Source organism: Carlito syrichta, unplaced genomic scaffold (assembly GCF_000164805.1).
Source record: "Carlito syrichta isolate Samal-C Ts95f unplaced genomic scaffold, Tarsius_syrichta-2.0.1 Scaffold314276, whole genome shotgun sequence".
Lineage (NCBI taxonomy): Eukaryota > Metazoa > Chordata > Mammalia > Primates > Tarsiidae > Carlito > Carlito syrichta.
The window spans coordinates 432066-504154 of NW_007258372.1; positions in this window are offsets into that span (position 1 = coordinate 432066).

Consider the following 72089-nt stretch of genomic DNA (forward strand, 5'->3'; position numbering starts at 1 on the left):
CTGACCCTCTCCATATCAAATAATCAGTTTTATCAGAGATGCATTCTTTGGAAATGAGTATAGCTATCCTAGCCCTTCCCCTTTTGGTTAGTACTTGCCTGGTATATCTTTGTCTGATCTTCGACCTTCAGAATTTTAGTCCTTACATTTCTTGGCCTTCAAAAATAACATGTAAGAAAATTCTATATTTTACATGCCAAATTTAGTCCATATATGTTTACTGTGAACAATGATATATTTGGGTGTGTTTTATAGCTATTTGAATATATTTGTTACATCTTGTATTTGTTACTCTTGTATTTCTAGTTATCTTGCTTTTATTTGTTTCCCTTGCTTCTCAGTTTCATTTTTGTTTAGTACTTTTGGTTGTTATACACTTTTTCTTTTGTGGTCACCCCAAGAATCATATGAAGCATAGCAAGTTCTGAAAATTAAATTCGCGAAGTTGCCACTGTATACTTACACTGGCAATACTGTACAAACTCAGTAAGGTTGGTATATCAGTGTCTCACAACTGTGTTCGTGTTGATATGTGGCGGTGTCTTGCTGAGTGGTGTTCATTATTGTTGTTGCATGTTTTTGTGTGCTGATGCAAGAATGTTGGAGCTTGAATTAGAGCTGCAAACATACATTACATTTCTTGTTAAACTTGGCAAGAATGGAAGCAAAATCAGGGATATTTTGGTCCAAGTTTATGAGGATAATGCCATGAAGAAAACAGCCATGAACAAAGGGAGTAAATGTTTTTCTGGGGGAAGAGAAAGCATTTCTGATGAAGAGAAGTCGAGACAGCTAGTAATGAGCAGAACTGATGAAAACATTGCAGAAATCCATCAAATGGTGCATCATAATCGTCAGCTATGAGAAGGATAACAGATCAAAGAAGCATCAATAGAGAAACAGGAAAATCTTGACTGAAAATCTTAACATGAGAAAGGCGTGTGCAAAAATGGTCCCGAACGAGTTCTTGCATCATGACAATGCACCAGCTCACACAGCACTGTCTGGGAGGGAGTTTTCAGCCAGGAAACAAATAACAGATCTATCTGGCCCCCAGTGACTTGTTTATTTACACGGGGATAAAGGAAATATTGAAAGGAACACATTTTGATGACATTCAGGACATCAAGGGCAATATGACAACAGCTCGGATGGCCACTGCAGAAAAGAGCTCCAAAATTTCTTTGACAGGTGGCTAGGCACTGGCATTGGTGCATAGCTTCCCAAGGGGAGTACTTCAAAGGTGACTACAGCGATATTCAGCAATGAGGTAGGTAGTGCTTTTTCTAGGATGAGTTTGTGAACTTAATTGTCATGCCTCACATATTGACCCTCCCTGTATCAAATAATTATTTTATCAGAGATGCAGTTTTTGAATATTAATATAGCCATCTTAGTTTTTTTCCTCCTTTTGGTTAATATTTGCCTGGTATATTTCTTTCTAATCTTTGACTTTCAAACATTTTATCCTTACATTTCTTGGTCTTCAAAAAACAATCTGTAAACAAATTCTATTTTTTACATTCCAAGTTTAGTCTACTTATTATGTTTACTATGATCACTGCTATATTTGGGCTTGCTATATAGCTATTTGGATATATACTCTTTTATTTCTCTTCATTTTGCTTTTTGTATACTTCCCTTGCTTCTCAATTTCATTTTCATCTAATGATGTTGGCCATTATACACTTTTTTTGTGTGGTTACCCTAAGAAGGATATGATGCATATTCACTTTTAAAATGCTAAAATTATTCAGTATCTTAAGTCTGTAAACAACAATAACAAAAAACCCCAAAACCACTACCACGACAAAATCTAGAATCTTACAACCCAGAGTGTGGCCTAAACCAGCTGTGATAGTCATCCAGCTGGAAAGGGATGGACTCTGTCCAAAATCTGGTTCGGTGTTGAGACTGATGACACATCACACATGTGCGTGCACACACATACACAAAGCAGGTCTAAAAAAAGTTTATTACTCACATGATGAAGACACTGGAGAGAGTAAGGTGTTCTTGAAATAGGTCCAAAGATGGTTATACGGCTACAGGAAAGGAGACTGGCTAGGAGTGTTGATGGGAAGGCTGGGGGGAGGGGGGTTGTATAGACTGCAGTTACCACCAGGAAGTCTTTTTCTCTTGCTTTGCTTTGTCATCTCCTGCCTGCCAAGCTCCCACCTGGGGCTGTGATACCTTGTGCTGTATTGACTGAGTCCTACCAAGCCCTAGTTGCAAGTTATATCTTGAACACATTTAAGTCTGAAGATATAACGGGCATTCAGAGTAGGGTATATGGTATTATCGGGGCCCTCGCTAAAGTGACGCTGGCTCCTGGGTTTCCTCCCAGACCTATCTGTGTGTCTCAGATGGACTCAGGTGTCTTGATTCCAGCATGAACTGCATCTGATGCCAGGCTCAGGGGAGCAACTCTCACTCTGGCTTCACTGGTTATAGGCCTCAGCCAGGTGTCAGCCCCATTCTGTAGAGCACTCAGAAGAAACGCTGCCCCCCTATGCCGTAAACTGGCCCATTGGGTGGTCACTCTTGTGGGAGCGCAGTTAGTGTGGCATGCTGAGGTCACACTCCGAAGTGCAGATGGCTCATTACGTCTGGGCTGCTGCCGCTGTAGCCGCCTATGCCTCTGTCAGCAAAAAAAAATCCCAATGTTCAGCGCTATAGGGAAAAGACCCAGTGCACCCCATGGCACTGCCAGAGGCTCATCCAGCCACTACCATGAGAGAGGCCCCTATGACTAATGGTCCTGAGTTGAAGCACTCTTGAAGAGGACATTTAAAAATATGAGCAGGGTAGAGAGAACGTCCGAAACTACAAAGTCACCCCATAACCAAGAAGGCAGAAAGAGATAAAGAAGGAAGGAAGGAAGGAGAAAGTTGGATGGAAGGAAGTTAGTTGAAACGAAGGAAGGAAGTTGGATGGAAGGACAAAGAGAGAAAGAAAGAAGCCTGGATATAGGAGGAGAAAGCAAATAAAAAAACTGAAACAGGTCCACAGGGTGAACCAATTGGAAATCTAAACTTTGCTAAAATAATTTGCATACAAAAAAAGAAAAGGAGCCGGGCTCGGTGGCTCAGCCTGTCATCCCGCGCCTTTGGGAAGCTGAGGTGAGTGGATTGCCTGAGCCCGCGGGTTCGAGACCCGCCTGGGGGCAAGATCTCATCTCTACAATCAATCAAAAAATCAGCCGGGCGTGGTAGCGCATGACTGTAATTCCGGCTACCTGGAAGGCTGAGGCAGAAGGATCGCTGGAGCCCAGCGGGTCGAGGCCCGGCCACTGCCCTCCAGTCTGGGTGACAGAGTAAGACTCCAACTCAAAAAAAATAAAAAAAAATTTTTTAAATTAAAAAAAAAAGAAAAGGATGCTAATCAGCTTTTGCACCTCCACAATAAAGGTTCTAAATTAACTTTAATACCTGATAAAACATTTAATATCTGATAAAATATGCCAATTGGCAAAACTCACAGCCATCATCGGCACTGTGGCTCAAATCAGTTACACCTGGGGCTTCTACTATATTTAAACAAGGTGCACCCTATAACATTAGAGGGCGCTACTGAAAGGTGTAGACCTCTTCTTAATTATGAGGACTACAGTTTTCCCTAAATTACCTATGATCGTAGCACCAATTGCCTTCATAGCGGGGTTGAAAGCTTTAACTCGATGGGTAATAAATCAAACATAAATTAAATATTCAGCTCTTACAAGCTGGATTGACAAAATGAGACCCTATGGACCATCCCTCCCTAGTTAACATGGCCCAATGTAAATCAAAATTGGGGCTTCAAGAATTAAGACCATCCTACAAGACCTATCTAGAGAAAGACTGATTATCCCCACTGCTTCTCATTGAACAGCCCGATTTTGGCCTGTTCTTAAAGTTGGGGAAAAAATGAATGTTGCCTCACAGTGTTTTACCACAATCTGGGAACCGTGGTCCCACCCATTAAGGCACTCATATTCAATCTTCCTGAAAGAACTGGTTCTGTCCAAATAGCTACTGGTTCACGTTTTGGTAGTATGGGTGTGGCTAATATTCAGGCATGATTTCAACAGCCTCTCACCACAGTTTACCTTTATCTTCAAAGGAACACAGTGACATCTGTTATGGGCTGAGTTGTGTCTCCCCAAAACTCGTACATTGAAGTCCTAACCCCCAGTACCTAGCATACATTTGTGTTTGGAGATGGGACCTTTAAAGAGGGAACTAAGGTAAAACGATTTCACAAGGGTGGGCCCTGATCCAGTATGACAATTGTCCTTAAAAGAAGAGATCAGGTCACAGACAAACACAGTGAGAGGTCTCAGAAGAAGCCAAACCTGCAGATACCTTGATCTTGAACTTCTAGCCTCCTAGACACTCAAAATAAGACGTATTTATATTGTCTCTAAGACAAGAGATTCCCACAGGTCTTTACCCGAAAGGTTCCAACTGTGTATAAGTAGTTATTTTTGCTACTGATCAACTCAGGCAGTCAGGCCATCAGCAATGGCACAAGAGTCTGTGAAAATGTGCAGACAGAGTTGATTATTGAATAACGGCTGCCTTAGTCTGTTTATGCTGCTCTAACAAAATACCATAGACTGGAGGATTCATGACGAACAGAGATTTATTTCTTGCAGTTTTAGAGGCTGGGAAGTTCAAACCAAGACATCAGTGTCTGGTGAGATCTGCTCTCTGCTTCGATGATGGTGCTTTGTTGCTGCATCCCAGAGGGGAGGGGGCACAGTGTCCTCACACAGCAGAGAAGCAAAAGAGTGAGGGAGCACAGCTTTCAACCCTGAACCCTTTCGAAATGTGCTCATCCCATTCACGAGGGAAGGGGCTTCATGACTGAATCAGCTCCCAGTGTCTACACCCCTTAATACTGTTGCATTAGGGATTACATTTCAACATGAACTTTGGAGAAGACGAAACATTCAAACCACAGTAGAGGCCAGGACACTCATCTCCCTTCTCAGTGAACACAAATGTTGGACTCTTGAATAAGGCTTCACCTCCCTTACTGGCCTCAAGCTACAGGCCTCACAGAGAGCGCCATCATGGCTTACTTAAGTTCAAAATCAATTCAATTAAACAGAGCACATTTCAGTCATCAGCCATCCTTCAGGAGTGAGTTGTAATAAAGAGCTTGGCTCAAGTTTTTTTTTTTAATGTTTGGCTGCTGACATTTTTAAGCCTCACACTCCCTCTTTTCCTTCTGCCACGTTTCTGAGTAAGCTGAACACGAAAGTTCAGGTTCTCCTTCCTTGGGCACCTGTGGCGACTTTCACACCACACATAGGAGCTCTGACTCAGCACCCACATCTCACCACCATAAAAACGTCATGCCAGTTTTCCCTTCTGGCCCTCAGACACCATTTTTGAATACTTGGGAGCATCTCTGCTTTTCTCAGCAAGGCTCACTGCATAAGTAATAAACGTTTTCATGTCCTCTTGGAGTGTGTGCATCTCATCATCAGTCTCAACTTCTGAACCAAATGTTGGGGAGTCCCAATCCTACATGACCCTCTAAATGAGAATCTACTTGCTTAAAACTCTCACTATCTCCAAGTAAATACAGTATTATGCACTACACTGGAGTACTTTAATATCACTCTTTCCTCACAGCTCGCATGTTGTTTTTCTTTAGTCTTGTTTCTTTTCTTAACCCATAAATAAGATAGTATTATTTGTATAATCTCCTAAAGACAATGTTTACTTATATGTTTACCAACATAATTGAGTACCATTTCTTTTTCTATCTTCAACCTGCTGTCTACAGTCATCCTTCCTTCCTTCCTTCCTTCCTTCCTTCCTTCCTTCCTTCCTCTTTCCCTCCCTCTCTTCCTCTCCCTCTCTCTTCTCTCTTTCTCTCTTTCCTCTTACATTTCCATTGCTGCCATCTCTTTGTAGATGATCTGCCTTGCCTCTGTGTCTGCCCTTAAGAGCTTCTCTTTGGTTTTGTGCTGTTTCATCACAAATGTGAAGGTGTAGCTTTTTCCTAATTTGTTCTGCTTGGCATTTACTTTGTCTCCCTATGTGTAGATTCGTGTCTTTCATTTATTTTTAGCCATTATCTCTGCAAATATTCCCTCTCTTTCATTTTCTCTATTCTGATTTTCTGGCAATTCTTGGAATTACATTGGAATTTATTTTACTTCATATTTCTAAAACTTTCTTCTATATTTTCTTTCCATCTTCTCTCTGTACAATATTCTGGATAATTTATTTGGATTTATCCTCTAATACACTAATTCTCTCTTCAGCTGTATCTGCTCTGCTGTTTAACCTATTCATTGATTTTTTTAAAAAAACAATTTTATTTTTTATGCTTAAAGTTTCTATTTGGTTTCTTTTTCAAATATTCCTGGTCAATTTTTAGGTCTCTGCTTTTGTTAGACATTTCATTTCATTTATAGTTATATTGTGTTCTCTGTTAATTTCAATACCTGAAGTCCTTGTGAAAATCTCTCCTGTTGTTTTTGCTAAATTTCAGTAATAAAGGCTTCTTTTCCATTTTAATGATTTTATTGATCTTAATTGTGAACTAAATTGGTTTGAGCTTAATCTGTGAAAAACCTACACTCTAGATACAAGTTACTATCTTCCAGAGAGGATTTTCTTTGACTTCTGCTAAGAGCCAGGAATTGTTGTCAACCTGGAATCACTAAAGTTCACTTTAAAGAGCCTAATATGCTAATATCAGGTTTTCCATCTTGCAACTGAGAGGCAACTTTGCCTCTTAGCACTTCACTAATATCAGCGCTTTCTTTTGAGGCAACTCTCCTTTTCCAGTTTGTTCTCTAGTTACTGCTCACTGATCCTATTCCAGCCTAAGCTCACATGTTAATTTGCATATGTATTTGCTTGTTTAGGAGATGATTCTTGGAAATTTCTTTCACTCTCTTTCGTTCAGCAATGCATTAGAAAAGTATGTCTTATTTAGGATCTAGTTGATTTGCAGCAGAAAAATCTTCAGAATTTACCTCACTCTCGGAAGCAGAAATTTGAACACCAGAATTTTACTAGAAGTATTCAGGGATTTGGGTAAATTGTGCCTGTCAGCTCACACCCCAGAAGTAATGGCCTTCTTAGCCTATACATCACAGGGCAGCCTTCCCATGCATTTAAGTGGATATAGGAGATTTATCATTATGTAACTTTTCCAGATTTTATTCTTTGCAGCATCTTGAATTACATATTTATTTAAAATGTTGTTTTTGTTTTTTACGTGATTATGATTATCTCTTTGTCTTATTTATTTTAATTTCTAAGGGCATTTAGCACTGCTTTTCTTTTTAAAAAATTGTTTCTTAAAGATGTGGGTTAGGTATGCAAACATTGATTGTGCAGGCACCCTTGCTGATGAGGTCTGCTCCTCCCTCCCCTAGCAGTTTCCCTAAACTGCCAATCCCACCCCCTCCCCTGCCAGTTTCCCACTACTGCCAATCCCTTTCTTACAGTATTATGATCATTGTTCAAAATCTGATTATGAATGAGAACATATGGTACTCTGTTCTTTGTCTCTGTGATAGCTCATTGAGTATGATTGACTCTAAATCCATCCAAGTTGCTGCAAAGGCCACATGTTTGTCCTTCTTTATGACTGCATAATATTCCATTGTGTATATGTACCAATTTTTTTTTTTTTTATCCAGTCCAGCTTCAATGAGCAGCATGATTGGTTCCATGGTTTTGCTATCATGAATAGAGCTGCAACAAACATTCATGTGCAGGTATCCATCAAGAAAACAGGAGACAGCCCACAGAACGGGAAAAAATATCTGTCAACTGTATACCTGACAAAGGCTTAACATCTAGTTTCTACAAGGAATTCAAACGTGCCAAAAGGAAAAAAATAAGTGGCCCCCTTAAAAAGTGGGCAAAAGACATGAATAGACACTTCTCAACCTCAAAGGGTTGCTAACAGACACATGAAAAAGTGCTCAGCCTCACTCTTCATCAAAGAAATGTAAGTCAAAACCACATTGAGATACCACCTAGCCCCAGTAAGGATGGCCATCATTAATAAAATAACAACAGATGCTGGTGAGGATGTGGAGAAAAAGAAATGCCTCTACACTGCTGGTGGGAATGCAGACTAGTGCGACTTCTTTGAAAGACAGTGTGGCGATTTCTGAAAAAACTAGAAATTGACCTTCCATAGGACCCAGCAATCCCCCTATTGGGAATATATCTGGAGGAACTAAAATCATTCTACAAAAAAGATGTCACTGCTTTTCAAATGCCTTGATATGCTGGTAATAATTACTAAAGAGACAAGTCCCAAACTGTTTGTGTTCTCATTCTGATAATTAAAACATATTTTAAACTCTTTGCCCGATTTTGTCAAACTGGAGGGTTGATTTATACCTTGAAGAAGATGTGCCTTGACTCTGTATTCAGTAACTACTAAATTTTCATTGAACAGTACATCTTTCCTGAGGTACAGTTTCCAACAGGTATAATTATTGTACAAAATTTAGAGTAGCTGTATGCCAGCTTGGTTGCTTATCATATAATTAGTAAGTTATAACAGTGAAGTGGTTTTGAAAAGCAAAATTAGTTTAGTGGCAACTGAATTCAAAAATCCATTCCAAAGAAGCTAAGCAATATCTTTAACTGAGTCAACTGTAAAATGAAAAAGCTTCAAATCATAACGTTTTAAAACATCTCGTAGAAAAGTGACATGATGTCTACAAGGGAGAGGACCCCAAAAACCCAGAATTATTTTTTTGGAGGGTGGGCCCTTTGTACTACGGTCTTCCCCCACTAGGTAAATGTTCTAGAAACCCACTGGCATCAGTGTGCCAGCTAGCATTGTGATGAGAGGCTGCGTTTGGCTTCGGTGAATTATTTTGGGAGATACTTTCAACATATTTGCCCATTTCATGATGGGTGATTTACAAGCACACCTGCTCACCCTGTGCTGAGTATTCGGTAGTTTTGACCTTGAATGGCCTGACCCCCGTGCTCCACCTCTGCTATTCACCCTGTCTCACCTGAGGGACTTTTTGTGTGTGTTTCTCTGGATGAAAAATGTTCCCTTGCTTGAGTCAGATTGGCCTGAAGACAGGTGGAACTTCAGTTGCAGGGAAAAGTAAGCAGAAGATCCCGCCAGCCCCACAGATGCCACAAACACCTACAGGTCTTACCACAGGAGAATCCCACAGTTCCGACAAGCCTTGAGCCCAACTGAAGAGCAGCCAGGAAGTCACAGAGATGTACCGTCCCTGATTAGGAGCACAAGGTGTGCGCTTCCCAGCCTCCACCCACCTATGGGACAACCTGCTGTAGCACAGCACCGTCTTGAAATCAGAACCACCTCTGGCCTCCTCTGGGGGCCAGGAGCCACTACATCTCTCCAGTGCTGGAGCTCCATCCTCATTGCACCAAGGTGACGCAGGTGGCTGAGTGTCACAACCCAGCTGTACAGAGCTTGGGCCCAGGACTGACTGGGACTCTGGTCCAGCACAGCATGGAAACCAGCTCCTGCCACTGCACTTCCGAGTGAGGAAGAGTCTACCATCCTGCCCAGAGTGAATTCGCCCTTGAGCTAGCCAAACCATTGTGCACCCTCCTTATTAGGAGACACCACTGAGCCTCTGAGCAGCTGATATGCCCCTGGGCCAGAAGAGTTACTATGTGCCTGCACTAAGGACCTGAGAAACAGACCAACAGCACCCATGTCCCCTGCAGACGTCCTCTGGCCTGCCCAGTGGCCCTGCCCCCACAATAAGAGCCTGAAGAAACAGTATCACAAGCCATCCCCAGAGGGTGTGCCCTGAGCCAACAGAGCAACTTTGCACCTCCATCCCAGGCCTGAGGAACAGGCCTGTGGGCCACCTCTGGCAAGCATGCACCAAGGTTGACTGAGAAGTCCTATACCCACTTTCTGGGCTTATGAAACTTCACAAATTTACCCCCTCAGAAATGCCCCCAGGCCAGCCAGGCAGGCATACAGACACGTTATAGGCATATAGAAACAGCACCGTGTCCAACCCTGGTAGACGTACCGCCTAGGCCAATGGGCAATCATGTACCCCCATCCTACTCTTGAGAAAGAACCACTTTCTTGAGAAAAGCCACACTCAGAAGACATGCCTCTATGCAAGCCACATGACCATGTCCTGGCTTGAGAAACACCCCTGAGGGCTGCCATCAGCAGACATTGGTCCTTAGGCCGACTGAGTAGCTTTGAAGCTATGTCTTGGCCCTGAGAACAGCCCCATGGGTCATTTCCAGAAGATATGCCCCCAGGCCCAACAGCCATAGTCTATATCCCAAGCCTGAGAAATAACTCTGCAGCCTGCTACGGGCAAACACATCCCCAGGCCAACCAAACAACTGTGTGCCCATACTCTTTGTCAATGTCAATGTCAGTCAACCCCAGCAAGCCCCAACTCCAGTGAGCCAGACATCAAGTTGATCAAACTCATCATGTGTACATACATGCCCCCGACCTCAGAAATAGCCCAACAAGCTCATTCCAGAGGAAGTCATACTGCAAATTATCTCAGCCTAGGCCACTGAGGAACTCACAAATGCTACTACTATGGATTATAGCCAAAGAAACTACATGAAGACTACACTACTGCATCCACCTAGAGCCAAGACCAACACACCCAACTGAACCACTACTCCAAGACCCATTTATACAAATAAGTCTTTCTGTATGAAACCTACTCTAGAAAATAGAAAATGGGACATTTCTACCAGATGCATATTAGAAATCAATGTAGGGACATATCATCCATGAAAAAGCAAAGAAACGTCACCTCCAGAGAAAAATAATAATTCTCCAAAAATACACCCCAATTGCAAGGGGATATATGAAATGCCCAAAAAAGCAAGCAAAATAATAATCTTAAGGAAACACAATGAGATACAAGAAATACGGATAGACAATTCAAGAAAATTGGGAAAGCAACTCATGATTTGAATGAGAAGTTCAACAAAGAGATAGATATAATTTTTCAAAAGAACCAAACAGAAATCCTGGAGCTGAAGAATTCAATTAATTGAATTTCAAAAAATTGAAGTTTTAACAGCAGACTAGACCAAGCAGAATAAATAATTTCTGAACATGAAGACAGTCTTTTAAAATAATACAGGCAGAAAAATACAGAATGATTTATGGGACACCATTAAGTAAACACACTTTTGTATTGTGAGCATTCAAGAAGGAGAAAAAAGGGAAAAGGTGAGGAAAACATATTTGATAAAATAATAGCAGAAAACTTTCCAAATATTAGGAGAGAGATGGACATTCAGGTCAGGTCCAGATAGCTCAAAAAGCCCCTAAACAAATTCGCCCAAACAGGTTCTCTCCAAGGCACATTATGGTCAAATTGTCAAAAGCAAAAAAAAAAAAAAAAAGAAGAAGAAGAATTTTCAAGGCAGCAAGAGAAAAAACCATAGTCATAAAGTCACATATAAGTCAATTCCCATCTAGCAATCAGTGGATTACTCAGAAGAAACCTTATAGGCCAGGAGACAATGGGATAATATATTCAAAGTGCTAAAAGGAAAACAATAACACCCATCTGTCAAGAATATTGTAACCAACAAAGCTATCCATCAAAATGAAGTAGAAATATAATATTTCACAAACAAGCAAAAGCTAAGAAAATCCATCACTATTAGACCAGACTTACAAGAAAAGCTCAAGGGAGCCTTCCACATGAAAGTGAAAAGATGATAACCACCAACACGAAAACATGTGAAACTTTAAAACTCACGACTGGTACATAAAGTAGAAAGAGAAAGGAATCAAATCTTATCACTACAGATGGCCACGTAACCACAAAAAAAAAAAAACAATAAGAGAAGAAGTAAGAAATCAAAGATACATAAGACAGCCAGAAAACAATAAAATAGCAGGAGTAATTTCTCATTCAATAATAACCTTGAATGTAAATTGATAAAATTCACCATTTAAAAGATACAGACTTGCTGAATGAATAATAAAAAAGACTCAACTCTATTCTACGTACAAAAAACTCATCTCGCCTATAGTCACATAGACTAAAAGCAAAGATATGGAAAAAGATATTACACTCAAATAGAAGCCAAAATGAGCTGGAGTAGCTCTACTTATGTCAGGCAAAACAGACTTCAAAAACTGTAAAAAGAGACTAAGAAGCACCTTATGTAATAATAAAGAAATCAATTCATTAAGACAATATAATTGCAAATACATATGCATCTAACATGGAGGCATCCAGATATATACAGCAAATGTTATTGGATCTAAAAAAAGATAAATTCCAATACAATCATAGTTGAGGACTTCAACATCCCACTGTCAGCATCGCATGGATCATCTAGACAGAAAATCAACAAAGAAACATCAGATTCAAACTGTACCACAGACCAAATGGACCTTACAAGCATTTACAGAACATTTCATCAAACAGCTAAAGAATACACATTCTCTTCTTTTCTTTTTTTTTTTTTTTTTGAGTTGGAGTCTCACTCTGTTGCCCAGACTGGAGTGCAGTGGCCGCTCCTGGTCACCGCAGCATCGCCTGCTGAGCTCCGGCGATCCTTCCGCCTCAGCCTTTCGAATAGCCGGAATTACAGGCATGCGCTACCACACCCGGCTGATTTTTTCTGATTTATTGTGGAGATGAGTTCTCGCTGCCCAGGCGGGTCTCAAACCCGCGGGCTCAGGCAATCCTCTCACCTCAGCCTCCCAAAGGCGCGGGATTACAGGCTGAGCCACCAAGCCCGGCTTGCACATTCTTTTCATGAGAACATGAAATAATCCCCACGATTGACCTTATGTTAAGAAATAGAACAAGTCTTTTTAAAAAGTTTAAAAATCAAGATTATATTGAGTACCTTATGAGACTTCAATGAAATAAGACTAGACACCAATAACAAGAGGAACATTTGAAACTATACAAATACATTGTGATTAAACAACATGCTCCAGAATGGCTAATGGGTGAAGGAAGAAATTAAGAATGAAAATTTAAAAATTTCTTGAAATAAGCGAAAATAGAAACAGCACAACAAAACCTATGGGACAACGAAGAAACAGTATTTAGAGACAAGTTTATTACAATAAATGTCAACATAAAAAAGAAAAAGAAACTAGAAAGAATTCCAATAAGTACTCCAAATCAAGGAACTAAAAACTGAGACACAAACCAAACTCAAAAATAGTAAAAGGAAAACTATAAGAAAAATTAGAGCAGAAATTAGCAAAAATTGATACTAAAAGATACAAAAGATCAATGAAAAAAGCCAATGCTTTGAAAATATAAACAAAATTAACAAACCATTAGTTAGACTAAGAAAAAGAAAATAATCAAATAAATAAAATCAGAAAAGGGAGACATCATAACAGATACCACAGGAATATAAATAATCATTAGAGACTACAATGAACAACTATGTGCCAATAAATTGGAAAACCTAGAGGAAATGGATAAATTCCTGGACACATACAAACTACCAAGATTGAACCAAGAAGAAAGAAAACCTGAACAAACCAATAGCAAGTAACAGGATTTAATCTGTAATAAAAGGTCTCCCAACAAAGAAAAGTCTAAAACTGGATGGTTTCACTGCTGAATTCTATCAAATCTTTAAAGAAGAATTAATAACAATTCCTCTCAAATGATTTTTAAAAGTTGAAGCAGAGGGGATTCTTCCTTATGCTAACCTCATAGCTAGCATAACTCTGATAGCAAAATGAGATCAGAACACAACAACAAAAAAAGTTAAACTACAGGCCAAAATCTCTGGTGAAACCAGACACAACAATCCTTAACAAAATACTGGCAAACCAAATGCAGCAACATATCAAAAAAATAATATAGTTATACCAGGAGTGCACGGATGATTCAAGATATACAAACCAATAAACATTATACATTACATCAGTAGTATGAAGAACAAAACCATACGATCAACTCAAAATATGCAGAAAAAGTTTCTGACAAAATTCAGCATCCTTCATGATAAAAACTCTTAACAAATCAGGTATAGAATGAAAGTACTTCAAACACTATAAAGGCCATATATGACAAACCCACAGCTATCATCTTACTGAATGGGAAAAGCTGAAAGCTTTCCCTCTAAGTCTAAGAACTAGAACAAGATAAGAATGCCTGTTCTCGCCACTCTTACTCAAAATAGCACTGGAGGTCCTAGCCAGAATTATTTGGCAAGAGAAAGAAATAACGGGCACCCAAATGAAAGCAGAAAGTCAAACTGTCCCTGTTTTCAGATGACATGATCTTATATAAAGAAAAACCTAAATGCTTTGCCAGTATATTTTTATAACTGTTAAACAAATTCAGTAAAATTTCAGGACACAAAATTAATATTCAAAATTAGTAGCATTTCTGTATATAAAAAGCAAACAGACTGAGAAATAAATCAAGAAGACCATTCCATTTACAATAGCTTTAAAAAAGATACCTAGGAGGAATGTAATCAATTTAACCAAAGAGGTAAAAAATCTCTACAAGAAAAACTATAAAACCCTAATGAAAGAAATTACAGAGGACACTAACAAATGGAAAAGCATCCTGTGCTCATTAATCGGAAGAATTAATATTATTAAAATGACAAACTTTTCAAAGAAATTTACAAATTCAGTACAACCCCTATCAAAATACCAATTACATTCTTCACAGAAATAGGAAAAAAAAATCCTAAAATTTGTATGCAACCACAAAAGACCCTGAATAGGCAAAGCAATCCTGAGCGAAATTGACAAAGAAGCTCAAAATTGACAAATCCACTACCAAACTTGAAAAGATGCTAAAATGCTATAGTAACCAAAACAGCATGCTACTGGCATAAAAACAGACACATAGACCAATGGAACAGTAGAGAAAACTCAGAAATTTTTTTTAAGTTTTCTCTTCTCTCTCTCTCTCTCTCTTTTTCTTTCTTTTAGCAAGCAGGATTTATTGAGAGGACAGAAAAGCCCCAACAGTGGGAGGGGACCCAAAGTGGTTGCCCTTTTTTAAAACTTCAAATAAAGCTTGTTACAGAAAGAAGACAGAAAAGACAGGGTGGCATGCCAGATCTGGCATGGGGGAAAGAAACCACCGAAAGCTTAGAAATTAATCTACGTACAGTCAACTGATTTTTGACAAAGACACCAAGGACCCTCATTGGAGGGAAGGAAAGTCTCTTTGATAAATGGTGCTGGAAAGATCATATGTCCACATGTAGAAGAATGAAACTAGACTCCCACCAATACAAAAATAAAATCAAAATGGATCAAAGACCTAAATGTGAGGTCTGAAATGATAAACTTGCTTGAAGAAATCACAGGGAAAATGCTTCAGAATATTGGTCTGGGCAAAGATTTTATGAATAAGACGTCAAAAAACAGGCAACAAAAGCAGAAATAAACACATAGGATTATATCGAACTACAAAGTTTCTGCACAGCAAAAGAAACAATAAGTATCGTGAAAAGACAACTGACAGAATGGGATAAAATACTGCAAACTATTCATCCAACCAGGGGTCATATCCAGAATATACCAGGAATCCAAACTTCTCAACGGCATAAAAACAAACAATCCAATTTGAAATGGGAAAATGAGAATTGGGAAAATGGAAAAATGGTCTGAACAGACATTTCTCAAAAGAAGACATACAAATGGCCAATAAACATATGAAAACATGGTCAACATCGCTAGCTATCATGGAATTAAAAATCAAAAACACAATGAGGTATCATCTTACCTCGGTGATGATGGCTATTATTAAAAATAATAAGACCAAAAGTAACAAATGCTGGTGAGGATGCAGAGAAAAGGAAACTCTTGTATACGGTACAATGTAAATTAGTACAGTCACTCTGGGAAGAGTTTGTAGGTTCCTCAAAAATCCAAGTAGAACTACCACATGATCCAGCAATCTCAGTTCTCATCATTTATACAAAGTAAAGGAAATCATTATATTGAGAAGACATCTGCATCCCTATATTTACTGCAGCACTGCAAGCAATAGCCAAGGGATGCAATCAAACTGGGTGTTCAAAAACAGATCTGTAGATAATATGGTATATGTATACAATGACATACTATTCAGCCATAAAAAAGAATGAAATCTTGTCATTCTCAGCAACACTGATGGAACTGGAGGACATTATGCAAATGAAATAAGACTAGACCAGGACAGCGGCTCAAGCCTATAATCCCATCACTTTGGGAGGCCGAGGCGAGAGAATTGCCTCAGCCCGTGGGTTTGAGACCAGCCTGGGCAACACGGAGAGATCTCGTCTCTGCAATAAATAAAAAAATTAGCTGGGCGTGGTAGCCCATGCCTGTGGTTCCAGCTACTCGGAAGGCCGAGGCGGAAGGATCGTCAGAGCCCCCAGCAGGTCGACACTGGGGTGGCCATGAGTATGCCACTGCACTCCAGCCTGGGCTACGGAGTAAGACTGCTATTCAAAAAAACAAAAAAAAGTACTAGAACAGAAAGTTAAACATTGCATGCTCTCACTCATATATGAAAGCTAAAAGAGAGTTTATCTCAGAGAAGTAAAAAGCCGAACAGAGAATACTATAGGCTAGGAAGGGTAGGGGGAGTGGAGAAATGGGAAGAGATTTGCTAAAAGATACAAATTATAGCTCGATATGCACAATAAGTTCTAGTGTTCTATACCATTATAGGATGTCTATATTTATTTATTTATATATATATTGTGTGTGTGAACATAAGTTTCCATTTATCTCAGATAAAAACCTAATAGTACATACAATTGCAGAGACACATGGTAAATGCATGCTTGGTTTTATAATAGTTTTATAATAAATTGTCAAACTATTTTCCAGAATAACTGTACTATTTTACATTTTCTTTTTTTTTTTTTTGAGTTGGAGTCTCACTCTGCCACCCAGGCTGGAGTACAGTGGCCTGCTCAAGGCCACCAAGGCCTCAACCTGCTGGGTTCCGGCGATCCTTCCGCCTCAGCCTTCCAAGTAGCTGGAACTACAGGCACGTGCCACCACACCCAGCTAATTTTTTGATTCATTGTAGAGATGAGGTCTCACCAAGTTGCCTAGGTTGGTCTCAAACCCTGTGGGCTCAGGCAATCCTCTCGCCTTGGCCTTCCAAAGTGCTGGGATTATAGGTATGAGTCACTGTGCTAGGCCTTATTTTTTTAATTTTAGACTTTTTATTTTCTTGATTAATACATACTATTTGTACATATTTATGGGGTACATGTGATATTTTGCTACATGCATAGACTGTGTAGTGATCAAATCAGAGTATCTGGGGTGTCCATCACGTTGTGTTTTTTTGTTTTTTCAAAATTTATTTTATTTTAAAGATGTCAGCACAGTTCGAGATTAGGTATACAATTAGTCATCACACAGGTAAAGTTTAGGCCTCCCTTTGGTCCCCACTTTGTCTGGTTTGAGAATAGGTACCCTTGTTAATGTTATGTGCCCTCCTCCGGCGGTGTCCGGCTACTGCTAATCCCTTTCTTACAGTATTATGATAAATTTTCAGGATCTGCTTATGAGTGAGAACATATGATAATCAGTTATTTATTTCTGTAATAAATCACTGAGTATGATAGTCTCTAAATCCATTCAAGTTGCTCCAAAGTCCATTATTTTGTTCTTCTTTATGGTCGCATAATATTTCATTGTGTATATGTACCACTTTTTTTTTTTTTTTTTACCCAGTCTAGTTTCAATGGGTAGCGTGGTTGGTTCCATGTTTTTGTTATTGTAAATAGTGTTGCAGTAAACATACGTATGAGGTCTCTTTTTTGTAGAGCGAGTTAAGTTCCTCTGGGTATATTCCCAGAAGGGGATTGCTCGATCGTGTGGAATGTCAATTTCTAGTTCTTTTAGGAATCACCACACTGTTTTTCATAGAGGTTGGACTAGTTTGCATTCCCACCAACATTGTAGAAGCGTTCCCTTTTCTCCACATCCTCGCCAGCATCTGTTGTTTTTTGTTTTATTAATGATGGCCATTCTTACTAGAGTTAGATAGTATCTCCGTGTGGTTTTGATTTGCATTTCTCTGATGATTAGTGCGGATGAGTATTTTTTTCATGTGTCTTTTGGCTGCTTGTATGTCTTCTTTTGAGAAATAACTATTCATGGAATGACTATATTTAACAATAATATATTATATACTTTCAAATAGCTAGAAGGAAGATATTGAATGTTCCTAACACCAAAAAATGATAAATGTTTGAGATGGTGGATTTGTAATTAACCTCATCTGATCACTATACATTTTATGTTGAAATATATGCACCCCATGAATATGTGCAATTATTATTTGTCAATTAAAAAAGAAAATGTTATATTACAATTTTACATGAAAAAGCATAAAATGTTAAAGAGTACATAAAAATGCCAAGATGACCTTCATATAAGCACTCAACATTAGAGTTTTTCACATCTCTTAAGGAGGAAAAAAAATTTCCGCATCATATTTACTTCCACTTTTCAGGGGTAAAAACAGAAAGTAACAAATTGTATGAGATTAATTACCAAGCACTCCTTCTGCAGCCTCCTGTAATAATTAAAAATACTTTATTATATAATTATTTTCATACCCAACAGGGAACTTCTGTCTCTGGATTTTACCTTCATCAAAGTAAATGAGCGTTGTGGGGGTTTGCCTTAATAAAAGCTCCACGTCTGATCACCTTGTTGTAACTTGTAGTGAACTCATCTTCTTGCCACAGCCACCACAAAAAAGGTCCGGGTTGTGATTTGTGAGACAAGGTAGCCTCATGTGAGTGTGTCTGGACATTCCATGGAGGCATATTTGGATCATGGCGCTGGGAGGTCAAGCCAAGCAGAGCTGGGAAGTCTCTCTGAGCTGAGAAGTCAGACACTGGAGCTCATGGTAACTAACGTAACTGATATTTACAAAGTATATAAATTTGCTCATCCTTATGCAATTTGGGCAGAACTCAATAGGGCCACCTGATTTCTGTCCCACTCAGGCATCCGGCGCATCTCAAAATCATCTGAAGTTTTTGTTGACTCTTGTGTCTTGCGGTTGACACTGGAAGGATTCAGACTGTTGGGGGCTGCGACAGCGGGGCTTTCTTGGTTATTTCCATGTCTGTGTGACTTCTATATGTGGTCTCTCCCTACAAATCTCCAGGACAGTCGGACTTCTCAGCTGTCAACTCAGGGCTCTCAAGAGGTGAGTCTTAAGACAGGGACACAGGCAGAAGCTGAACTGCCATTCCTAGTCTAGCCTTGGAGGTTGTGCTGCTTCTCACCAAACGCACTAGAGGCAAGTCACCGGGACTGGCCCTAAATTCAAGGGGAGGGAATCCAACTCCTCACGGCTTTGTGGAGGAGTGTCCAAAAGTGTGCATACATGTCTTAAGGCCATCTCAAGATCCAAAGCATATGTAGCACGTTCGCCTCCGATGGAGATGAAAATTAAGCTTCCTGCAGAAGAGATAAATTGATATGCTAGGACGAGAAGAAACAGCAGGAAGACGTGGTTCTCAGAAATATATAACTGCCGGACTTTAAAAATATACAGAAAGTAGTATGTTTATCGCAGCATTGTTCACAATAGCAAGAACCTGGAATCAACCATACTGTCCATCAAAACAGGACATCAAAAAAATGTGGTACATATACATGATGGAATATTACGCAGCCATAAAAAAGAACAAAATCATGAACTTCGCAGCAACCTGGATGGAACTAGAGTCAATAATACTGAGTGTCCTCTCACAGAAACAAAGATCTGAGTATCACATGTTCTCACTCATATAGTGGACCTTGAACATCCATCGTAATACTATAAGAAAAGAACTGACAGTGGTGGGAATCTATGGGGGGGCCAGTGAGGGGAAGGGAGGTGGGATTAACTGTAGTCAATATCTGTCTGGGGATGGGGAGACACCCCTTACAACAAGGTTGCCTGAACGAAGCATATTTGTATACCTAACCCTTAACTGTACCCCACAATATCAAAATAAAAAATATTGATATAAAAATATATATATACAGAATGTAAACTCAGACCACATTTCATACCATCAGCTTTAAAGAAAGGCAGATTTAGGCCTGGCTTGGTGGCTTAGCCTGTAATCCCAGAACTTTGGGAAGCCAAGATGAGTGGATTGCCTGAACCTGCAGGTTCGAGACCAGCCCGGGCAACTTGGCGAGACCTCGTCTCTATAATACATCAAAAAAATTAGCTGGGCATCGTGTCACGTGCCTGTAGTTCCAGCTACTTGGAAGGCTGAGGCGGAAGTATTGCCAGAGCCCAGCGGGTCCAGGTTGCGGTGGCCATGAGCGTGCCACTGCAACCTCAAAAAAAAAAAAAAAAAAGAAAGGAAGGAAGATTTCGCCAAAACTTGAAGAATATAGTCTTTGAACTATGTCTTAAAGAAAAATGATGGGGGACATCTTCGGAAGTATTAGCAAGATGATTAAGAACATTAAATTGGGCCTTTGTTTAGCTGGAATGAGTGTAAGGGTGGAGAGAATCAGGGAGCAGTGAGAAATGAAAGCTCAGAGGATGACCGTAGGGACAGAGACGTACAGACACATTTTGAGAATGGAAACTTCTTGTCTTGGGTGATTTCAGTCTAGAAGGACAAATGAAATAATGACAATTTGAATGACACATTTTTTTTATCTCAAGGAAAATAATGCAATGGCAAAGGGAGAAATCAGATTAAGTATGAAAGCTCTTTAAAAGGTCTGTTTTGGTATGAAAACAAAAGAGAACAAGACAGAAATTTAAGCCGTGAAAGTGTGCAAAGAAGAGATAGAAGAGGGACTCAGTGACAGATGGTGGAGGGAACAGAGTCGCAAATAAAGTATCATCTTTATCACCCATAAAAATTGTGAGTCCTTGGTCCAAAGAAGGAAAAAAAAGGAGAAATGTATTACCAAAATATTTTCTCCGAAGAAGTATTAAAGGAGTTATTTAGCAGCAGGAAAAGAGTAAGACAAAGTTCTTTTTTATTAATAGGCAAGATATTAAACTTATCAAACAAATTTATTATATATACGTATATTTTTGTTATGAGATCTTATGGTAAAAGTCTTAGGGGTTAAGGAAATGTCAATCATAATTCCTTTATTTAGGATTTGTACATGCATATAATTTCCATTTTTGGAGCACAAGATATTTGCTGTCATTGTGATGCACACCTTACCTATATCTCTGTTCAACTCTAAATTTTCATCTAAACTAGCAAAACCAATGAGTTAGCAAGTCTGACCTATTGAAAGTAAAATGGTAGTCACAACTTATAAATTATATATTTTAACTCTAATTTGTCTGAAGCGAATGCTATTAAATCTATTTTACAGAATGGGTAATAAGCAACTTGGCCACAGTTACACAACTAGAAAGTCAAGGGAAACCGGGAAACCCTGTTGTGTTTGACTCTCAAATTTATTTTCTTTCTACTAAATGTCTAATTTGTATTCTGGCAAATACTATTGAATGGGGTTTATTTTAAAACAGGAGAATTATGTTTTAATGTGAGGACAAATTTGAAATATTTGGGCTTTATAAATACAGTTAATGAAAATACATGCAGTGTTATATATTTCACTGACTGCAATGGTTTCACCATCTTCTCTTCTGATTCCTAACTTCATAGGGGTTAGGACATCCAGTAAACATTTGGGTGGTTTAAATAAACTTTTTCCAAATCTGAGACCTTTTAAAAATATATTGCTTTATTAGCAAATTTATTTTAAAAACTACAGATTCTATCAGAAAATAGTCATTGCTTGTGGGAATTACAAGGCCTCGTTCTAGTATACAATAACAATATTCTAGGACACGATAATATGCTACGATTTCAGCACAGTTATTGGCAAATAACACTTGCCCAACACCTTTTTATAACTTGAACTATAATCACATAAGTAATGGATTTTAAACCTAAATGCAAAAGACCATGAACTACACACAAAAAGATAAGTTGAACAGATTTCTGGAAGCACGTTTGAAGTAAACATTGAACATTTTTGTTATATGCTTATTATATACCTAGTAATAAAAAAGCAGTGAATAATAAATTCAATAAAGAGATCTGTTTTTTGTCATATATGAAAAATGATAGTTTTTTAAAAATTGCTTGTTATGACTTGATAGGAATTTACAAGAACAGTCAGGCACTTTCAAGGTCATCTACATACACACTTCTAGGCCATACAATAACCTTACTAGTAGCTATTACTGTTGTCCCTGCTTTCTCAATGAGATACAAGGAGTCTTATTTTTTATTTTTATTTTTTGAATCAGAGTCTCACTCTGTCGCCCAGGCTGGAGTGTAGTAGCACACTCACGGCCACCGCAGCCTTGACCTGCTGGGCTCAGGTGATCCTTCTGCCACAGCCTTCTGAGTAGCTGGAACTACAGGCGCATGCCACCACGCCCGACTAATTTTTTGATTTATTGTAGAGACGAGGTCTAACCAAGTTGTCCAGGCTGGTCTCGAACCTGTGGGCTCAGGCAATGCTCTCACCTCGGCCATCCAAAGTGCTGGGATTATATGGATGAGCCACCGATCTCGGCCATATATAATGAGTCTTTAAGAGATTACCCCATATGGACTTCACAGCAACTTGGATGGATTTAGAGTCTCTCATATTCAGTGATCTATCACAGAAACAAAGAACAGAGTACCATATGTTCTCACTCATAAGTGGACCTTGAACAATTATCATAATACTATAAGAAAGGGATTGGCAGTAGTGAGAAACTGTCAGGGAAGAAGAGGTGGGAGTGGTAGTTCAGGGGAAATGCTAGGGGAGGGAGGAGCACACCTCATCAACAAGGGTACCTGCATAATGAACATTTGTATACCTAACCGCGAATTGTACCCCACATCTTTAAAATAAAGAAAAAATGACTTAGAAAAGACAAAAAAATAGATTATCTGACTTCCAAGATCACACAGTTTATAGGTGTCAGGGCCTGGATTTGAAACCAGCTCTGGCTCCAAGGATATACTTCATCCTACTGACAGGATCAAAGCAAAATGCGAAGTTGAACTGAGTTCTTTTGATACAGTTATCAAAAGAACTGCTCTAAGCATGGGTGTACTCACCCACATACACACACATGTGCTCATGCACACACATATACACAGAAAGCATCCTGGCACCCAGGCAGCATAATATTAGAGCCAGGAAGACCCTTTAGGGGAATGAACTTACAGCCATAGAGATCACCCATAGAACATTTTTATAAATACAAGATGAACTGATTTTTTGTTTGTACTTTGTTTGTTCATCCTAAAAAATTAATCTAATAGATAATACTGATCAATGTAAAACCTAAGTTTACAATATGGGCTTTTCAAAATATTTGTATATCTTTTTCTCAGAAATGTATATACCTATGTATTGTTTATGTATAGCACATAGATGATATGCTTCCTTACCTAAGCACATCTTCCTTTCTGTGTATATATATCTAAACAGATATAGATCATCATAGTCGTCCTATATCTTTCTCTCTCTCTCTCTCCCCACAAATAGAGTCACACATATCATTAGGTAAGGGAAAATATTCAGCTTGATACTACCTTGAAAGATGTCCACTAAAAATGCTTTTTCTCTGATGGCCATATATTATTTCAGAATTGCTATTCTGATAGAAGGAAATGGCATGGTATTTATAGGCCTATGTTAATATATATCTTAGCTTTACTTTAAACTCAATTATTATAATAAATTTAATTTTACACTCTAGAAATCATTTTCAAAATGAGCTGTGTGTGCAACTGATACCTGATCTCGTGATGAGATACTACTTTGGCATGCAATTTGTTATGCTTCTCATACCAGGAAAAGACTTCTCTCTGAGTGTCCCAAGAACACATGTGCTCCAGGAACCCAGAAGCTATTATTGATTGTGAATATGCATTCTAGGTGGGTCCATGAATAGGAACAAGGGACCCTATTTTAGGGCGTTACTTTCTAATGCGTCTTCTTCCAGTTCCTGCTGTCTTGATATAGCTGAGAGAAAAGCAAACCAGTGGTTTCCCCCTCTACTCCTGCTTTTTTTAAATAGGAGAGTAAATGGGGAAAATTGTAAGGTGAGTTTCACATTGAGTGAAGGCTTGTGCTTATGGAATGCCCCTTATCTTAAAGATTAAATCACGTTTTCCAGATGAAGAAGCCTGTTTCTTAAAACTGACGATGGCATTTTGGAGATGAGAAAGCTGCCTTAACGATAACACTGAAGATTCCTGGCTCATTTGACCTATGTCTTTCCCATAATTATAAAAACAAATTCACAGTGCTTCTTTCTGATGCAGTAATAGAGATGGAAATAATATGAAGTCTGGAGTGTGACCAGGAAAACTTATCTCCAGAGGTGGTTGAGCTACTTAGGCATGGTTAGCACTGGTGCTACCTAATCACTTCGACCCAAACACTTCGACCCAAGACATTTCTTGGATTCTCCTTGGGTATATGGCAGGGCGAGGTCAATCAATATGTCACAATTCCATGTCGTAGCAAGGCTATCCAGCTCTTTGAATTTGTAATTGCTAATTCTTCTATACACCAGAAAATAAGAAATCCTACACTTAAGCAGAATTGCAAATCCATAATGGCAAAAAAATGGAAATTGTGTTGTTACTCAAATATACAGACCATAGGAAAGGCTCAGAATGAAGTGGAAAGAAGACGGTCTTTGCAATGAAACCGACAGATTCCAAATCTCAGGCTTGTGACTTGGTGGGTAGGCAACTTTGATCATTTTCTCCGAGACTCTCATCTGTAAAACTGAATAACACATAAGACTGTTGGAAGAACCGGAAATGATTCAGGAGAAGTTTCTAAGATGCAATGGGTGTTAAATGAAATAAAGTTTTAGTTGAATTTACATTTTTAAAAAGAATTTAATCAGCCGGGCTCGGTGGCTCAGCTTGTAATCCCGCGCCTTTGGGAGGCTGAGGTGAGTGGATTGCCTGAGCCCGCAGGTTCGAGACCCGCCTGGGCAGCAAGACCTCATCTCGACAATAAATCAAAAAATCAGCTGGGCGTAGTAGCGCGTGCCTGTAATTCCGGCTACTCGGAAGGCTGAAGCGGAAGGATCGCCGGAGCCCAGCAGGTCGAGGCTGCGGTGGCCGGGAGCGGCCACTGCACTCCAGTCTGGGCGACAGAGTGAGACTCCAACTCAAAAAAAAAAAAAAAATTGAAAAAAAAAGAATTTAATCATTAAGCATACTCTCTGTGCATATATAGGCACAGATAATAATAATTATAGAATCTTTGGATTGCATGGGATTTCTATGTCACATGCAATCCTAGTAATTATAGAATGTCTGGATTGCATGTTACTTATATGTCATCCAGCTCAAACCTCTGCTTAATGCAAAAACTGATATACAACTTTCCTGAAATGAATTCATTCAGCTCTGCGTGGGCCTTTTTAATGACCTAACTTCTAAAGGTTGCATTTGTTTTCAAGGCAGGGATAAAGCTGGTTAAAGAGCATCTGCTTTCTGGTGGCATTTCCACTGGTTCCATCATTTTTCTCCTTCCTTGAGTGGTATCTGAAGTCATTTTTGATGCATTAGATTCCTATTTGTCTTCCAAAAGACTTAAGCTCATCTGTCCTGCTCTGAACTCTCAGAACTAAACTCAACAGAGATGCAGGTTGGACCCCATCACAGTTCTAGAAAATTACTAGTTATCTGTCTTTCTTCAAATCTATTCCTTAAAAAAAAAAGAAACCAAAAGAGCCCTAGCATTTTGAGAGATCCCTTCATGCTATTCATTCATGTTAAGTTCCATTAACTGCAATTCTTAGGTCTTACTTCATGGGGTCTTTACTTGAATATCTGATCATTGCTAGGTAGCAGAGAGTCATAACAGTAATTTGAGATTCCTCATCCTCAAAATGCCTGGTATACTTGATGCAATTCCTATTAACTCTACCTCCCTGAAAACAAAACTACAAAACTCTCCAGGCACAATCTGTAACAGAATGCAGTTAAATCTGTACCATAAATTCACTCTTTATGTCTGTGTAAGTTACCCACATTGTCTCTACTTAATTCAGTCTTAAGGTCATCAAAATCTAAAAGATGATTCAAGTCTTGTTTTGGTATAACTCGTTATTCATTTTTGTTTTTAAAGATAAAGATAGTTATGTTATCTCTAAATGAAATTAACACATTCAATAAGGAATACAATACTAAATATCTAAGCTTCTACCATTATGGCAAGGCCAAATGTGGTATTTTTTTTACTCTATTGATTCACATTCATGACCCAAATGAGGTTACCACTTAGGCACAGAATTCAAAGAAACCAAAGTTAGACACGACGTCCTCTCTAGTACAAGATAGAGCCCCAGCAAATTGCAGAGTGCTGTTATAGCTTGCATTAGCATTCATCCTGAATGACACATTACCTAATTTCCCTAAATATTAGCTCAGTAGGTCTTTATTCCTACTACTGAGTCTAATTTTCTAACTATATATATCGGTAACGTGATAATTTTTCAGTAATACTTAGCTGTGACTATGTCAAGATTCACTCATTAAATGAAAAAAAATTTCTGCTGCAATACATTTGAATCAGATATGTAAACAATAGTTCTTATGGGAAAACTTCCAAATTTTCCTTGTATAAGTGCCCAAGGCATAATTCGTGTTAAAGAATTATGCTCTCACATGAAAGCTCTCCCATCTCAAAAATTGCAAATAAATTCATTTTGAATAATTACAGTTAAAATTTGTTTTACAAAAATTAATTAAACTGTATAATGAATAATCACAGATTTCAATGGATTTATATCTTGGTAAAAGACATGTCATACACTCTCTGTTAAGTTATAATGGAGTGCAAATGGTACATCAAGTAGGGTGATTTGGAAATTGTGTCATAGTAAACCAAGGGGTTTCTGTTGTCATCATATATCCATAAAGAAATAATTGTGCCCACTGTTTCCCCATTACTTTGAGGCATAACTACAAATATTACACAACTGGATTTGATGTTTTAATGAATAAGAGCAGTTTATTTTCCTGAATCTATATTTTGTGTTACAGTGAGATAAGCTTATTGAAGTGAGTTAATCTAATTACACTTACACTGACCTTGTTTACAAAACAGTCATGGAGGCAGACGACACACGCATTGAACAATTTTGTGATTGTTTCCAAATCCTGTTTTTTTCCGGACAGATATGTGTCAGTAGAACTGTTATGATGCATGGGGCATGCAACTGCTTATCTTAGCATCAGCTTTCGCCTGAAAAGTATTGCACAAATTCCATCATTATCAGGATGACTCTGTGTGCCAATTCAAGCAGCAGCTGGATAATTTTGCTGCAGATTTTTGAAATGGTAAGACATTTTTTCCTTCAAGATAAGCCCTCTTAACTCTCTATCCTCTCAGAAAACTCACCTGCCTCTCTACAAATGATTCTCCAATCTGCATGGCCAGTGTTAATCTCCCTCAGCTCAAGGTCTGATGCTTGGCTATTGCCACTTTGATGTCCATCGATAAACCAAATTCTATTTATTAGAAACATCAGATGATACTTCTATAAAGTGCCTGTCTTTCCTCAACCCCCCCTTCCATTTTTTTTTTTTTTTTTGAGTTGGTGTCTCACCCCATTGTCCTGGCTGGAGTGCAGTGGCACACTCATGGCCACTCCAGTGTTGACCTGCTGGCCTCCAGCGAGCCTTCCGCCTCAGTCTTCCCAGAAGCTGGAACTACAGGCATGTGCTAACATGCCCAGTTAATTTTTGATTTATTGTAGAGACATTACAGGCTGAGCCACTGAGTCTGGCCCCCCTCCCTTTTTTTTAAAAGAGTCAACACTTATCATTCTCCTAATCCTCCAGTTTCAAAAGCAACCACTGCTTTCCTGTATTTTCTAAAATTCACTTAGTCCTCAAGCATAGTCAGAGATGCCTCCTTGACTATATCACTTCTTCCACATCTTCCGGGTCACATTCCTACTCAAGGTCTCCACTGACACACATGTAGGCTTAAATGCTACATTACATGGGAAATTCCATACCTTACATTTAAAAATTAGATATGATTCCTAATGAAATTCCCACTCAGTGTCTAATAAAAATCTCTTTCTCAAACTTTTAAACAAGTAGATAATGCACGACTCCTCAAACTCACATTTGGTTCAAATGAAATTATAGAGTAAAAACAGTAAAGCAAATGAACACAAATTGACTCATTTTTCTAAAGACAATATTAATAGATCTTTCCAACTATTGGGGGGGTTTGGTATTAAAATGTCAAAGATGTCAAACACTGGGCAGAAGAATGCAATCTGGCAGTTAAGTGACAAAGTTATTAGCAATTTCAATTCTTTCTAAAACATATAATAAAGATGAAAGAAAAGAGAAAGGAAATTAGAGATAACTGACATTTTGGAAGTGTTTATATATACCACATACAGTATTATAATGTATGCAATGTAAGGAATATATAGCATTGCAACAACCTCACCATTGGTCTATCTGTTGCTGCTTCTCCTCCAATCTATTTGCTTGTGAATTTGTGATAAACCTTCCAAAGCAATACATTATTCTCATGCTCAGAGTCCCTCATTGGTTCCTCACTACCTGAAAAATAAAATGCACAAGTCTTGACTTGGAATATGAGACGCTCATAAACCTACCCTTAAGACACCATGTCCGCTTTATCTAAGCTCTGTGCCGGGAACAGTACATACACACGATGGAATATTAAGCAGCCATAAAGGAGAACAAAATTATGAACTTCGCGGGAACTTAGATGAAGTTAGAGTCTATAATACTCAGTGATCTATCACAAAAACAAAGAACGGAGTGCCACATGTTCTCATTCATAAGCGGACCCTGAACATTTATCATAATACTAGAAGAAAGCGATTGACAGTAGAAAGGGACTGGCAGTGCCAGGGGAGGGCACATAACATTAATAAGGGTCCCTGTTCTCAAACCAGACAAAGTGGGGACCAAAGGGAGGCCCAAATTTTACCTGTATGATGACTGCTTAAGTGCCTAATCCTGAGTTGTACCCCACATCTTTAAAATAAAAAAAGTACAATTATCTTGGCCCCTATCCCTTATCCCAACTCACCTAATAATAAAAAAGGCACAATGGGGCACACAATGCCTAAATATCCCCCTGCCACCAGATCCCCTGAGGCAATCAGGAAAGAGTGTTAGGTGTTCTTTTTTGTATGTGTGCATTCTTACAGACACACGCCACGCAAAAATAATACACACATATATCCCGGTGGCATCTTCTATATTTATGCAATACTCTCCCTGCTTTTTCCCTTGAAGATTGCTCCTTGTTGGTACTTACATAGTTTCCTCACTCTTACTTCATTTTATTTTGCTTTGTTTTGAGTGGCAGCTACCTGCCTGGATTTTCTACATAAGTGAATTGCATGCAGGTGAGGTTTGAGCTTCTACAGGCCTTCTCTCCTCTGAAGGTGGACCTGGTGCCTGGTGTATGGTTGTGATCTCCTTATTTCTCCTACCTCCTTCAGAGTGTCCAGCATCTGTAGTTTGCACCTTTGTGTTGTGTGTTCAGAGATCAGGGCCCGCTTTTGAGTGAGGACTTGCAATATCCAGTTTTTTGTTCCTGTTCTAATTCACTTAGAATGATGGTCTCCAGCGCCATCCATGTTGCTGCAAAGGCCATAATTTTGTTCTTCTTATGGCTGCATAATATCCCATTGTGTATATGTACCACCTTTGCTTTCTCCAGTTCGCTTTTGATGGGTATCTGGGTTGGTTCCGTGTTTTTGTTATTACGAATAGTGCTGCAATGAACATGCGTGTGCAGGTGTCTTTTGGGTGGAGTGATTTACGTTCCCCTGGGTTTAGCTCCAAAAGTGGGATTGTTGGGTCATATGGTAGTTCCATTTTTAGTTCTTTGAGAAAACGTCACATTGCTTTCCACAAAGTTTGAACCGGTTTGCGTTCCCATCAACAGTGTAGAAGCGTTCACTTTTCTCCATAGCCTTGCCAACACCTGTTGTCTTCTTGTCTTTTCAATAATAGCCACACTTAGGGGGTGAGGTGGTATCTCACTGAAGTCTTGATTTGCATTTCTCTGATGATTAGTGAGGCCAAGCATTTTTCATGTTTGTTGACTGCTTGAATATCTTCCTTACAGAACTGTCTGTTCATGTCCTTTGTCCACCTTTTAATATTTTTCAAGTGACTCAAATTTCTTTGTACTTTAGTTATTTCATGTCTAAAATGAGAGTCGTACTAGTATCCACCTCCCAGATTTGTTGAAGTTGTCAAGAAGAGTAAATTAAATGTTATTTATAAAGTTATTAAAATAATAACCGTCATGTAGAACGTACTCAATAGGTATTATTTTGGCTTTCCCTAAAGTCCCCAATCTTCTTAGTCACCAAATTCACCATTCTTCTGTTCCCCACAGCATTTAATAGAATTAAGCACCTATCACCTTCACACATTTCTACTCTCTGAATAGGTGTATTCTTGGTTTCAGTAAGACATGCGTTCTTTACGCTCCCCTACTCTTCGACTATTCTTTCTGTATCTCCTTCAACTGTGCTCTCTCTCTTCCCAGTGTCCCCAAAGGTAAACCTTCGCTGTTTCTGCCAATCCCTCTTCTATTTCAGTGTATCTGAAACATTTCTGTGTCTAGTAGATTCTACTTCATCCTAACTAATTGTAAAAGAGTAAGAAAAACATCACTTTGAAGGATTCTGGATGCAAAGAAAATCCTGAGACAGCTGTTTACAGTGGCAGGTCCTTGAGTCTGATGAGCACTGTTGACATATAAAGCAGGTATCTCCCCACCATGCACTTTCATCAAAAATCTAGGGATTCCATTGGGTATATTACAGGGAACATACATTTTTTCTTTTTGAGTTGGAGTCTCACTCTGTTGCCCAGACTGGAGTGCAGTGGCACCCTTCCTGCCACCCCAGCGCCAACCTACTGGGCCCAGGCGATCCTTCCACCTCAGCCTTCCAAGTAGCTGGAAGCACAGGTATGTGCTACCACACTGGGCTTATTTTCTGATTTATTGTAGAGATGAGGTCTTGCCAAGTTGCCCAGGCTGTTCTCGAACCTGTGGACTCAGGCAATGCCCTCACCTCGGTCTTCCAAGGAACATACATCTTGATAAGACTTGAAGTTGTAATGATGGGCGTGGTAGTGATACTAATGGTAGAGTATTGATTTTCCTGGATTTCAGTTCTCTTGCTTTCTAACCCATAATCCTACTACTCTTCAATCAGGTGAAATAGTTTTTGTTGATGTTTTTATACCATTCAATCCTAGTTGTGACTGGATTCCTGATGACGACTTCTTTTTGGGGGGGGAGGTCAAGGTAATTGCCAGTAACCCTAGCAACCATAGTTGTAACCCTAGTTACACACCTGGCTCTGAACTTGATTCTCCAGCTTCTGGACCTCTTTTCTTTCTCTGACATTTAGTAGATGATCACTCTGTCTCTTTGCCTGTGTTTGGCCTCTGGTGCCCACCTGAGGGCATGCATAGGTTCCATTTCACCTTTCCCTCCACCTTTACATGTCTACATTTCACTCCTACTGTTGGCTTCTCTATACATTCTATTTCTTATTTAATGATATGGCTAGATGTGCTAATTTTCCCATGAAGAAAATGGACACAAAGTGTTAAAAAACTTAACGTATTTCCCAGGTGAATAAATGAAAAGTATAAAACTATTTGAATAAAAGTGTGATGCAGGAAGTATTGAATAGGAATTAAAATACTGAAAGCCTTCAGTAGAGAATTCATTTTGGATGTTGCAAGTATAAAAAGGAAACAATTAGGTAAACTGATCATATTAGATGTTAAATGAAACATTTCCAGAAGAGCAGCAAATACGCCATTTGGATATGTGGGCAGTCATAAATCTGCTAGTAAGTTTGAAATCTGCGTTGAATGACTTGCTATATTGTTGAATCACTAGCTCCATATGAAAGCTTTAAATTCCATCCAGATTGTTTACATGGATGCAATTCACGTTATCTAAAAGCTCCCGGATAAATCAAACCAGGACCTTTCAGTATAGTTTTTGTGTCTCAGGTAACCTTAAAGAAACTTTCAGCAGCAAAGCCACATCAGCTAGAACACATGTATCCAGTAGGGCTTCTGAGGTGGTAAGCTAGGTTGTTGAGGATGTGTTAAACCTCTTACAGAGAAGTATTATTGCTTCAAGGGCATGGTAAACATCAATTCCATCTACAAAAGAACTCCTGTGATGATATTGACATGAATTTAAAAAGCTTTTAAGAGTTTTCTTAGACTGCTTTCATGCTTGAAGGCAAAACTGTCCATTAGCCATTCTTGCAATAATGCCTAAATAAACCGATCTCTTATGGTTCATCTATAGGATAGTATCATTGGCAAAGAGTTAAAAGTATCAACTATTCTCACCACAGCTACCAAAGGGGTGATCTGTTACTCATTCCTTACTGGATTAGCACAACATTCATGTAGATAAGAGACTAAAGACCCATCTTTGGCATTTCTGGCTTCCTCTTGTGGTCCAGACTTGTCTTTAGGTCTTTGAAGAGTAACTGCATTGTAACTGCATTCTGTATTCCATGAAGACTTTCTTGTGTCTGTGTTCTGTGAGGTCAGGGTGTATGCCTCATCTGCTCACCCTTGCATCTTCAGTGTGTAACACAGTGCTTGGCACATGAATGGAACTCGGTGGATAACTGGAGGAGTGAATGAGAAAAGGATCGTGCCACCCTCCACACGACTTAACAGGCTTCATGTGGCATCTCCCTTGTACTCCAAGTGATGCGTTCTCAAGAATAATTATAACCAAGAATCAAATAGAGACAAAAAGATGCTGTACATTTCTCTAAACCTCCCCACCCTCTTTCCCATGAACTCTCACTAATTTTCTAAGATCTCGCGATGTGTCTTCCTTTCCAGAGACCCTTCCCTGACTCTCCTCCAGGCTAGGCTATGAGCTCATCTGCTACATAAGCATAACTCGTGATGGATATGAGGTGCAAAGATCAGTTGAGAAGAATGTGAGAGAGGCACAAGCTGAGACTGGACAGGTGGAAGGACAGACCACGGAGGGCTTTGTCCCGATGCTGCGGTGCAGCACCCTGTGAGTGACGTAAAGCTGCTGAAGGTACTCAGCAAGTGGTAGTAATGCCATGTTTTAATTCAAGGTGAATCATCTAGAGAAATGGTAAGGGGAGGAAGACAACATTAGACACAGAGGTTATTTCTATAGTCTAGATAAGAGCTAACAAGGACCAGAACAGAACAGGAGTAGGAAAAGAGAACAGATTCAAGGCCTATTTAGGGGGTAAAATCAGAAGGTCTTGACAATGATTTAGATATAGGGAGGAGAGAAGACCTGGTTTCATTCATTAACTCAAGAATTTATTGACTATCTCCTATATTGCAAGTACTGTGCTAATTAGGAGAGACAGGATGTTGAACAAGCACAATCCCTGCTTTCAAGGCAGTCACAGCCCAGGGGAAGAGTTCTATAGGGTTGAGTTGAGCAAAGAAGGGAGGTATTGATGACTTCCGGGATACTAGCTTGGATCACTAAATTGTCAGAAGTGCCATTAACTGAGAAGGAAAATACAAAAGGAGCAAGTTGGGAAACAAGATATGAAATGTTAAGAAATCGATAATGAGGTACCCATTTGAGCAGCTGTAGCAAAATATCATAAACAGGGTTCACTTATAAGCAACGGAAACTTATTTCTCACAGTTCAAGGGGGTTGGGAAGTCCAAGATCAAGACACCAGCAGATTTGGCGCGAGGGTCCATTTTCTCACAACACCTTTTCACTGAGCCCCACACAGTGTAAGAAGCAAGATAGGTCTTGGGGGTCTCTTTTATAGCAGCACTAATCCCATTCATAAGGACTTTGCTCTCATGATTTATTCACCTCTGAAAGGTGAATACCACTTTCTAATACCACAACAATGGTATGAATATATGAGTTTTAGGGATTCACAAATAGCACAAGGCAACATGTAAGTAACATATAATACAAACTATAATTATACAAACTATAATTATCCTATTTCATTGCTTTGAAATTAGTGTTCAAGATTAAGTGATCTTTCAAGATTAACCCTCTATTATTCTATAATCATGATTTAAAAGAAACTCAGAAAACAAAGCTTCAAATTAACAGACAAAAAAGTAAAAACAAATAGGTAATTTTTTACTCTTCAAAATGACTCAATTTCTTAAATAGAGTAATTTCTAGAAAGGTTATTTTAAACATTTGTTTCACTCCCTCTAGTGAATTCAAAATGCGATCTGCCTTGCTGATTTTAGGGCCCCACAAATATTTTCAGAAATTCAAGTGACCCTTAGCCAGGGCTAAATACAATTGTTAAAGTGTACAGAACAAGGGAGTGATTAAACTGGAATGCACTGAGCCTAACAGAAGGCATGGAAAGTGAGAACAAGTTCAGAAACTTGAAGAAAAATGGAATGGCTGGAAGCCAAGGGCTTGTGATGGGGCCAAACAAAAGGTGCTGTGGGATGGCCTTGAGGTGACCTGGTGACAGACAGCTCTAAGGTGTAGCCTGAGAAATTCAGTTGTCCCGTCATATGAGAGAAGGCATTTCCAGAGCGTTTGTAAGAGAGACCCAAACATGATGTCTGAAGACCTTATCGTGGCAGTTGTATAGAGGATGGAGTGGAATTAGGAAGAATGCAGAGAGGGGGACACGAATACTATGATACAAGCCATTGGATGACAGAATTGTGGTGTCCCTGGACAGTGAAGCAGAAGCGGTTCAAAGACTCAACCCACTCAAGAAGTATCATCTCAAAAAATGGGTATAAAGGAAGGAACTCGTCTCAGAAACGTGATTCCGCTTTATAGGGCTCCTGTGATGTTATTAGGAAAATGCCACTTTTGAGAGATGATCTTCCACAAAGAAGGCAGAGCAACATCTTGAGATGCTGAACTGCCTCGGAGATCTCCCTCAGAAGCAGCATACTTGTACCAGGAAAGACACGAGAAATATCTTATATCTGAGAAAGTATGAGACGACTATGCAAGACTCAGTAAGGTCATCTGGGATGACATCACGTTAGCTGAAATGTTGAGGAATCATCAGAAAACTTTTCTTGTATTATTAATGCAGACAGATATTGCACCAAGATATGCCACGTTTTCTAGATCACTATCGGAGGAGATCAAAACAAGAAACATAAAACATGCTCTAGCGATAATAATGCACTTCCGCTGCAGAATGTCAAGACACCGAAGTTTATGAGGCTAAGTGGGACTGGGTCTCTCATTTAATTCAGCCAAGCTTGTTGAAAAAGAAATGGAGTCTGGCACACAGCATTTTAGAAAAAGAAGGTCAACTTAAATGTGATTTTGGTGCTCCATGATAGAATTACGGTAGTCAGAAAAACACCTCCCTTTAAAAAATGTCAACATTTTCTTAATGGTGCAGAAGAAAACGTAGGTGATTTATAAGGTATCTCCATGGATTCTGGTCAGCTCTTTTGGAGCAAGAGTAAATAAAGCCATGTTGACATTAGCTGTGTTGTTAATACACAGACAAGGCAAAAGTGAAACAGTTCGGTTGGCCTTAGCCCAGATGGATTGTGTTGGCCAAATTTATGAAGTCCATAACAGATGGCGAGATTAAAATGTTTTTTATATTTTCTGAAACAGTAATATGATCATATAAAAATCTGTTTTACCAACAAGTAGGAAAAAAGGTCTGCTTCATGTGTATGCTTATAAAAATTTCACTTAGTGTACAAAGTGTGACATGTAACTCTCTTAAAATACAAGGACTCTGAGTAACTTAATAAATTTAGCATGTGAAACATAGGAAAATACTCTTCAGTGACTATGGACAAGCATGCATTATCACCCTACTGGATGTCTGGTGTTACAGCAGAAAGTTTAAATACAGATAATTACATTAAAGATATTTAATGAAGATAGGAAACTATATGACATAGGTACCATATAAAACACAACAACTATGAACACATGTTGGTATCAGAGTGCTGGGTCCTAGAATGGTGGCCCCTAAATGGCTGCGTTGACTAGAGAGTCATATGGGAAACATTTTCAAAGGTCAGTTAAGTTGGGCCTGGTCCAGATTCAATAGGTCTGAAATGGAATCTGAACATTTATGCTTGTTGAAATCCCCATTTCTTTCTATTTTCAGCCATGTCTGGGAGTCATAGGACTAGGGAATAGACTGGGTAAATCAATGAAGGCTTGATACAAGACATGTGCCTTGAGAAATGGTTGCCTCATGCAAAACCCTGTCAGACTCTCCTCACTGAATAGTAACCAGTAATAGGAACAGAAAACTAAAGTAAACCAACTAGTAGGGCAGTGTGATGACTTAAGTCAAAGAGGTAAGTATGTACAAGGTGCCCAGGGAGCTCATGAGATGAATATTTGTACTACTCAGGATGCTCAGAATTAAGTCCTGGGGGAAGCAAGTCTGCAATTGGAGCTTGAAAGACAGAGAAAAGAAAGGGCTTTAGAGAAAGGAGAGAAGATCAACAGAACAGCCAGAGTGAGGAGAGCAACAGCGAAAAGATTAAAATATTTCAGAAAACTAGTAGTTTTTAGATATTCAAAAGTGAAATATACAAATGGCAACAATTATTCAGGCACATTTCCCAAGTGAAATCACACATATTTTCATAATAGTCTCATAATACGTTAATGTGATTTCTGTCTTCTTTTTTGGAAAACAATATAGCATCACGATCTGAATTCCAGTTCACTATTTACTAACTATATGTCCTCAAGAAAAAAACACGTGGCTGGGCTCGGTGGCTCAGCCTGTAATCCCAGCGCTTTGGGAGGCCGAGGCAAGTGGATTGCCTGAGCCCGTGGGTTCAAGACCCACCTGGGCAACTGAGCAAGAGCTCGTCTCCACAATAAATCAAAAATTAGCCGCGCATGGTAGTGCATGCCTGTAGTTCCGGCTGCTTGGAAGGTTGAGGCGGAAGGATCGCTGAAGCCCAGCAGGTTGAGGGTGCGGTGGCCGGGAGCGTGCCATTGCACTCCAGTCTGATGGAGTGAGACACTAACTCGACAAAAAAGAAAAAAAGAAAGAAAAAACCATGTACTTCTCCAAGACTCAATTCCTTTCATAAAATGGGCTTAGTATTATTTCGTAAATTTTTTATTGGTTCTTAATATTTGTACATATTTATGGGGTGCATGTGATATTTTGCTACACCGATAGAATGTGTAAGGTTCAAGTCAGTATTGAGGGTATTCATCCTCGAACATTTATCATTTCTATATGCTGGGAACATTTCAAGTCCTCTCTCCTAGCTACTTTAAAGTCTATAATACACTGTTGTTAACGAAAGCCGCCTGATCTGCTTCATCTTTCTATTTAGCTGTATGTTCGTACCCATGAACCAACCTCTTTTCACCCTCTGCCCCCTCCCACCTACACACACACCCTTTCCGGCCTCTGATAGGATTTAAGTGCAAACTGCATTCATCAATTTCCTTCCACTGCTGCCTGTCCTCAGTCTCAGTAAATGATGCTATCAATAATCCAGTTGTCCAAGCTAGAAACCTTGACATTATGGTTGACATCCACCAAGGTCACCAATAGCCCATATGGTGCCTTTGTGTGACTTAGAAAAGATCCTCTCTTCCCTTGATAGCCACAGGCCATAGCAGAGTGCACCATCAAGGGAGCTGGGCCTACAGGAGATGTTAGCATCTACTCAGCTCCCTAGCACCTTTGTGTGCAAGTCGGCACCTGCAGACCCGAGGCAGGATTCCTGTTCTTCCTTGGCATCGGTACCACATCCCTAAGCACTATTGCTACTGTTCCCCAAAATGCTCTGAGTCTGTACAAGTCTGCTACCTTCAGAGTTTCCCTAATTCAAACTACTAACCTCTAACATGGATGATTTTAACTGCCTCCTTACTCTTTCTGGTCTTACTTCCCTCTACAACCTACAATGCAACCAGAATGAAACTTCTCAAATACAAACACAATAAGTCATCTGTCTGCTTACAAAAATCTTGGTAGGGGTTTCCCGTTGCCTTAGAAAAAGTAGCAGGCACTCTCATGGGTACAGCTCACAGGTAGACAAGGTCCTTTATGACTGACTGGCCCTCTGCTTACTTCTCTCAGTCTGTTATCATCGCTTTCCACTGACTATAGTGTTTTCCAGGCTGGTGAAAGCTGCCTGGTTCCTCTGCTTCTTTGTGCATGCTAGTTCTCCTCCAAAGACTTCAATTTCTTATTTTTTGTTGTTGTTGTTGTTCCTGTAGAAAGGGAATCTATTAAAGTATATTCTGTGGTTCACAGAATATGAATATCTTACAGGACTGGAGAATGGGTTGCAGATTAAGCAACCAGGAATGACACCTTAGCTCCTGCTGTGGTACTGAGACCACCAAGATAGGACGATTTGGCTGGTGAGTCCCCTCGCCCCCAGCCTGCTGCACCCGCATCACCAGCTTGATGCTGGTGACTGCCCCAGATGACTGACTGTTACCACCTTCCCTAGAAAGGGTTCTTTGAGGTTTCTGCTTCCTCCAACACTTCTTTAAAAAAAAAAGTTGTGGGGTACAATTCAGGGTTAGGTATACAAATGGTCATGGTGTAGGTAGAGTTTGGGCCTCACTTTGGTCCCCACATCCCCTGGTTTGAGATCAGGTACCCTTATTGATGAAGTGTGCCCCACTCCCCTGGCAGTTTCCCACTACTGCCAACCCCTTCCTTGGAGTATTACGATAATTGTTCAGGGTCCACTTCTGAGTGAGAACATGTGGTACTCAGTTCTTTGTTTCTATGGTGGATCACTGAGTATTATACACTCTAAGTCCATCCAAGTTGCTGCGAAATCCGTAATTTTGTCCGTCTTTATGAAGTCTTCAATTTCTTAACTTCACCAACCCTTACTGGTATTTCAGATCTCAGCTTAGGTAGCACTTTTTCTGGAAGACATCCTCAGACTCCACAAAAGTAGTTTGGGCCTTCCCTCTGTGTCACTCTTTGTTCAGCATGACTTTTTTCTTATTATGATGGAGCATTTATTTATATTGTAATTGTATGTTTAACCGTTTGTTTCTTAAAGAGGCAATCAGTGCTGTACTGTAAGGACAGGCAACGCACCTAACTTGTTGTTCACCATGTGTCTGGTACACAGAGGCTGTTCCATAAATATTTATTACGTTGGTTTAAATTAAACATTCCTGAAGCAATTGGCATGGTGTCTACCACACAGTAAGCAGTTCATGGATATTGGCTATATTATTATTATTATTAAAATTAAAAGCTCCTTTTTTTAAAGGTTTAGTTCTTTAATGCCTCAATGACTATGTTAGTAGGAGTTATCAAGAGATTAGAAAACCTAAAATAGATAACTGCAAATTGTTAAAGCATCAGATTTGGAAGGCACACTTTGATCCTTCATTTCCTAGAGTAGGAACAGGAACAAAATGGGTGTCTAAAGTACTGGATGAATTGGTGAAACAAAGTTATTTTTTGTTCGTGTTAAAAAAAGAAACCAACAGGTCGGGCTCGGTGGCTCAGCCTGTAATCCCAGCACTTTGGGAGGCTGAGGTGAGTGGTTTGCCTGAGCCCACAGGTTCGAGACCCACCTGGGCAACTTGGCAAGACTTCGTCTCTATAATAAATCAAAAATTAGCCGGGCATGGTAGTGCGCACCTGTAGTTCTGGCTACTCGGAAGGCTGAGGCGGAAGGATTGCCGGAGCCCAGCGGGTCGAGGCTGTGGTGGCCGGGAGCGGCCACTGCACTCCAGCCTGGGCGACAGAGTGAGACTCCAACTCAAAAAAAAAGCCAGCACTGAATTATTATTTACATTTACATTGTTTGCAGCACTAGGACTTCAGGAGTGAAAACATTTTCTTTCACAAAACCTCTGTTGAGTGCCTACGGTTTAAAAACACACACACGCGCGCGAGCGCGCGCAACCTGCTGTAGTTAGAAGATTGGTTACGCCCCATTATGTTCCATTCACTTCACAGGGCTTAATGTGTAAAAGAAATCAGTTACTCTAGGTACCTGCAACCATGGACATCAGAGTAGAAGCAAGCAAGGCAAATAAAATATTCCTATGGGATATGCTTTTGCATCAGAAAAAAGGTGTTAATGTAGGAAACAGCATGCTATTCCTATGAATGCTGATCATTAAAGTATTTTTTCAGTAGCCTCCCCTTTTGTCCTACTTTGTCCGTAAAAAAATTTTGTCCATTAGCAACGGCTAGCTTTTACTGAATGTATCGTAGATCAGGTGCTACCCAAGGATTGCCACATAAATTCCCACAGCAAACCTGTGAGAGATGGTGTCCCACTGCCAAATAAGGAAATTGAGACACAGAAAGGATCTTCAGCTTCTCCTAGTTCCCAGTTTATTTAGGTTGGGTCTCCAGAAAGCCATCTCTGAGATGGAGTTTAATGAGAAAATGTATTAGGGAGTGCCTCTGAGATCAACACTTGCAGAAGAGAGGGGAAGGAAGCAGGACTGGGCAGGAGAAACTGTGTAGCTTAGCTTTATCCATCCTTTGGGAGGTTCAAGAGATAAAATAGCCCATCAATGTTGTCCTGTGTCGGGCAAAAATGGCCAGGACTTGGTACCCTGGTCTCAATCAGTGGCCCATCCTCACAAGGATGCCTCCAAGGCAGCTTATGAAAGCTAAAGAAATTCCTGAGAACTAAAGGCTGTTAAGTCAACAGCACTTGCAGAGGCTGGGCGACAAGTCCTTCCTTAAGGGGATATCTTGGTGGTTCATTACAGTGTCTAACAAGGGCCACCTCGTGTGTTACTTGAATCTTCTCTTTCATTTAAGTGCATCTCCAGCGTCTGGCACCCTATCTCCTTGGGGGAAACTTACAAAAGAAAGTTTAGTCTACAGCTGGACTTTGGATAGTGAGTAATACCGGTAGTCTCCCGCCTCTGTTATTTAGCTCAGATTTCTCTTACCCTTGGCTAGCGCGTCTGCTGTCTTGGTTGCTGAGCTGTAGGTCTGAACCTTCATCCTTGAAGGGTCTGAGTCATCCCTGATCACTATAAACCATCAGGGTGGGGTTACTGCATTGCTCAGTTGCTGTCTCAATTGTTCAGGAAAGTACCAGAAGGTGCCAAAGGGCATCACCATCTGGGTGCCAAACATATTCCGGCCTTTCTCCATTTTGTAGCCGCAGATCTTCATCTTTCCGATGATCAGAATTAATTACCCTCGATGGCGACTTCAGTTCTTGCCTGTGGTTCGCTACAAATGAGTTTGAATTACCCAGGATATTAGCCACAGCTTATAGTTCAGTGGAAATCTTTATGTGTCCTTTGGTGAAACTGCACCCACTTCGGGCAATGAGAACTCTTACCCCGCAGATCCCAGAGCTGCAGGGACAGGAAGCACACATTTTCCAAACAGATCAGAGGGAGCAATTACAAGCAGGGCCACTCCTCTCTCTACTCCTCAGTTCCTGGACTTGTATATTCTTCCCACTTGGAATATTGCCTATGACTCGTGCACATGACTCAAGATATATACTGAATCCTAGAGAAGAGTTCCCCAACCTTATGCTATACCCCTCCAAACAGGTGTTTCAGCTGAGACTGGAGCAGTCTGTGACAACCTTCTAGGAGGACTGCACCTGGGTGCATATTTGATTCACATATTGCGTGATGTGCGGTGCCGTGATATGATATATGGATTTCACAGCTATGGGCTCATTCCACACCTCCTTTGTTATAAAGTAGGTCTTCCGGTTTGAAGTGATATTATGAACCGATTATTTATTCCACGGTCACCAGATAATGATTCCTGAGACCCTGTGATGGGAAAGGCAAACCCATACCCACAACATGTGTTCGTATCTATGAGAATAAACCTGGGGCACTTCTAGGAAGGAGTCCCATGTAGCCAACTTGCCACCAAGTAGCAGGTTGGTCTCCTTGGGTGGTAGGGCCAATCTAGGGTCCAGCACTGATCTCTGTCACTGTCAGGTTGAAATATTCAGTGCCAGCAATATTGAGATAGAAATCTAGATTGTTGGCCGAGGGTGGTGGCTCATGCCTATAACAGCAGCACTTTGGGAGGCCAAGGTGAAAGGATTGCCTGAGCTCATGGGTTTGAGACCAATCTGGGCCACTTGGTGAGATTAATACAATACAAATAAGCCAGGCGTGGTGACGCATGCCTGTATTTCCAGTTACTTGGAAGGCTGAGGCAGAAGGATCACCTGAGTCCAATAGGCCGGGGCTGTGGTGGTCTTGAGCGTGCCACTGCACTCCAGCCTGGGTGACAGAATAAGAGAAAGAAAGGAAGGAAGGAAGGAATCTTCACACTCTGTGCCTATTCCCACATATCCATCTACACGTCTCTTCCCTAAACTCCCTGTACCCAGTGTTCCACTCTTGCTCCCTTCAGGCCTCTGAAGAGTTGACCAAGTCATTCAACTTTGCCATGAGTTCATCTGTGTTCCAATCTCGGACCACTTCTAAGACCACATAAAGTAGATGACCAGGCACATGTCCAGAAGCTCTGCTCACCGGGCAGTCTCTCCTGCCACCATCCAAGCAAGGCTTCAGTGCAGCTACCACTTATTTTTGACTTACATCCACATGTCAAGCCAACCCACCTGTGAACCAAGCTCAGGCATCTTTCTCCTCCATCAACTCATGGGCTTAAGCGTATGAGGAGGTGCTCATTCAATAGTGGCAGATGACACGGGGAAAACACAACGGGTTCATGAAGATTCCTTTTGAGCTCGGCCTGCTCATCCTATGATGAGTTGTCCTGTGCCTACCCAACCTCATGACTTGCTTGTGTGAAATGTACTGTTCCAAAACCTAAAAGTGGTCCACAGCAATTGTGCCTTCTTCTTTTTGTTGAGATACAAGATGAAATAATTTCTCCTGGCATGCCTTTGGGGATAAGAGCTATCACCGGACTTCTAACAGATGTAGCAAGCGCCTCCATGCTCACAGAGTTTGTCTCTTGCCCTCTCAAGCATGTGTATCTTATCACACAGGCCTCCTCTGTGCTGTGCATTGTTTACTTACCTGCTCCATTAGCTTGATGTTATTGATATAACAACTCGTGTCTCTTCAAACTATATTAGGACAGAAAGGGAGTTTTACTATTGAGGCAAAACTTATAAATGTATACTCTCATCCTTTTCACGACTAAAACTGTTCCTGGTTCTCTTTTCTGACAAGGAGAGAAGAAAAAACTTTGCCCAATCAATGATAGCATACCATGTACTTGAAGGCATGTCATCTACTTGAGAAAAGATGTCACATGTTCCTACAATTCTCTCTATTCCTTGGTTAAGTTTATGACAGTATACTGCCATTCTCCAGGATCTATCTGGTTTCCTCGGGGTCTGGGCTGGGAATTAAATGGAAACATGTCTTGGGTCACACCCCTGTGTCATTTAGAATCTTAAGGATGTTATTCATTTTCTCTATTCTCCTTATCCCCACGGTGTCACATGGCTTTGATTCACTAACTTGGAGGAGGTAGGGGAGGGCATTTCAGAGCTTTCTACCTAGGGTTTTCCCACCATGATAGCTCTTATCCCCACAGGTAAGAGAGCCAATATGACGGTTGCACCAACTATCAAGTATGCTTTTTCAAATTATGCCTTCAGTTACCAGGGAAATGACCACCACATGGGTTTGAGGACCCCGAGGACCCACTTTGAGTTGCGCCTTGGCCGGAACTCAATTTATTGGCTGGATCCCACATGCATGCATGCAAAGAGGGAAAGAGGGAGGGAGGTGGACATGTGTTGTTTCAAGTCTCTAACTTACAATATCAGCTGAGATGTGTGTGTAAGAATCTTCAAAGTGTTTGTGTATTCCTTTCTCCTCGATGCACAGCTACCCTAGACCATGGAGGCTATGCTTTGGCTGGGGGATGGGGGAAATTACTGCCAGTATGTGCTGTGGTGTTGCAAGGTCCCTTAGAACTCAGGTTCTTCTGCGATGATTGGGTTCTAGGTTCGAACACCGGCTCTTGCTCAAATATGTGGCCAGTGATTAGGGTTGACTTTGGGGAGTGGGGAACTACACTCAGTCTTCCTGATCATCCATCCTTGGCTTCTTCTGATGGTACAAGTTGAGTCCCATGTTTGCTGACTGTCTACTCCTCTTCCCCCTAGCCACACTGTGCTCTATCTAGTACCTTCAAAATGCTCTGGGGATCACACCCCCGTGGCTGCTTCCTTGTTTGTCTTTATGATAACTGCATTTACCTGGCTTTTGAAAGTTAAGTGATAGCCGGGCTCAGTGGCTCAGCCTGTAATTCCAGCACTTCGGGAAGCTGAGTCAAGTCGAGTGCCCGAGCCCACTGGTTCGAGACCGGCCCAGGCAACCTGGCGAGACCATGTCTCTATGTTAAAAATCAAAAATTAACCAGGCGTAGTTCCAGTTACATGGAAGTCTGAGGCAGAAGGATCAGCAAAGCCTGACAGGTCAAGGCTGCTGAGGCTGTGAGCTTGCCGCTGCACTCCAGCTTGGGTGACAGAGTGAGACTCTAATGCAAAAAGAAAGAGGAAGGAAAGGAAGGAAGGAAGGAAGGAAGGGAGGGAGGAAGAGAGAGAGAGAGAGAGAGAGAAAGAAAGATAAGTAAGTGCTACCAATGGGCTCCAACTGTTTTGGTTCTTAACACCCCCACTGGTATCTGTCAATAATACCAGTCTCCTTCTAGAATGGTCTCTCTGACCATCAGCTCTGGCCTACAGAAGACTCTTCACCGAACCCCTCAATGATGACACCAGTCCACCCATCAGTGCAACTTTTATAGCCTTAGTAAATAGTGTATTCTCTGTCCCTTCCCCTAAACCTAACCATCTGGTGGGTTTTCCAGTCTTACGCAGAAGGCTCCACATGCCCAGTTCCCCAAAGTGTTAAATCTCTCCTTGACAAACTCCAAGAACAAATCTGGCATTCCAACCTCATTGACCATGGGCCACTGCTTTCCCCATGCTTCCAGAATCCATGCTAACAGCAATTCCTCACTGTCCCCTGGGATCCTTGTCAGGATATAAGTTCTATGTCTTGAGAGAGTACTCCCAGAGTCATTAAACTCTCCTCCATCCATTCTTGTGTACTTGTCCATTGATCAAGTTCCCAAGGAATCCAGTCCACATGGACTCCCTGGCCCATCCATACATCCCTGGCTAGGTCACGCAGCTCCTTTGGGGTATAGCTCCTTCCTCATCCCGTCCCTCTCAAGCTCAGCAGTTCCCAGCTGGATTCTGAGGGGTCACATGTTTCCTTGCAAAGAAGAAACTTCTGCACTGCCTTCAAGCACAAGGGCTTGGCGGTAGACCTTCATAGAGATTGCTGGCTAGTTCTGCGGGATCTGAGGTTTCAGAGAAATCGAGGGATTTAAGATTTCTGGGGCAACAAACCATATGTTCTCACTGCATGTGTCAGTGTCCTACTCAGTCACAGCAGACTTGCCTGGACTGGGGGTTTAACCTTCTCTGAAGCTCAGCCTGATCCAGCTTTCTCTGACCTCCCTCTGCAGGATATAAGGGCTCTTTTTATGCTAGGAAGGAGGGCCACTGGCTTTCAGCTGGCTATGAATTAGTCTTAGTCTTTTATTAACTTTTCTAGAGTGTCAGATGAGCTTAGTAATAACCAACCAACCTCACTTTCCTTGTACTTACTTTTTCCTCATATTTTTTGAACACTTGAAATATAGATTCAGCTACAGCATTCCCTTCTACTAATTTACCAACCCAATTTACCACCAGTCCAGTTTTAACTGGACACAGCCACATGTCCAGATTATCTATGCTCCTCCTACTTCAGTGATGGTGGTGACACCCCAGCGAGGCAGTAAGGGATCTCACCCCAAATCCCTATCTTATCACCTTTCTCACACCATTCTAGGTACCTGGGAATCAGAACCCGATAAATGAGGTTTCCTTTGCAGAATGTTTATTAAGCAACATCCTCAGGATCGAGAGAGAGAGAGCGAGAGAGAGAGAGAGAGAGAGAGAGAGAGAGAGGGAGAGAGAGAGGAGAGGGGAAGGCATCAAGAGTGCACAAAGGGAGAAGTTCATCTGTGAAGTTCGACAACAAGCCCTATTAGGGGCGCTAGAGCAAAGATGTTCCATCACTGTTGTCCTGTTGCATTGGTCAAAAATGGCCAGGCCTTTACACCACTGTCTCAATCAGCAGATGTACACGGGCCACCACTGGGTGGGGTGGGAGGTGAATTTGGGCAAAAGAGCTCTCTGCAACTTTGTTCAGAGGGAATGACAATTTAATGTTGTCTGCCAACAGCACTCCCTGCGGTAACAAGTCCTTCCTTGAGTAGAGATAGGTACACTGCAGCAAGGGGTCACCACCAGCAGTGAACCATTGTTGAAATCTAGGCAGTTCAATTCAGGAGTTTTCCCTCTTAACCTCTATACCACACTCACTCCTTACAAGGTGCATTTCTTTTATATATATTTATATTTTTTATGTTAAAATTGTGGGGTTCAGTTAAGGGTTAGGGATACAAATAGTCATTGTGCAGGTACCCTTGTTGATGAGGTGTGCCCCTCTTTCCCCAGATATTGACTATTGTTAATCCCACCTCCCTTCCCCTCCCTGCCCCCCCCCCGTAGTTTTCCGCCACTGTCCATGCTTTTCTTATTAGTATTACGGTAGTTGTTCAAGGTCCACTTATGAGTGAGAACATGTGATACTCAGTTCTCTATTTCTGTGAGAGATCACTCAGTATTATAGACTCTAAGTCCATTTAGGTTGCTGCGAAGTCCATGACTTTGTTCTATTTTATGGTGCATTTCTAACACGGAGGCATTCACGAAAGTTAAAGCCCAGCACAGTTATGCCCCTCACCTAGCCAAAGGGGATGCTCTGAAACGGAACTCTGCTACGGTTTGAATGTCTGTCTCCTACAAACCTCCTGTTGAAATGTGGTTGCTGTTGCGAGGGGGTTAGGAAGTAGGACCTTTGGGAGGTGACATGGGCATGAGGACTCTGCCCGCATGGGTGGGATTCACGCTGCAGTAGAAGGACGGGTGGAGCCCCCTCCTGCTTGCTCTGCTGCCCTTCCACCATGGAAAAACACAGCACGATGGTACTCACCAGACCCCGTGTCAGCGCCTTGATCTTGGACTTCCCAGGTTCCAGAACTGTGAGTCCATACGGCTCTGTTCGTTATACGTTACCCAGTCTCAAGCATTCTGTGTTAGCCGCACAAAAGGGACGAAGACAAAGCCCGGTTTCCCTAAAACCCAAATCTTGTGTATCGATGTATTTCTTCTATACCACTCAGATATACTTTAGCCCACTGTGAAATTTTAACCTGCTGAACGTGTTCGTGGGGTCCTCGCCACAATTTTCAATGACTGTATCTGGATTTTGATGTAATCAATCACTTGGTTTTAATGCCAAATGTTAGATAATATCCACGCAAATACATGGCTATGAAATAATAAAGTTTCATGCTTCAACATTCTTTTCAAATTAAAAATGAGCACAACTCAGCATAATTTACATGTAAATCATGAACAATATGATTCCATAACACTCCACACACAAAAAAAAATATGTCTTTGAGCTTGGATTACCTCGTTTAATAGCAACACAGGAAACATTCGTTAAGTATATCTACAAAGATGAAACTTGGCAAATCAAATAATATTTGCAATTTGAATTTAAAAGCTCCTCTTCCCAGCATTTAAGGCCCATAGGAAGATGGCCTAAAACAACCTTTCTAAATCCTGATCCTTTATTGCAATCAGTCCCCAAACTTTTTGACCTCAGGGACTGGTTTCGTGGAAGACAATTTTTCCATGAACTGGAGTGGGTAGGGTAGTTTTGGGATGCTTCACATATCATTTAAATTGCACATAACATTTGCTGGACGCTTTATTTCTATCATTATTACATTGTAATATATAATGAAATAATTATACCACTCGCCACAAAAAAAGAGGCACAGACAGAAGTGGTAAATAAAATAATGGGCAGGCCATGCACGGACTAAAATAAATGTCAGATTATGACTTAAAGCCCACCCCCCGATGCAGCTGTACAACTGAAGGACGTCCACTCACCTGCCACTCACTGATAGGGTTTTGCTATGAGTCTGCCAGCAATTGACTTATTCCGGTCTCTGTGCAATCAAACCTCACTGCTCGTGTTCATCTCTGTTTGCAACTGCTTCCCAGCACGAGCACCACCACCTCAGCTCCAACTCAGACCATCAGGCATTCGATTCTCCTAAGGAGCCACACCCTAGATCTCTCACCTGTGCAGTTCACAACAGGGTCCGTGCTCCTAGGAGCATCTAACGCCTCTGCTGATCTGACAGGAGGTGGAGCTCAGGCCGTGATGCCAGCGACGGGAGCGGCTGTCAACACAGATGAAGCTTTGCTCGCTCGCCTGCCCTCCCCTCCTGCTGTGCGGCCCTGTTTCTAACGGGCCATGGACCAGTGCCAGTCCGTGGCACGGAGGTTGGGAACCTCTGATTTGTCATACTATTTCCTTTATCACACCCCACGCTGAGTTCCATGCTAGCTCCATTCACCAACCCCGAAGATGTCCTCAACTGCCTTTGACGGTGTTTTTTGTCACCCTGTTCCCTTCACCCTACTTCCTCTCTATCCATCTTTGCCAATCAAACTTTATCTTGCCCTATCTTAGATAAAATTTCATTGATCTTTCTAAGTCTACTTAAGACCCTATCAATTCCACAAAGTATCTCCTTGACTCCATTAGTCGAATAACAGATGTCATACATTCCCTGCCTCCAAATTGCCAAATATTTTATGTATTTTATATATAATCCTTAGATCAACCCTACAAAGTTGGATCTTTTCTCAGTTTAATTCGGGAACAGGCCCAAATTTACACAGACTGACCATCCTAGTTTGTAAGGGCTTGAGGCAAGGACTTTTAGTGCTAAAACTGAACCAAGAAGGCTCTCATGGTAATGAACTTTCAACGTTAAAACTGAGACTGGGCTGGGCTCAGAGGCTCAGTCTGTAATTCCAGCACTTTGGGAGGCCAAAGCGAGTGGATTGCCTGAGCCCACTGGTTCAAGACCAGCCCAGGCAACTTGGCAAGACCTCCTCTCTACAATAAATAAAAAAATTAGTCAGGCTACCCGTGGTAGCATGCGCCTGTAGTTCCAGCTACTTGGAAAGCTGAGGCGGAAGGATTGCTGGAGCCCAGCAGATCGACACTGGGGTGGCCGTGAGCATGCCACTGCACTTCAGCCTGGACGACAGAGCGAGACTCTGAGTCAAAACAACAACAACAACAAAAAACTGAGACTGCATGTTCTCACTTATAAGCGGAAGCTGAATAATGGGTATACAAGGACATACAGAGTGGAAGAACGCACACTGGAAATTATAAAACACGGGGGCATGAGAGGGGGTGAGGAGTGAAAAATTACCTGTTGGATACAGTGTTCACTGTTCAGGTGATGGGTGTACCAAAAGCCCAGATGTCACCAATATGTAATGTATGCTTGTAGAAATCTGCACCTGTACCCCTGAGAATACAAAATGTTTTTTAAGATGGAGACTGAGTGGTTTCTCAGGTTGCAGACCTTCCAGTGTTACACCAGAGTACATGGGTGATCCAGGACCACTGCTCATCCTCCTGGCAGCTGATACGGTGACGGCGGGGATACAAGCCCAGGTCCGCTCAACTTCCAAGCCCATGTTCTTTCTACTACTGTGCTGTCCCCTCTAACAATTCTGTTATTAGTGCCTGAGTCCTGTGGTATCGTTTGATGACCCCTTTAGGACAACTGTTACATTGAGCACTGTGTCATAATTATCTGTGCATTTGCTGTGTTCCCCCCAATAAACTCCTTAAAGAACGGGGCTGTGTCTAACTCGTCTTTGAACATCAGACAGCACCTAGCTTAGGTGCTCATACTTGACCTCATCACCTATTTCTTCACCTTCTCAGAGGTCTGTCCTGACCATCCCATTTAAATCTACAACCCTCCTCCCTAGACCACACCCCCAGCCTCCTTGGGCCGTTCTCGTCTTCCTTTATTTTATTTTATTTTTTACATAGCACTGCCACCTTCTAACCTTCGTGCCACACACTTATTATCCGTGGTTTTTATCTGGCTCTTCTTGCTATGAGGTCAACTCCACAGGGCAAGCTCTTCCTTTCTTTCATTATGGATATATTCCAAGAAGCTAGAGCGGGGCTGGGAGCGATGGAAACATTCCCAATCAGTAGTTGGCAAATGAATGAACAAATGAATAAGGTTGTTTTATTATACACATAGATACACACTGCAACAAGCACGGCAGTGCCAGGGATGTGATTATTAGAGATGCAAATAATACAAGAGACAGAGAGAGAGATGTCGGGATGTGGCCTTCCTCTCCACTGGAAATCAGTGCCTCAGAGAGGTGCGTCTTCCAGCCTTCTGAGCCATTTCTGGAACCACACTGCTCTATTCTGGAGCCATCACATATGGAGTTCTCAGACATTCCAGTAGCTCTAGTCCAAATTGAGATGGGACAAAGTGTAAAACATACACTAGATCTCAAGGTCTGTGCATGGAAAAAAGTAAAAATATCTCATCAACATTTCTATCGATTACATATTGAAATGGTAATTTCTGATACATTCAGTTTAATAAAATAAGCATAAAAAAAACATTAAATTAAAATTAATTTAACCTGCTTCTCTGTACTTTTTAACATGTGGCTACTACATACTTTTAAAAGTGCAGTTTAGGCCAGGCTCGGTGGCTCAGCCTGTCATCCTAGCACTTTGGGAGGCTGAGGCGAGTGGATTGCCTGAGCCCGTGGGTTTGAGAAGCCTGGGCAACTTGGTGAGACCGCATCTCTATAATAAATCAAAAATTAGCCGGGCATGGTAGAGCGCACCTGTAGCTCTGGCTCCTTGGGAGGCTGAGGCGGAAGGATGGCTGGAGCCCAGCAGGTTGATGCTGGGGTGGCTGTGAGTGTGCCACTGCACTGGGACACGGAGTGAGACTCTGACTCAAGAAAAAAAAAGTGCAGTTTAAATCCAACATTTCTCTGTTGATTTTCAGTCTAGATAAACTGTCCAATGCTAAGAGTTGGATGTTAGAGTCCCCAACTGCTGTTGCATTAGAGTCTATTTCTCCCTTTAGATCTAATAATATTCACTTTATAGATCTGACTGGTTCAGTTGCATCAATAGATATGTAGAATTGCTATGTCCTTTTGCTGAATTAATCCCTTATCATTATGTCATGACCTTTTTTGTCTCTTTTTACTGTTTTTGGCCGAAAGTCTGGCTTTATCTGATCCAAATATGGCTACTCCTGTTTGCTTAAAAAAATATGTGCCCGTGGGTTTGAGACCAGCCCGGGCAACTTGGCGAGACCACACATCTCTACAATAAATCAATAATTAGCCAGGCATGGTAGAGGGACAGAAATGTTTGAAAGAGTCCCATGACTGACGATGTAAAAGCCATGAAAAGAACAAGGATGTCAGAACCCGGGCTTGGCAGCAGGTTTGGTTTGGTTGGGATCCAACCACCACACACAGTTGTAACCCTAGATGCCTAGACTGGCAAGTGATCAACATCACAAAGGCTTGGAGTGGTGAAAGACACACATCTTAGCAGGTGGGTGAATTCTTGCAGATGGAGCCTGGAGTCCACAATCAGGGGAGATCCGGAAAAGAAGGCATCAGAATCAGGAATCACTGAAGACAACAGAAAAGACTCCTGTCTCTGGAATGGAGGAGAACGAACCTCACTCTAGGTAACAGAGGAGAGCAAGAGCTTAGTGACACACAACGTGAGTCAAGAACAGGGTGAGCGCCCAGCTCTCAGCACTGGGGAAGACATGATCAACTCCTCACAACCAAGTCACTGATCCAATAACTTACGTATTCCCTAATCCTATGGAGAATATCGGTCCTCCAGTCTTATGGGAGCTATAGACAACGCTGGAGGCATAGAGGGGCGGAGTGACACAGATCGTTACGCTGGTGCCTGTAAATGAACGAGTCTCTCCTGTTCTCCAAATCCCGAACCCGAGAACCTCTTCCTCAGGCGATCCTATGAACTGAGCTCTGAGAGGACACACATATCCTCAGATCGCCTTTATTCAAATGACAAACCGCTGTCAAGTCTTTTAAGGCAACTCATCACTGTTCTCATTTTATGAGAACCAATAAAAGAAGCTTAACTTTTACAAGCGGAACAATAACAACAAAACTGCCACTTTAAAAAAGTTTTATTTCCTTTTTTTTTTTTTTGAGTTGGAGTCTCACTCTGTCACCCAGACTGGAGTGCAGTGGCCGCTCCCGGCCACCGCAGCCTCGACCTGCTGGGCTCCGGCGATCCTTCCGCCTCAGCCTTCTGAGTAGCCGGAATTACAGGCGCGTGCTACCACACCCGGCTAATTTTTTTTGGATTTATTGTAGAGATGAGGTCTCGCCTGCCCAGGTGGGTCTCGAACCCGCGGGCTCAGGCAATCCACTCACCTCAGCCTCCCAAAGGCGCAGGATTACAGGCTGAGCCACCGAGCCCGGCCGAGCCCGGCTTTTGTTTTCTTTTTAATTAGTGTTGTTGTACATTAGTATGGCCGTTATGGAAAACAATATGGGAGTTCCTCAAAAAACTAAAAATATGACTACTCTATGATCCGGCAATTCCACTTCTGGGTATCTATCCAAAGGAAATGAGATATCTCTGTGTCAGAGAGATATCTGAATTTCCGAGTTTATCACAGCATTATTCTCAATAGGCAAGATACGGAAACATATAGTCAGTTTTAACTGAGGCACTACTCTGTGACAGACTCACAAAAACTTCTATGTAGTCCTCGTGCTTTGAGGGAGATACCATGAAGAGGGAGATACCATGAAGATCCTCACTTTATCTCTGAGGTTCAGCACGTTGCTGTCATACCCACAGTGACTCAGCCAGCAAGCTGTGGGGCCAAGATTCAAACCCAGTCCACTTCGACTCAAAAGTCAAAGATCTTCCCTACTGTGCTAAAAAAGCAGAATTATCAAAGTATCATGGGATGCAAGGAGCAGTAAGGCAAATCCATTACCTGCTGGGAAATTAGAACGAGACCTGACCATGGGATATTTAAAGCGAGGAGCAGAGCGGTAAGCCGAAGCCCGGGCTGAACAGCTAAAAGTCATGACTTTAAACAACATAAATCGATACTATCTCCTCTTCGTTATCTCTCATTTCACTCCACCACCCCCACCAATCCAGGATCTGCGTTCATCACAGTCACCGATCACCAGGTTTCTGAATCTGATGGCTCCCTCTCAGTTTTGATGTTACCTGACCCATCACAGAAGCTTGATAGATATCCACTGAATGAAATGAAAAAAACCCTGCACCTCACTCTATTAGACCTCAGTGATGGCCCTATACCTGGACCACGCCTTTTTCTCTCTTCTCTCCCTGGTGATCGGCTGCTCGGTCTTTTGACTTAACTTTCAACTTTTTAACTTAACTCAACTTTCAACTCAAGCTTTCAACGTAAACATCTTCTTCAGAGAAGCATTCCCTGACTTTCCCCTTTAATTAATTAACTAAATTTTTCTTTTGCCGGCCCTCTCTGCCCTCGATGGTAGACCTGTTAACCCCACATGCCCCCCCAGCTCATTCTTTTTCTTAGAATGTTAAATTCTTCTTGTCATCTTAGGTTAGTCTCTCTTTCTCTGTGCACATTGGGGTGTGACATCATCACTCAGTTTGAGTCACGAGGATCAAACATTTCCCTGTAAAACATCCTTGCCAATTTGCAGGGAATTCAAACTTTGCAAAAAGTCAAAACATCCTTTGGAAGCAGCGGAGGCGAGTCCTGCAGCAAAGACTCTTCACGATGATGTATTATGGCACCCTTTCCCCAAGTCCCCGCTCAGCTTTGTGTATTGGGCACGGAGAGTGTGGGAAAAATGTTCCACTGGTCTGACTGTCCCCTTTTATAAGCACTAATACCTTTCCAACTGCACATACCACAATAGGAATCAACTATTATTTGGGTCATCATTTGTTTATGTCAATTTCAACTCCACTCCCAAGACTATAAACTCTACATGGATTTAGGTTTTGCTGTTGTTTGTTATTAAGTATTTTAATCACAAGGTCTGGCACATGGTAGAGACTTACTACCTATCTGATGAATAAATAAATAATAACAAAACAATTACAAAATAGGTGCATCATTATAGGGGTATTTTTCAACTGTATATATGAGGAAAATACGTTTTATTTATATTAATGGCGTCATGTTGTTATTAACAGTGACTGTAAAGATTATCAACATGTCTGTATTATGTATAATTTACCTATAAATAAAATATCTTCTTTTCTGGATAGGCATGTAAATTGGAAGCTGTTCGGTATATTTAAAGTTACAATTAACTCCATTAACTGTATGTTTAAAACACAAAATAAATAATTTTCTTCAGTTGAAATCAACCCCATTATAGCCCAACTGAAATAAAGCCACAGAATCATAAAATCCTTGATCCGAAAGGCCTACTAGAGCTTTCTGGTCGATCCCCTGCATTTTCTCCTTAGGTTCATTTGCTTATCCATTCAGCACACATTTCTAGAGTCTACCGCAGCGTAGGAGTCAGGGGGACGGGCTGTGAAGCCAGATTTCCGGGGTCTAAATACTGGCTCTGCCACTTGTCAGGCACGTGCCATTGCATGTGCTACTTAAACTCTGTGCCTCAGTTTCCTGCCTTAGACTGGACTTAATGATATTCATATTACAGAGCTATGCATGCAAAATGTTTAAACGTTACCAGTTACATAGTAGTGAATGGTAAATATAAGCCCTAATCCGTATGACTATTCACCAAGCACTGTGATAAGTACTAAGAAGCCATAAATAAGACTGAATCTCTAACTTCAAGAAGCTCGTAGCCTAACAAAACGTTTTGAAAAGCTAACAATCTCAGGTCTAGAGAGATCTCGCATGACAAAGTTTTCTCATGAGTTCATCTCTTTCCTGATATATGAGAAAAATACATTTTATTTCTATGAATGGAGCCACGTTATTATTAATAGTAACTGTAAAGATGATCAGCATGTCTGTGTTATGTATACTTTACCTATAAATAAAACATCTTCTTTTCTGGATGGACATGTCGATTAGAAGCTATTAGGCATATTTCAAGTTACAATCAACTCCATAATGCTAGACGTACCTTCTACACAAGCATTCCGCAACCTTACTTTTCATACCCCCTTACTACCCCCAAGATGTGTGTCCTTTCTAGAGCATAAAAGAAAGACAATATATTAGCTCACACGCATAAAAGAATGGGAAGTAGTTTTGGGCCAAGAATGCACGACCTGATTCTATCCATGAAAAACATCAGACAATCCCCAAGCGTGACATGTTCACTGGCCTATCCCAAGTGCATAGAATAGCAGGTGCCACGCACTTAGCATGCATCCGTCATGCATCTGTTGAATGAATGAATAAATTAAATTAACTTAATTTAAAAGAAGAGGACTACAGGTGTGAGCCCCTGCACGCTGTGAGAACAACTTTTAAAAGAAAAAAAGCAGAAGAAGGCATGATGTGACAGAATTTGGAAGCTGTTTACCAAACACAACCTCTCCTTTCTGGGCACTTAATTCGACCACATTTCCCAGTCTCCCCTGCAGATAGGTGTGACTTTGTGATTAGGTTCTGAACAACAAATGATAAGCACTACCACAGATCTGCTCACTAAACCCCCATGTAAAACTCTCCATTTCCTTTCCTCATCTCAAGGCGAAATACAGAGGACTCAGAGGCCCTACAGGACAGTGGTGAGTCACACGGCATAAGGAGCCTCTGTACCTGAAAGACCATGATGAATACCATCCACATCAGAAACGCCATTACTGCACTTCCAGTGAGTGAGAAATCAGATTCTACTGTGGAAAGCTACTGAGATTTGGCAGCATGTTTATGGCAACAGGTGGCATTGTCCTGACGGTCTGAAGGTTGCAAACACAGAGGAGAGCCTTCTCTGGTGGAATCCTACACATAAAGGAATACAACAGAGAAAAATAAGACCCCATACATTTAAAAGAAGACACGGTAGCTCAAAAGTAAGAATGAGCCATGTTTAAGTCAGCTTGTTTAAAATAGGCAAGGAAAGATTCTTTAAAAAATGAATCCACTGAAATTTATTTGAAATGATTAAAGGTTGCTAATAAAATACATTAAGTGGAGCCGATAGTGATCCATTTGGTGTTTTCAAAGTGACATTTTCCAAGGCAAAGGAGAAGAAATAAAAATGAGGAATCCAATACGTGAACCTCTAAATGAGTTGTGCCTATGAATAATTATAAAGATTTCACTTAACTCTGAGGCATGAGTACTTTAAAACGTATTGCATATTCAATATACTCAGTGAATTTTTCTATATTGTGCAGGATTCTCTATAAAAACCTGTCTCTACTAATATTTCATGCGTATAAATATAAGCATGTGTGTGTATATGTGTGTGTGTGTATTGTTGAGAAACAATGTACCCATATTAGCAGCAAATTATAAAATAAATTTTAAAATACCAGATCGATCAATTATAATCAATTGCAAAGTCTTCCAACTTCACCACCAAACCCATTATTTACAAAGATGTCTTCCATTTGTTTATTATCATATTTCTTTGTAAAACCAGCTCATTTTAAAAAATGGCAATATTTCAGCTTAAAAGGAGTTGTTTTATCACCATACCAATTATTATGAACATTCAATTTAACCAATACAACAGATCCTTACAAATAAAAAAATAATAGTATCCTCATTATAAATAACTACCTACCTATACCAACTCCTACAGGCAGAAATAAAAGTCACTGAAAAAGAAAGCGCTCCAAGCTACAGAGGTGTCTTGCTATGAAGGAGTCCATGAACCAAGTAATGCTTAAACATTTTACATGTACAACCCTATAATATAGATGCTACCATTATCTCCAATTGATGGTGTGGAAACTGAGGTACAGAGGTGAAGCCACACACTCAGTGGATGCCTTCATAGTAATACACTCAATACCTTTTTCCCCCTCATTCCTTCTCTTGTTCTCTTTCTCTTTCCCATCTACTGCTTTTCAGTGTGGTCCCTGCGTTTTAATTGTTCCACATTAAGGTAGGCTTTCTACCCCAGTCTGCAGTCAGGCACCACCTGCAATTGACAGCTTCACTCTGAGTTATTCTCCCCAACTACTTCTCACTGTGAATTCTAAAGTCTCGAGTTTCATTGGTAAAGATGAAAACCAGTTTAATGAAGAAATGTGAGAAATGAAGTACTGAAGGAAGAAAGTTTATCCGTAGGTACTGAAATTACTAAAAGTATGACATTAGGGGGTCAAGGAAAAGTATTTCTATGGTTAAAAATCTTTAATGAATTCTGAAATTGATGTCAATATAGCTTGGATTTGACTATCTGTTTTCTACGTACGAGGTCCGACAGCTAAGTTTACCAACTTGCCACCATGTGCTTACATTGGCAGCACTGTACAACGAGGTAAGGTTTCATAACCTTGACATATGAGTGTGCTCATGTCAATGTGTGGTAGTGTCTTGCTGAGTGGCATTCATTATTGTTGTTACATGCTTTTGTGTGCTGTCACGAGAACGTGGGAATTTGAATTAGAGCAATGAACAAACATTAAATTTCGTATTAAATATGGCAAGAATGGAAGTGAAATCGGGGATATGTTAGTCCAAGTTTATGGGGATAATGCCATGAAGAAAATGGTAGTGTACAAATGGATTAAATGTTTTTCTGAGGGGAGAGAAAGCACCACTGTTGGAGAGAGGTCAGATGGCCAGTAACAACCAGAACTGACGAAAATATTGCGAAATTTTGTTGAACTGTGCGTCAAAATTCTTGGCTGACTGAGAAGTTTAGCAGATCAAATAAACATCCATAGAGAAACAGATAGGAAAATCTTAATGGAAAATCTTAACATGAGAAAGGTGTGTGCAAAAATGGTCCCGAAGGAGCTCTGGCATCATGACAAAGCACCAGCTCACACAGTTCTGTCTGGGAGGGAGTTTTCAGCCAGTAAATAAATAACCTTATTAGCATACCCCACCCTACTCACCATATCTGGCTCCCAGTGACTTTTTCTTTATCCGAAGACAAAGGGAATATTGAAATGAAGACATTTTGATGACATTCGGGACATCAAGGGTAATATGATGACAGCTCTGATGGCCACTCCAGAAAGAGCTTCAAAATTGCTTTGAAGGGTGGACAGTGGTGCATAGCTTCCCAAGGGGAGTGACTGTAGTGATATTCAGCAATGAGGGCTGTAGCACTTTTTTTTAATGATGAGCTCGTGAATTTAAGTGTCAGATCTCATATATGAGATAGTGATTGGAACTGTTCATAAAGACTATGGTCGATTTGGAAATTCAAATTTAAAGTGGAAATATGTGTAAGCTAACTGGGGCAGGCCAATGAATTCGTTGGGAAATACGCTATAAAGATAGAATATACTACCTCTGAAACATTGCAAAGCACCCCAAATCCTAGTCAGTTGCACAGAAGTAAAAGTGAGGATAATAAGATTTAGTATAATATATAGTATTTGCGCTATACATCTTGTAATTTTGTGTAAAGCAAGATATGCGGAGGGAGTGACAAGGAACAACTGTTGATGACAATGACCTTGACCTGGCTGCTCTGACTGCCCAGGAAGGTTCTGCTTCTTCTCTCTGCCGTCACAAGGATGATCTTCTTGAATAAGAAAGAATTCTCTTAGGCCTAAATCATACTAATAACTGTAACCCTCTCTGGATGTTTAGTGAATTTCAGCAGCCCATACAGTTCATTCAAAGAGAATGAGAAGCACCGAATATACCATGTTAGGGTACCTGAAACATTTTTAAAATAGTTGGCTTGTTTTTCCCCAGATACTAAACATTTAAAAACAATTCTTGAGTCATAGCAGTATCCTCTATTATTTCCATGCATCATTTTTAATACTCATAGGTGAAATGCATCTATCTATAAACAGAAACTCTCATCTATCTATAAATGGAATCTATCTATAAAAGGGCTAGGCAGCACACATCATTTAAATGGGATTGGTACAAAATAATTCTGTTTACTTTTTGTCAGTAATTCACTTTTATGCCAAAATCTGGTAGTCGAGGAAAACAGATGTCTAGTGAGATTATACTTCGCACAGGAAAACAAAAGAATTTAATCTATAATGCTTAGGGAATACTAACAGTCCAGTTAAAAAGGAAAGAAAAAAGCCGGGCTCGGTGGCTCAGCCTGTAATCCCGCGTCTTTGGGAGGCTGAGGTGAGTGGATTGCCTGAGCCCACGGGTTCGAGACCCGCCTGGGCAGCGAGACCTCATCTCTACAATAAATCAAAAAGTCAGCCGGGCGTGGTAGCGCGCGCCTGTAGTTCTGGCTACTCAGAAGGCTGAGGCGGAAGGATCGCCGGAGCCCAGCAGGTCGAGGTGGCGGTGACCGGAGCGGCTGCTGCACTCCAGTCTGGGCGACGGAGTGAGACTCCAACTCAAAAAAAAGAAAAAGATCTAAAGGGAGAGACAGGCTGTAATACAATAATAGCAGGAGACTTTAACATCCCATTTTCAGTAATGGACAGATCATCCAGACAGAAAATCAACACAGAAATATCAGAATTACACTACACATTAGACCCAAAAGGTCTAAGTGACATTTACGGAACATTTCACACAACTCCTGCAGAATACACGTTCTTTTCATCAGCACATGGAACATTCTACAGAATAAACCATGCCTTAGATCGCAAAACAAGCCTGAATAAACTCAAAAAAGTAGAAATCGTATCAAGTATCTTTTCTGAGCACAATGGAAGAAAACTAGAAATCAATAACAAAAGTCAACTCAGAAACTATAAAAACACACAGAAATTAAACAATATGCCCCTAAATGACCAATGGATGCATAAAGAAATTAAGAAGGAAATTCAAACATTTTTTGAAACAAATGAAAACGGAAATACAACATACCAAAATCTATAGGACAGTCTAAACAGTACTAAGAGGGAAATTTGTATCAATACATGCCTATATATTTTTCAAAAGTAGAAAGACTTCGAATCAATAATCTAATCATGCACCTCAAAGAATTAGAAAAGTAAGAACAAAACAAACCCAAAATTAGTAGAAGGAAAAATATCATAAAGATCAAAGCAGATATAAATTAAATTGAGACTGAAAATACAGATCAATGAAATGAAAAGTTGATTTTTTTAAATGATAAGTAAATCTACAAACTTTTAGCCAGACTAAGAAAAAAGAAAAAAAAATTTACAAATCATAAACAAAAAGGAGACATAACAATGGAGAAACAGAAATACAGTGAATCAATGACTCATTAGAGAGACAAGGATTTTACCACTCTTATTCAACATAGCACTGGAAGTCCTGGTCAAGTATTTAGGCAAAAGATAGAAACAAAAGGCATCCAAATTGGAATGAAAGAAGTCAAATTAGCCTTGTTTGAAGATGCCATGATCCTGCATTCAGAAAAACCTATAGAATATACACCAAAAAATGATAGAACTGATAAACAAATTCAGTAAATTTGCATGCTACAAAAATCAATATACAAAAATAGCAGCGTTTACATACATGAACCACTAACAATCTGAAAAAGACACCAAAAAAATCCAATTTACTATGGCTACAAAGACTATAAAAACCCTAGGCATCCATTTAACCAAAGAAGTGAAAGATTTATACAAGAAAAACTATAAAACACTGATTAAAAGAAAAGGAAGAGTACATTAAAAAATGGAAAGCTATTTCATCATCATGGGTTGAAAGAATCCATATTCTTCGCAGAAGTAGAAAAAAATTTATTAAGACCCCAAATAGCCAAAGCAATCCTGAGAAAAAAGAACAAAGTTGGAGATATCATACTATTTGACTTCAAAGTATCATACAAAGTTACAGTAAACAAATCAGCATGGGACTTGGCATAAAAACAGACATGTGACCAAAACAGATTAGAGAACTCAGAAACTATTCCACATATCTATGACCAATTGATATTTGACAGAGGTGCCAAGAACATACGTTGGGGAAAGCCCACTCTCGTCAATAGACCTAATTTTTAAAAGCACGTGCGTACTAGAAAAAATTGGGGGTAAATTCCTTTATAACTCTAGTGTAGAACAAGGCTTTGCAATAATATCTAGAATTCCAGATATAATTTTTAAGCTTGAGACATTGGAACTACCCAAAATTGCTTAAAACTATTCTTCATGGCCAGAAATAAAATAAGCAAATTTGGAATATAAATGACAATTTGGCAGAAAAAATTGCAACATATATCACAAAGATAATATCTAAATATAAACAACTTAATAATTGAAAGAAAAACATCAACAATCATAAAACAAAAAAATTTAAAAGGCAATTCATAATAATAGATATAAAAAATCACCCTTAAGATATTAAAAAGTCACCCTTAAGATATAAAAAACTCCCCCTTAAGATATAAAAATATTAGCATAAAAAGATACCATATCCCTCTATCAGACTGGCAAAAAGTCAAAAGTTACAATTCACTTTGATGAAGAAGCTGCAGAGAAATAAGCATTCTCTTGCATTGCTGGTTGGAGTGCAAAATAATATTACCCCTGTGGAGGAGAGCTTGGTACTAACTCATGAAACTACAAATTCATTTACCTAGCAACCTATGTCTCCAATGTATCTTGAATGTACACCTCCAAGAATATGAAAACACACATGCACAAGAAAATTCATTCTTGCAAAAAATTAGAAACCACACAATTGCAAACTTTACACAGTATTGCAAAGTATTTATAACTGCAAAATATTAGAAACTATTTAAATATCCAAACATCGGAAATCATTTGAATAAGTTAGTCTATATGTACACCCTGGAGCACTACACAGCAGTGAATACCCATGAGAAAGCTCTCTCTGACTCCATATGAGGTGATTTCTGGAAGACATGAAGTGAAAAGAGTTACCCTTTATATGGGAAATAAGGAGAAATAAACAATTGACTGGATAAAGAAAATGTAGCTGGGCTCGGTGGCTCAGCCTGTAATCCCGCGTCCTTGGGAGGCTGAGGTGAGTGGATTGCCTAAGCCCGTGGGTTCAAGACCCCCCTGGGCAACTTGGCGAGACCTCATCTCCGCAATAAATAAAAAAATCAGCTGGGCATGGTAGCGCAGGTCTGCAATTCCGGCTACTCGGAAGGCTGAGGCGGAAGGATCGCCGGAGCCCAGCAGGTCGAGGCTGCGGTGGCCGGGAGCGGCCACTGCACTCCAGGCTGGGCGACAGAGTGAGACTCTGATTCAAAAAAAAAATAAGAAAATGTGGAGGCCATTGTGGCTCATGCCTACAATCCCAGCACTTTGGGAGGCCGAGATGAAAAAATTGCCTTAGCCCGCCGGTTTGAGACCAGACTGGACAACTTGGCGAGACCTTATCTCTACAACAAATAAAAAAAATTAGCCGGCTGTGGTGGTGCACGCCCGTGGTTCCAGCTACTTGGAAAGCTGAGGCAGAAGGATCACCTGAGCCAAGCAGGGCGAGGTTGCAGTAGCCGTGAGCACACCACTGCACTCCAACCGGGGCGACAGAGTGAGACTCCCACTCAAAAAAAGAAAGAAAAGAAAAGAAAGAAATTGTGGAATATACACACTATGGAATATTATGTGGCCATAGAAAGAACGAAATCGTGTCCTTTGCAGCAACACAGATGAAGCTGGAACAGAAAACCAAACACTGCAGGTTCTCACTCATAGGTGGAGCTAAACAGTCACAAAGATGGAAAGGATAGACACTGGGGACACCAGTGAAATTACCTACAGGGCACAACGTTCACTATCTGGAAAATGAGACACCTGAGACTCAATCTCCACCACGACACAGGATGTCTATGTAACAAACTTGCACGTGTACTTTCTGACTATAAAGATTTTAAAAAGCAAACCTCTCTGCTTATGTTTTCAAAAATGAAGGAAAAGCAAACAAGAAAAAGTGAAATTGGGAGGAAAGTGCAAGGGACAAGAGAGGGTGTGGCTCTGTGCTGAGGATAACGTGCTGTGTAGTTATGGCTTCTAGAAGCGTGTGAATATTCTACAAAGTCTGTAAATAAAAATAAATCATCAAGGAGTTGAGAAACAAAACATTCAAGTCACTCAAACTGAAAAAAAAAGTATATGGCTGTGTTTCGAATGAACAACGCGATCACACTGAAGAGAAAATTTCTGAAAAAATCCAAAGTTTCATAAAACACTATTTAGCTATAACTTTTCAGTCTAGGGGTAGGGGGTGGAGAAAGAAAGCACAAACTAAATTGGAATGTTTTGTAGGTGATTTTAATAGTGGTATGGATGAGACAATTCTGAAATTATTTTAGCTGTAACGAAGCAAATGCTTTGAGTTTGTGAACCAATGTTCTTTCTCACTATGGAAGAAGAGATAAGTTTGACTGGTAAAGAAACCTCCTTTCAGCAGCTAGATAAAAACTTGATCATGGAAAGAAAAGCCCAATGGCATCAGACTTCTCCATATTCAGGAAACAGCAATGCGATGCCTTCAAGATACACAATGAAAGAACGTCCCCGAGACGTCATGGGCTGCCAAGCACTCTTGTAAGTATGAAGACAGAAGACCAAGAATATTGAACATGTGAAAACTCAGCAAAGATTGTTCACCTTTTGGATACCAGTAAGAAATCAAGACTTGGCTGGGAAATCTTTAGGCATAAGCATTAGATCATTCTAATCAATGAAAATCTAAACTGAAAGCAAACACTGGGATAAGGATTAAAGGATGGAATGTTATAGTTATAAATGGAAAGAGAATAGGAAGAAAGGTGAAAAACAGAAAATGTACTATGATGAGTCTATTCATATAAACAGGAGGGGAAGGACGTCAAGATGAAGATGAAAATTAAATACAAGTGGAAGCATATCGAAGAATGTAGTGGGAGCTGTGAACCACTAAAGACATGGTGGCCACGCCTGTCATCTCAACACTTGGGAGGCCGAGGTGAGCGGAGCACTGTCCTCCAGCCTGGGCAACACAGTGAGGTCCTGTCTCCAAAAGAATAAATCAACAAAAGAAAATGGATGCAGGGGTAAACAAGAGGAAAGGAAACAGGATTAAACTTGAGTTGTGGGAAAAGAGAAAGAGAAAAAGGAGAAAGAAGGTACAAGCATCTTGAACTGATATATTACTTGAAGGCTAAAGTTAAAATCAGTCTTCGTTATAAGTAGTTTTCATCACCATCTTGTCACTACACTAAAGGCAAGACTTCAAGATAATATTTTTGGCTATTTCTTTGGTTACAGTAGTTTTATTCCTTGAAGCTTTTATTATCACAAATTTATTTCAAAGTCTACCTCATGTCAAACTTTAAAAAAAGTAATTATAGTATTTACTAATAAAACTGTTTCTCTCATTCCTTCATGGATAATCTTCAAGATTTTGGAAAGAGAGGTAGATGGGGTAGAAAGAAAATTATGATAATACTATAAGAAAAGAATTGGCAGTAGTGGGAAACTGTCTGGGGAAGGGGGGGCACACCTCATCAACAAAGGTACGTGCATAATGAACATTTGTATACCTAACCCTGAATTGTACCCCACATCTTTCAAATAAAAATTCTGAATAAATACATAAATAAAGATTTCCAAGAAAGAAAGAAAGAAAGAAAGAAAGAAAGAAAGAAAGAAAGAAAGAAAGAAAGAAGGAAAGAAAGAAAGAAAGAAAGAGAAAAGAAAATAGGCAGTGGACCAAAGAGAAAAAGAAATGAAAAGAAAAGAAAATAGGCAGTGGACCAAAGTCAATCGAAGATAATTATCTAGGAAAGGCGAGTGGAAGATCACCTTGCTGTGGAACAACAAAAATGTAGGAACCGTGACGGGCAGCAGCAACAAAGAAAGAAAAAGAAAAAACAGAGGGAAGTGGTAAAGTGGGATTCCCCAGGACAATCAAATATAGATGGCTCTTCAAAGCTTGAGACTCTTCTTTTCTTCCTGATTACTAGGATTGTTCCATGTAGGTAGCTATTCATGATGAGGAATACTACCATTTAAAAAAATTTTCTACATGTAGCTATGCTGCTTGTAATGTGCTTTCACAATAACTGGTGTTGTAAAAAGATAATGACTTCTGCTAAACCCACATGTTCAATTTTCAATGAATTGAGTCCTTTTTTGGTAAAAGAATAATTAAGAAAGTAAGAAATGAAGGATTTTTGTTGTTGTTGTTTTGTGGGTTTTTTGCTTTGCTTTGTTCTTTGTTTTTGAAAATGAGTTTGGCTTACAACTGAAAAATCCCTGCAGCTCCAGACACGGTCTTGCATGGAGTAGAGATTTTTTATCATTGCACCTGATTGTGTATTGTCTTCTTTGTATTATTTGTCAGTTGTCCGTGTCTACTCCCTTTTTCCCCTTAGGATTCCAATGCCCTTCTCAATAGTAATAATACTTATCTGTAGTATAACTATAAAATAGAGAAAATCTTCTTTTAAGTCTCATATATTATTGCTTTACACTGAAAATTATCATGGCTCCTTATTTTAGACTCAACTATAGAATTACTATTGATATGGTTACCATTATGGGGACATATTATTTCTAGTGTTTAATCTAGGAAAGACATTGCTACTTAATAAAACATTTGTTCTTCCTTTATCAAAATTATCCAGAACAGTTTTATATTCATTTCCTCCTTCCTAGATAAATTAGCTATATTAGAAAGTATGCAGCTAATCAAAACTTTAAGTTAAATAGCTGGTATTTATGATCCCTGCCCCAAAAGATCTGATCTCGGAACATAGTGCAAGTATGACCTTCTGGTCCTTAATCATGTTCCTTCTCAACATCATGATACCTTTTCTCTCAATAGCACACAATACACGATTCCTATCATCACATCAACTATAGATGAACTCCAACAGGTTTTTATCTTTAGCACTTACATTTGTCAATCTTTCCTCCTCCTAAAACATTCCATATTAGTATAGATTTTTAGTGGTTAATTGGAGCACCCTGAGAACTACATTATATTATGGAGAAAAAACTAGACTACAGAATTAAAATGAAAGTATTTCAAAACTGTAGCACAAGCCAGAGCTAGTTAAGCATCTGAGCCCCAAGTACACAAAAGTGGAACAAATACAACTACGTGCAAGCTCTGAACACCTGCACGCTGAACCATAGAAACAACACAATGAGAACTGAAGCCACCAGCAATGAGTGCGTAAAGTTGGAGCTGCATTCAAGGCACATAAGGGGATATCTTGAGTAAACAGTCAATGTAAAATATCATCTGAAAAAAAATCACCAGCATGTATGCTTACATGTATGTCGGGATGCATAAAAGGTAATCGTTGTTAGGATAAATATATGAAAAGATGGTATTTACAAAAATAAGAGAGTGATTAAATTCAGTCATACATGAGTGTGGACTTCCTTCTCGGTTTAGATTAAGTGTCACTTAGGATTCAGAGGAAAATGAGACTTTGGTAGCATGCCAGGCGCTGTCTGTTGAATTCCCAACAGCCATCTCCCTGCTCTTCTTTCTTTCTAAAGGAACACCAGTTTTGTTCACATATTGGTAGCAAAGTACTCAGAGAGGCGGACTCAGCTGCAGGAACCAAATCGCCATTAGTCTAATCCCATTCTTCTTGGAGTAACTGGTTTACTGGTGGGCAGATGACTCAGTTCTAGCCCATAAGTCTTGATAGGATGCCATGCAGCGGGCTTCAAGGTAAGATTTATTTCCCTGATTTAAAAAAAAAATGCCGAGGAAAATTCTCCTGTGTCTATTTTTGGATGAGGTTATGTGAGGTTCTGATGCCACTTGTGGATGCTAGGGGACATGGAAGGGAACAAAGCCCAAGCCTCTGTGGCCAGCTGACTGCAAAGATGGGGCATCCAGGACCTTGAGAACATTAGCGAGCCAATGATTAACCAGCCCTGGTACTACTCTCCTCCAGACTTCTTGTCTTGTGAGAGAATAGACATCTATTATATTAAGTCAGTGTTGAGTACCCTATTACATATATACCGCCTGTTGTGGGTGTAAAAATCAGGTATGCCTTTGGGGGCAGTTAGTACATCTGTGGAGGGGTCTGAAAAACCTAAGAGTTGTAAGGGGCACTGAATCCAGACACCAAGAGAGTGTCAGGAAGGTCAGAGCAGTGACCTTTATGTCATTCCTCTTTTGAAGCATGCATCACGCTCCAAGTTACACCTGCAATTATCCCTTGGCAAATGTGTAAGAATTGCCTCAAGCCAGAATGACAAATGTCAAATTCTATTTCTCAAAGTTGCACAAACAATAAAAAATTCCAAACGAACCAAACCATAGGTCTGGGTGGCCTGTGATGCCTTTCTGAAGGTGCTCATATTTCCGGGTTCTCAGATCAGGTGAATGTTTCTACATGATTACATGACCGTTGTTAAACCATGAAACACTTTGTACAAAATCGAGAAGTACGATGTGTGAAGTGAAAACCACACAGGTTGGCTTTCAGAAGCCCCCGTAGTGAATTCTGGCCCTACTAATAAACAGCTCTAAGACTCAGGCTTCAATTTCTTCAACCGTAACATGGAGATAACTATACATATGCCATAAAATTGTATGAGCATTATATGTGATAGGGCACAAGATATGGTGTATCTTGGAAAATAACATACAAAGCAAGCTGTTTGGTGACATAGTACAGGCAGATGTTTGTGAAATAACTGAATGATTCCTGATTTCACTATAAAAACTGGAAAGCAGATAATGACAAAAGTGAGCAATCTTTTTGAGTTTTTCTTTTAATTTTAAAGATGTGGGGTACAATTCAGGGTCAGGTATACAAGTGGTAAAGTCTGGGCTTCACTTTGGTCCCCACTTCACCTGGTTTGAGATCAGGTACTCTTATTGATGAAGTATTCCCTCCATCCCCGCAGTTTTCCACTACTGCCTATCCCTTTCTTATAGTATCATGATAATTGCTCAGGTTCTGTTTGTAAGAACATGTGGTACTGAATTCTTTGTTTTTTGAGCATCATAGACTCCAAATCTGTCCAAGTTGCTGCAACATTCATAATTTTGTCCTTCTTTATGGCTGCATAGTATTCCATTGTGTATAGGTACCACATTTTTGGGTCTAGTTTTGATGGGCAGCATGGTTGGTTCCATGTTTTTGCTATTGTGAATAACGGTGTAATAAACATGTGTGTGCAGACAACTTTTTCACAGAATGATTCGAGTTCCTCCAGGTATACTCCCAGAAGGGGGAATGCTGGGTCATAGGGAAGGTCGATTTTTAGATCTTTTAGGAATCACCACACTGTTTTCTACAGAGGCTTCACCTTTTCGCATTTACGGAAGCTCCATGACTTTTCTCTGCATGCTGGGCTCACTGCCATCATGGACTGCCAGCATGAACGAGCAGCTCAGGTCAAAATATATTTATCTGCAAAGACCCTAAATATCACTGTCCTTTCTATTCTATTAATATGGAAATATAACATGCATGTAACTTGAAATTCATTATACCAAAACCAGGCAAGAAAAGAGAACAACAGATCACTGTTCCTCATGCATGGAAATTTTATTTTTTATTTATTTATTTTTTTTGAGTTGGAGTCTCATTCTGTCGCCCAGACTGGAGTGCAGTGACCGCTCCCGGCCACCGCAGCCTCGACCTGCTGGGCTCCGGCGATCCTTCCACCTCAGCCTTCCAAGTAGCTGGAATTACAGGCACGTGCTACCACGCCCAGCTGATTTTTTTGATTTATTGTAGAGATGAGGTCTTGCTGCCCAGGCGGGTCTCGAACCCGCGGACTCAGGCAATCCACTCACCTCAGCCTCCCAAAGGTGCGGGATTACAGGCTGAGCCACCGAACCCGGCATGCATGGAAATTTTAAAACCCTAAGCAAGCTTTCAACAAATAAATGCAATGCATAAAAACATTACATCATGGTGGAGTGGTGTTTACACAAGAAATACAAGATTGGTTTAACATTCAAAATGCAATTAATGTAATTCACCACACTAACAGGCTAAGAAAGAAAAGCCCTAGGATAATCTCAACAACAAATGCAGAAATATCATTTGACAAAAGTCTACTCCTAAATAATACGTTTGGCAAACTGGGAATAGAAGGGAATTTCTTCAACCTGAGAAGGTCTCTGTAAAAAAAAAAAAAACCTGCAGCCAACATCACACTGAATGTTACAAGACTGAAAGCTTTCCCCCTAAAATCAACTAACTGGCAAGGTGGCTCACCCTCACCACTCCAACTAAACACTAAATTATATAAACACTAAAAATGTGCAGTGTAAAAAAGAAACAAAATATAGTTATAAAATAGTCTTTATAATCCCCGCCCCCTGTTGTATAGTATTTGCATAATCACCTCCTCTCGAATGTGTATGATGCTGTCCGTATGATAGATGCCACTTCTGTGAATAATGTCACATTCATGGCAAAAGGAAATGTGTGCAGATGTGGTTAAGATCCCCAATCAGTTTATTTTTGGTTAAAATGGAGAGTATTTGGGTGGGGGTCTGACTAAATCAGTCAGAGGTCCTTAGAAAGGATGTGCAAAAGTTTCTCCTGCCACCTCACCGAAGACAGAAGCCACGTGAGCGCCGCAGCTGCCGTGAACTGAAGCAGTGTCAGTCAACCACGTGAGCCAGGACGGGCATCCCGAGCCCCCAGTGGGAAGGCAGTGCTGGTGGATCTATCGAGCGCCATCCTGCGACTCCTGAGCAACGATCCGACTAATGGTGCCCAGACTCCGGGCCAATGGCATCTGAAAGACAATAACTGAGTGCTGTCAAGGCCAGTAAATTTGTGGCACTTCATGACTCGGCAACAGAAAACTGATATACATATCATTCACAATACCATCAAAATCATGAAGTTATTAGAGATACATCTGACAAGAAATGTGAAAGACCTTGATGCTAAAAGCTTCAAAACATTGTTGAGAAAAGTAAGAACCTAAAAAAGTTAGATATATATTACCATCATGGATTGGAAGACTCAATATTGGTGAGAAGTTCATTTTCTCCAAGTGGATCCTTAATTTCAATTCGATACCAATCAAAATGGCAGAAAGCTTTGTTTTTTTTTTTTTTTTTTGCAGATACTAATGAACTGTGTCTAAGTACAAAGGACCTAGAATAACCAAAACAATTTTTTAAAAAGAATTTTCAACTTTTCAAAAGAAGAATAAAGTTAGAGCACTAATCATTTTCAGTATCTACAGGGGGGAAGAAAGGTTCAACTGTGGGTAGAAACATGGTAAGAGCAATTTGAGCGCCAGGCTCAGTGGCTCAGCCTGTAATCCCAAGCCTTTGGGAGGCTGAGGTGAGTGGATTGCCTGAGCCCGCGGGTTTGAGACCCGCCTGGGCAGCAGTGAGACCTTATCTCTACAATAAATCAAAAAATCAGCCAGGCGTGGTAGTGCACGCCTGTAGTTCCGGCTACTCGGAAGGCTGAGGCGGAAGGATCGCCAGAGCCCAGCAGGTCAAGGCTGCGGTGGCCGGGAGCGGCCGCTGCACTCCCGTCTGGGCGACAGAGTGAGACTCCAACTCAAAAAAAAAGAGCAATTTGAACAACAAATATCCATGAGTCCACACTGACACACATACAAGACTGAATAAAGTAGAAAATGGGGAAGAAGAGATAAATCTTCCGTGCAGAATTCCTAATAAATTAAGATACTCTATTATAAGGGAGAGGGAGCATAACTCCCTACTCTCTGCACTCCCTTGAGTGACTCATGGTGACTTCCTTCCCAAGAGTACAGAATAGAAAGAGGGGGAAAAAGAGGTGGAGAAGGCTGACAAACACTACTTCATCCAGGTGAAGGAGGTTGGCATCAACAGTCATAGGGACGTCAACAGGAAGTACCCTTGGTACGATGTGATGAATATAACCCTTGACCTCTCCCAAACCCACGCCCCAGTCTACTCATGAGGAATACATCAAACTCCAGGAGAGGGCCATCCTACAATCCACCTTACCGGCAATTCTCAGGTCATCAAATTCAAGGAAAGTCTGAGAAACCGTCAGAGACAAGAGGAGCCTAAGAGACATGACAATAAAATGTGGTTTCCGATGGGATCTTGGAAAGATAAAAGGATAAAGGACATCAAGTAAAAATGAAGGAAATCTGAATAAGCTAAGGCTATTAGTTAATAACAATGTATGGCGATGAGTTCAGTAATTGTAACATCCCCTATTAATATAAGATGCCGATAGTGGGGGAGACCACGTGCAAAGGATCTTTGTGAGCACGCTCTGTAGTATCTGCTCAGTTTTTCGGTACACATAAAACTGCTCTCAAAAGTCAAGTGTATTGATAAAAAATTCAAAGCAAACACTTAGACCTCACAATATACACATAGGTGTGTATCATTTAGGTCTGGTGCCGTGGCTCACGCCTGTAATCCAAACACTTTAGGAGGCCAAGGCAGGAAGATCACTTGAGCCCAAGAGTTCGAGACCAGCCTGAGCAACATAGCTAGACCTCGTCTCTACAATAAACAAAAAAATTAGCTGGGTGTGCTGGCAGGCGCCTATAGTCCCAGCTACTTGAGAACTATGGAAGGTGGATTGCATGAGCCCAGAAGGTCGAAGCTGCAGTGAGCCATGATGGTGCTCCCACACTTCAGCCTGAGCGACTGAAACTCTGACTCAGAAAAAAAGGGTGGGAAGTAAATGGTCACAAAGATGGAAATAATAGGTACTGGGGACATCAATCAAGGGGGCTAGGGTTCAGAAACTACCTACAGGGCACAATCTTCACTGTCTGGGGAATGGGCCGCCTGAGACCCAATCCCCACCACTCCACAATAAGTCCATGTGATGAATACACATGTATACTCTCGGAATCTACCGTAAAAAAAAAAAAAAATAAACCCCAGACAAAATCTGAAAATATAAAGATTAAAAATAAATAAATAAATAGAAGGAGGCCGGATGCCCATTTTATGGCAGCAGTCTAGAAACAAAATCCTGGGGAGGCGTCTGATATTTAAAGTCCCACTCCAAAGAAGATTGTCATTGACGTCTTTGGTTCACATCTGGCTATGCTGCTTCTCTTTATAATACTGGGTCCCTCTGTGG